Raw genomic sequence first — 71,266 nt, 5'->3', positions numbered from 1 at the left:
GATAGACTGCTGAAGCTGCTGCAGCCACTTTGAGACCATGAGGGGACAAGGCTGAGGGCAAAAACCAACATGCTAAGAAAGATGGAAAGAAATGGTCTCTGGTGATATCATCAGTCTATCAAATTATCCAACCCCAGAAATGACCTCAGGACTCCTTGCTATGTGGTAATGAATGTTCTCCTTATTTAAGCCAGCAGAGTCAAGGTCTCTGTTGCTTGTTGCCAAAAGAATTTCAACCCATACACAACCTCTGCAGAGAAATATCTATATTATAGACGTGACCATTAAAGGCATGAGAATGCATGCCTTTAATGCATGGAGTGTGCAGGGAGGAAGAAAGCAATGGGGGAAGGCCATTGGTGTGGTGAGTGAAGGAAAGGAAAGAGCAAAGGAGACAGAGAAAGAACACCATCAGGGGCAGGAAGATAATGAGAACACCCTATGTCATGCAAATAAATGGAAAGAGAGGTTCTAGGAAAAATATAGAGAGTGGTGCAGAAGCCAGTGGGAAGGGAGAGAAGACAATTATTTGTTGGTTGACTGACTACCCGTATGTTTGATTGCTTGTTCAACAGCTCTGCTCCCCCTCACCAGCTACTCCAAGGTGGCCGGGATGACCCCAGTGGCCAGCACTTGAGGAGCTTTGGCCCTTTGGGTGAGAAAGAAGCATCCCTCTGCAGATATGAAAGCCACATGCCCAGGGCTTCCGGGACAGTGGGGTTTACAGAATGCTGCCCATTGTCAGACCATGAGTCCTGACACCTGGTCCTGACCCTATCTTCTGTAGACAGAACACGAAACACAAAGTTTTGTTTATCAATTGTAACTTGAGGGAAGTCACTTTGTTGCCTTTTTGTAACCAGTACAGGGAACAACGCCAGCTTCCTGGTACTCTCCTCCCTCCTTCTTCCTTCCTCCTTGCTCCTTTAGTATACTCCGCGCTTCCTGCCTTTGATCACAGGGTTCCCTCTGCCATGAACATCCTTCCTCCTCATCCCATCTCAACTTGTTAAAGTCTCTTCCTGTCCTTGAGGACTGACACCTCCTCCATGAAGCCCTCCCCATTCCCTCAGGTGGAAATCCTCCCTGGTACTTAAATGATCCCATTCCACTTGGCTTGAACCTCTGTTTCCCTAAGCACCAAGGGGAGAGGGGGGAGTATTGGGGGCATGTGTGGTTTCCTGGGAGACAAGAAGGACAGAGAAAGAAATTCACCTATACAAATAATGCAAGGTCTGCACAAAATCTGTCCCATGTGTGCAAAGGGTGGGCACAGGGGAAATAGAGAAGTGACCGGATCCTCTCCTCCCCGGTACGAAATAGCCCTTCCTCTCTTCCCTCCTCAGTTGACCTCTGGGGCAGAACAACCTTGGCAGAGCAGGCTGGGTAAGTCTGCAGTCATCGCCTGGGAGCAGTGTTCCCAGGTCGGCCTGTGCACTGCTGGCCTTCCCCACCAATGGAGGGTAAGTGGCCTCACAGGCCCCCAGATAAATGTCCATTTCCTTTTGGGCCAGCCTCACTCTTGGGCCTCCCCTCTGCTTGGCCCCTCTCCGCCTCTGCAGTCTTTTCTGCTGGGCTCCAAGCCCAATGTCTAGCCACTCTCTCTGTATCGCTTCTTTATCTGGCATTGTTTCTTTCTCTGTCTGCGCATCTCTCGCAGTCCCTGTCCTTGTCCTTCCTCGCCCTTCTTCCTCACTCCCTAGTCCTCCCGACTGAAATAAAGATCCTCCAAAGAAAACAGGCTTCTTGCATACAGAGACACTGATCCGGGGAACTAGGAAACAGATCCAAAGGAGGTGATGCCTTAGAGTGTCTGGTACCTGACAACAGAGAAACTTACATGTGTTATTCAGATTCAATTGGACCTTGGAGTAAAATCATGGATCATGGGGAAGCCTGGGTGGCTCAGTCAACTAGGCATCTGACTCTTGATTTTGGCTCGTGTCATGATTTCAGGGTCCTGGGACTGAGCCCCACATCAGGCTCCAGGCTCGTGGAGAATCTGCTTGAGATTTTCTCTCCTACTCCCTCTGCCTGTCCCCCTGCTCACGAATGTGTGCTCTCTCTCTCTCTTTCCCTCTCAAATAAATAAGTCTTTAAAAAAAATCATGCGTCAGGGTCCAGAAAGCCCGAGTTAGAAATGCAACTCAACCCCTTTCTAGTGTCTTAAACCCCCAGCTTAAACTTGTTGGATTGTATGCCCTTATCAGTTTTAAAATATATATATTTATCCCTCAATATATGCACATTTAACTATTTTTAAGTTGTAAATGAAATAAAATTATCAGTTGTGGCAAAGAATGCCAGCTACCTCCTATTATCCCTTTTCCTTTCTTCTATAGGATTAAACACATGGCCATCTGAAATGAAGACTACACTTCGCATTGCCGGAGCAGTTAGCTAGAGCCATCGGGATCAAGTGCTGGCCAATGGGATTTGAGGGGAAGCAATGTGTAAATTCTGGAACCTGCCCCTTGCCCTCACCTCCCGCATGCTGCCCTTTAGAGCGTGGGCTTGGTAGTAAGTCCATCTTGGACTCCGTGGAGTAGGATAAGATCTAGCAGTGGTGAGGAGACAGGAGAGAAGGAGCCTGGGTCTCTGGATGGAGAAGAGACTGATGGAGAAGAGACTACACCCAAGAGGGGATCCATATGCTTTTATGTAGTTGAGTCTCACCATCCTGCAGCTGAACCTATGTTTTAACTGTGTTGTACCTTTATGGAAACATTGTGTACATCATAAAACATATAGAAAATATGGACCATTTTATATTTTATTTATTTTTACTTATTTTTAAGATTTTATTTATTTATTTGACAGAGACACAGCAAGAGAGAGAACATAAGCAGGGGGAGTGGGAGAGGGAGAAGCAGGCTCCCCTCTGAGCAGGGAGCCTCATGTGGGGCTCGATCCCAGGGCTCTTGGATCATGACCTGAGCCGAAGGCAGAGACACTTAACAACTGAGCCACCCAGGCGCCCCTACATTTTATTTTTTAAATAAACTTTTGTAGTGAGAAAAAGTTTAGATTTATAGAGAGTCTGTAAAGATAGTTCAGAGAGTTCACATATACGCCATACCCAGTTTCCCCTATTATTAAATCTTAATATAGTATGGTAGATTTGTCCCAATTAATGAACCAATGCTGATACATTATTACTGAAAACCCATGCCTTACAATGGCATTTTAAAAAAATAAATAGGAGTTTCCCATCTTCTTCCCAAGCCCATGTATCTCTCACACCCCCCATATATGTGTACCCCAGGAGAACACCATTGCCCTGGTTGATGGGGGTGTCAGTCCCCTTGCTAGTCACATAGCACAGAATGAGACACGGAGAGGTGACGCAAGGGGAAGGGAGGCCAAAAAGGGTGAGTACTGAGCAGGTGCCGAGAAATGGAGTGAGTGGTATCATCGAGGATCAGTCCAGAAAACTTGGAGGTCTGGTTTTGCCAGGAGATACAGGGACGGACAGAAGGGTCTGGCACTTCCAAGGTGGTGACTAACCCATGTGCAGACCCAGGAGGGGGAAGGAGCAAAGAAGAAAAGGGAGTGGCAGTCAGGTAGAATCTGGTTTGCATTAGGAATGTGGCCTGGGGGCACCTGGGTGGCTCAGTCGTTAAGCGTCTGCCTTCGGCTTGGGTCATGATCCCAGAGTCCTGGGATCGAGCCCCACATCGGGCTCCCTGTTCAGCGGGGAGCCTGCTTCTCCCTCTCCCTCTCCCCCTGCTTGTGTTCCTGCTCTCTCTCTCTCTCTCTCTCTCTGTGAAATAAATAAATAAAATCTTAAAAAAAAAAAAAAGGAATGTGGCCTGGGAAGCAGCAAGCAGCGAGGCTGAGGCAGGGAGCCTGGGTGGTAGACTTCGGCCCTGGGTCTTGGGTACTTTCCTTATTACAGAGCCTGTCTGTGGGTTGTGTTTTGTGTTTTTTTTTGAGCCCAAGGCACTGTCTGTTCTGCTGGGGTCTATGTGTCCTGGCTCCTCATTAAAGCAGTGGGATTTTCCTTGACCCTTGGGAATCCATATATCTGGAAGGCAGCCATAATCTTCGAGAAAAATCACAGCAAGGCTCCCCTTTTCAGGCCAAGCCAGGGGATAAGAGCTATAGGGGCATCCAGGCCTCTTCCAGCATGTGTATGGAATGCATCCACTTGTACACTGCACACCCTTCCTGACAGCTTCTGTTCAAATTCTGACTCCCAGCAAGGAGCAAGAACCAGGTTCTTGGTGGCTGGGCAGGGAAGATGCCTATGGATTGAAGGAGTTCAGAAAGCTGGATGCCTGGGGTCATCTGCATTTTCTCTCACTTGGAGAGAAGAGAGCCCAGGGAGTCGTACCCAGGGGCCCAGTGACCTGGCCATCATCTAAGTCTGGTTTGTAGAAACCCATGTACAGAACAAGGGGTCACAGACAGCCATGGGTAGAAGGAACATAAGGACACTTATGACAGTGTATTGAAACAACCTATTCATCTGTCTAAACTGTAAGCATCCCTGCTTGTTCCTGTTGGGGATTTCCCTGTCTCGCCCAGTGCCTGGCATGCAGTACGTGCTCAGTACATGTGTGTTGAATGAATTCTCCATCTAAACATACTTATCTCATTTGTGGCAGAGCCAGTAGGAAGCCTGGGTATCCTGACTAGGAGAGTTGGGTCCTACTGTTCTTTTCACTACACTGAACTACCGAGTTGCTTCTGGGCCTCGGTCTGGCATAGCTGAAAATCAGGGTACCTTTTGGTTCTGCCAGCCATCTTGCTCCTCCACTCCCAGTATATCCATGCCTGCCCCCAACTGGGCTCTTTAGGACACGGGGCTAATGAAGACATTGTAGCCACAAGGTCATTGCTCACGTGGGCTGGTTAGCTTTGACCAGGCTGAGCACCTGGCTCTACACAGTCTTCTTGTCGATCGGAAGGTACAAACAAGTGCCGACAACTTCATTCAAACCCATGACACTCAGTAGGTCCATAGAGCCCCGAGAATAAAATCCCAAATCTATACGGTGAAACTAGGATCCTCCATATCTTGGCTGGAGCCCCCTGTATCTCCAACAAAATTTTCACCCTCTCACTTGGACCCTACCTCTAATCACCCACTCCCCTAAACATCTGTGGTTTGGTCAAATGTAATATGTGCCATTCCTTACACACAACATTTCCTGTTCCCATGCCTTTGCTCAGATATTTCTATGCCTGGGAGTGCCATTCCCCATCTCTCTTTACCAAAATCCTACTGTCCTCCGAATTCTGAATCAAATTCTCTTCTAAGCTTTCCTGATTCCTCTGGCCACCTGTTGGAAGGTGAAAATCCTCCATCCTCTATGTTCCAAGAGCCTTATTTACTCCCCAGTATTATTGCTAGTTTTACATTTGTGTCCGGCAAGAGACTGTGAGCTATGGGGAACATGGATGCTTACCCCTTTGTTTTCTGCCTCTCTCATCCCCATCTCCAGCACTGAACCCAGAAGAGATTCCTGGTACATCCTACACAGACGGGAAGGGGGAGTGGTCAGTAGCATTTTCTCTGTGTTAGAAAAGTAGAGCTTCCTTCTTTGTCCACACTCTGGATCAGAACACCCCAAGTGGACTGTCTCTCCTGTAAGCTAGGTGAAGCCACTACTGTGTGAGGAGGTGACACTGGATCTTGGGAGCCATGAGATTAAGCAGGGATCACATGAATTAGCCTGTCCAATGGCAGGAGCATCTAGCCTCAGGAGGAGGAGTCTGGGCTGGGAGAAACTGGCTGGCCCAGTCCTTGGGAAAGGTCACCCAGCTCCCCAAATGGGCAAGAGGACTGAGTTATGGAATCCCAGGAGGCTCAGTAGACCCAAAAGAGGAGAGGGAGCAGTCCAGACATGGCCGTGAACCCACCCAGGCCCTCTTCCTGCTCCCCCCTCCTCCCATAACCCATTGCTCTGCCTTCCCTGCCCTGAGGAAGAAGAGACAGAGGCAGGAGTGAGAGCGGGAGAGACCATGGCTTGCACATGTTCCCTTTTTAGAATCTTCTTCAATACCCTTGTAAAGATGGGCTCCAAATTTACCACCCCAAATTTTATTTTTAATCCAGGACAAAACATATAAAATTGGTATTCTTTGTAAACCATCTCCACCTGGCACAAAATGAATGATTTGTTAAACTCCTGTTCAAAACTATTTCCTCTGTGGAAGGGTCGCCCAAAGCAGGCATGAGGACTCTTGTTGCCTCAGCCATCCTATTAGGCGGTGTTCAGGGGCACACTCCACGGTCACCAGCTCCTACCTGTCTACCTCTTCCCCGCTCCGAAGTCACTGTGCCCAGAGCTTCAGCAGAGCTGGTTCTTATCAGCAGCCTTTTCCCAGCATCCCCCAGGCCACCCCTTCCCCCATTCCCTCTGCACCTTTTCCCTCCAAGTGCCGCTGGGGTCCTCAGATGGAAGGCGCTTGGCAGCTCCATGGGTTTCCCAGGCAGCTGCTACTCCCCTAGACTCTGAGTACTGGTAACCTTCGCCCCGATGCAGCCATGGTTGGGCTTGGAACCAAAATCATTAAATTCATCTCTCTCTTACTCTCCAAAGGGGGTGGGGTGGGCTGGCTTCTGGGAAGCGACCGGACTCCCCACCACCCTGTGCAATGCTCAACTTGTGACTCCGGGCAATAGCGAGAAAACAGGCTAGGACTGAGCTCTCCATGCCTACTTGAGAAGGGCCCACTCACCTGCCTGTGAAACACACAGGTTTTTCCTCTCTCACCAGTCGGATTATCCACAACTGCCCGATCAAAGTAGTGGATTATCCCCACTGTTGGCTCAGATAATGCAAAATCACGAAGAACCTCAAACCAATTCTGTTTGGCTTTGGAGAACTTGATGATTTTCTTTCCCCCTTTCCTGCAGCTGACTTTCCTGACTCTACTGAATATTAAAATCCATGCAGTCCCTGGACAGGGATGGAGGAAAGCTGATTCCTGATGAGATCTCGCCACAGACAAGTCTCAAAACAGACAATTATGTAGAAATGTCTAAAAGAGGCTGTTCTCTGAGAAGTTTTCAAAAAGCCACAGGAATTGCAGAGAGTCTAAGTGCTGTCTGTATCTGTTTAATATTTCCTCGGCTTTGAAAACAAAACCAGAGTCATAAGGTATCAATGGGGGAAGGGGACTGTGAGACCATTAAATCCAACCCCCAATTTGTGCAGATGGAGAGCCTGGAACCCACATGGTAGGTAGGCTGCAGTTTAACATGACAGCACATCTCCTCCTCTTCATCACAATTTTGAGTCATATTCCCCTTTACCCAGAAACCATCCTGCCTTCCCAGCTCCCTTCACACAACAGCTCCTCAACACAGAGATTTCTGCCCAATTGCTATTTTATGCACCTGCTGGGTGTGTCCTTTTTGCGTGTGTCATTATGTACATTTTAATGACTTATTTCCCCTATGAACCTATATATGCTGGAAAAAAAATGAGTCCTATGGGTTTCTTCTTGTAAACTCCGTGCTAATGACTCATTACCTAACGACTTCTCACTAAGTGCCTCCTGGCAGCCATATAGGTCTCGTCCAGCAACGACCCAGAGTTCAAGTCCCGCCTCTGCTACTTGCCAACCACGTGATCTTGGGCAAATGACTTAACTTCCCTCTAGAAGTGGCCACCAAAGGAGGGCTTTAGTCCATATAATTGTGATAGCCACCCCCCAAAACACACAATGTGTAAAGTAAAAACAATGCATAGCGAAACCCAGCTTCTGAACGAATCCCCTGGCACGGCCCCAACCTGATCATAACCTCCCTCCCTCTCAATCTGCTCATCTAGAAAAGGGGGCGGGGGAATAATAACCTAGCACCCCCTTTTTACAGGAAAGTTACAGGAAAGTTAAGTAAGAAAGTCTATGTAAAGGACTTAACATTTTGAAAAACTGTTCAGGGACGCCTGCGTGGCTCAGTTGTTAAGCATCTGCCTTCGGCTCAGGTCATGATCCCAGCGTCCTGGGATCGAGCCCCGCATTGGGCTCCCTGTTTGGCGGCCGTTCAGTGGTGACTGGGGGATAGGATAGACTCAACGCAGGATGAAAAGATAGTGTTAAGCAGAGGAAGGAACAACTTTCAGGAGGTCTGGGAAGGTTTCACAGAGGATGAAATGCTCGAGCAAGAATCTGGAGCACAAATAGGAGTTTCCTGGGCAGACATGTGAGTATCACACTAGCTGGAAGGAATACCCTGTAGAAAAAAATCCGGAGTCTTTAAATGTAGCTCCTCCAAGGTGCAGGAATAAGTAGGTAAAGGGAAGTGAAAAGTGGTGGGAATGAGGCAGCAGAAAGAGACAGCATGGCCGGGAGGAAAGGGAACTTTGAAGTGCTAAGAGTGGGTTCCGATCATCAGCTGCATGAGCGAGTTCCTTTACCTCTCCATGCCTCAGTTTGCTCATCTGTAAAAAAGGTGGGATAACAAAAACAGCTACTATCAGTAAACAACACTCGTTACTTAGTAGACTGCACATACACGGTAGCCTGGGGCGGGTCTCGTAGGCGTCACCAGCCTGGGCTTCGTCTGCAAGCTAGGGGGGTTGCAGGCTGCGGGAACATTGGTCTCAGAAGAATCAAGAGGGTGGAGGTGGCAGCTGTGGAGAGGGGTACCCTTCAGGTCGCTGCAATATTCCAGGAAAGCCGGGGTCCAGAGATTTGGGGGGGCTGGGAGGCAGTCCCACTAAAGTGCAGGAAAAACTGAATGAGGTGAATGAAGGATACAGAAGGGGAATTGAGTGAAGCCTTTACCAACTAAAACTGTACATTTTTTGGTGTGGATTAAAAGAAAAAACACCATGAAGGATACATGGTATCCTATATATGATATAGTATCCTATATATTATAACTCTACTAATATTAGCATAATTATTCCTCCTATTTTTACTGAGCTGTCCTTCTGGAGGGAAACCTGGCCCATCCTCCTTTCCAGGATGAAAAAGCTGAGGCCCCAGAGAGGCAGTCACTGTCCCAAGACCAGCAGTGCGTGTGGGGGTAGGGATGAAACAAATACCGCGGACTCCCTGGGCAGTGACACCAGGGACATCGGTTCACCTGCCATGTGTAGGAGTGACTGTACATTTTCGTGTTTTAAACTATTATGTGCTATTGAAGTGGGTCTTAAAATGTCGTGTCCTGCAGAAGAGGACATGAACTCTTTTACGAGAGGCCAGTTCATGTCAGGGAAACCCCTGGACTTTCACGTGATTCTAGCCTAGCAAGAAGCCTCCTCCGGTGGAGGAAAAGCCAGATAGGACTGCCAGGCTGGACCCAATCCTCCCTCTGGTTTCGATGGGCAGTGCACCGTATGCCCTGCCTGCTGGCCCCAGACCTTTCCAGCATCCCACACACAGGCTCCCTGAGCCTCACCCTGCCCCCGCTCCGAGCCCCCGTGCTTTGCCTATGCTGTGAGCAGGCATGGTCGACCTAGCCCAGGCTGGCAGGAGGAGGGCTCCCCACTCCCCCCAGCTCTCTACCCTCCAGCTGTCACTCCACTCCTTGCCCACCATTTGGCAGAGTGCAGCCCCCACTCCCGTCCCAGTCTGGTCCAGCAGGCGCAGCTTAAGTTTCCAAAGAAACTCTGACTTTCCTGGGGTTTGGAGCAGGCTGGGCAAGGAGGGAGGAGGGTGGTTCGGCCAGCCACAGTTCCAACTACTGCTGGCTTCTGGAGCCCTCTCCTCCCGAGGCTCCCAGCAGGGCATGGCCCCTGCCACTACAGAGCCTTGGCAAATTCTGGCAGAAGGGGTGGGGTGGCCCATCGTGGGTTCCTCTTTCTCTGCTTCCTGACATGCAGGATAACATCAATCACTTACATGTCACTTTCAACCTTTCAAAGAACGTCCTAAATTTTATTTCACTTGAGCCTCACTCATGGTTTCCCAAGCAGGATAATTCAGATTACCTCCTTTTGGCCAAAGGAAAAATAGAGACCAGGGGGAGTAAAATGACCGGTCCAAGGTTCCCTTCCTGGTTAGCTGGACTGGAACCTGTGGAACTTTCCCGATACCCCACTGCCCCCACCACACCTTCTCTAGGTGGCACAGTGCACTCCCTGAGGTGGCTGTCAAAGTGTCTTTGATCGTTTCATAGCCTCCTCTTGCATAAAGAGTCTGGAGGTGTCCCATTTAGGGGGCACGAGGGGCAGTGGAGGGAAAGCAGTTCACTCTTGGGCAGCCTCACCACATCTGCGCTCGGGAACCTGCCCCCCATCTCCCCACAAGAATGAAGCCCTTTCCAAGCTTGCCAGAGACACATGATTTGTGATCAACTTTGTGTCCTGGGCAAGTCTTTTCCTTTATCAACATGAACATCCCAGAGGAAATATGCTTTGTCTGTGCTTTTCCATGGGGTAATGGGAAGCTTCAAAGTATACAGGAAATCAGAAAAGACTGGGAAGTATGAGGGCAGAAGAAGAAAAGGCGTGTAGCATGTATGGCTAGAGATGGGAGTTTCTGGGCTTTGCCCAATAGGCGCCCACCACCTGGCAGCTTCTTGTGTGGACTTACTGATTTGACCCCACTCTAGCTTGGGAAGAGTATGCTTCCAAAGGCAACCCATGACTACTCATTCCTGAATCTACAGAACCAAAACCGTGGAGTCCACGCCCCTGCCTCTGTGCCCGCCCATCCCTAAATTCCCCCAAATGATGAGTCTGAACCTAGTCTTAGAGACCGCCAGAGAAGGACATGCCTTGATGATCTATGCCTGGGTCTAGACTCAGGTGGCTTTGATGTTCTTCTTTGGTCTAGCCTAAATCCTTCTGGCTGCATTTTAAAAAGACCTCTTCGGATCTCTGCCGAGGAGAGCAGGCACCGGGCCAACAGGCAGGAAATGAAATCATGATGCTGGTCATTTTCCTTTTTTCTTTCCTCTCCTCTCCCCCCTCCTCCTCCCCATCACCCCACTGCCCCCACCCTTGGGACTGCTTGTCAGATGTTTTCACGGTGATGAGCAATGCCTGTATGTACAGTGCCTTTATGTGTTATAGATTTTTGCCGTGAGCCTTCAGGCTTCTCCTCGCAGCCCTTACAAGGGAAATCCCATAATGAAGGATTTCACGGAGCTCCACGGGCTGGGAGAGGCTTTTCTTTCCATCTGTCATTTTACTTCAAGCCTTGACCTTTCTGTTCCCATGTAAAGCAGTACCGGGAAGAAACTGGGATTGGGGAGGGAGTGTCTGAGCTGAGACCCTGGACTGGGCTGTGAGTAAACTAGAGCAAGTATCCTCAGGTCTGGAGAGCACTAAAATGGGGAATTGAGGAAGACACTTCAGAAGATGTGGATGGGAGGTGGCGATGGGGGTGAGGAGAAGAGTTTAAAGATGGGAGAGCCCTTCAGTTTAGAATGAAATCCTGAATACAGGTAGGGCAGCAGAACAGTCTGGGAGACCCCTGTCCAGTCGTCCCTGTAAGACACTCAGGGACACAGAGGCTTTGGAGTCCCAAAAATCTGGGTTCAAATACTGACTCTACACCTCACTTGCAATGACCTTGGGTCAAGTGCTTAACTTCCTCAAGCCTCGGAGTCGTCCTTTGAAAGTTACGGGTAATACATACAGACTTCATAGGACTGCTTTGCAGATGGAATAGGATAATGTCTAGTGCTCAGCACAGCACCTGCAGATAGGTAGCTACCAGCACAGATCTACCTCACCTTACGATGGGGCTACATCACATGACCCCATCGTAAGTTGAAAACATAGTAAGTCGAAAATGCATTTAATACACTAACCTCCCAAGTATCGTAGTTTAGCCTAGCCTACCTTAAATGTGCTCAGAACACTGACATTAGCCTACAGTTGGGCAAGATCATCTAACACAAAGCCTCTTTAAAATAAAGTGTTGAATATCTCATGCAATTGACTGAATACTGTATTGAAAGTGAAAATCAGAATAGCTGTCTGGGTCCAGAACTGATTTTAAGTGTATCGGTTGTTGACCCTGGGATCACATGGCTGACTGGCAGTTGCTGCTCACTACCCAGCATCGTGAGAGAGCATCACACTGTGTATCTCGAGCCCGGGAAAAGACCACAATTCAAAATTGGAAGTACAGTTTCTACCGAATGGGTATGGCTTTCACAGGATCATAAAGTTGAAAAACTGTGACTTGAACCATAGGAAGTCAGGGACGGTCTGTGCCTTCAGATGAGGCTAGAACCAGACACAGCAGCACCTGGAAGATAACAAACCAGAAAGCCATGACTTGCTCTCCTTGCTGACCAAACTCGCTAAAGCCTCCAGAGGGGCCTCACTCTGAGACAAACAGCCGATGGGAAAGCAAGCTTGGGGCTTTGATGCCGGTGAAGGGCCATCGTTTGACCAACTTTCCCATGTCAGGTCGATGGGGACAGTGAAAAAAAAAATCCCAGTCTCCAAGGCTCCACAGCCAAATACCCACCCGGCACTGCTTTGAAAGGGCAAAGCCTTCGAGATGCACAAGGATTGTGATTGTTTGAAATGTTGGTAACATTTCATCTTCCCAGAGACCTTGTTCATTTATCAGGGTTCTTAAAACCCTTTTGTTCATAAGCTTGTGGTGAGCGCAGGAAACATTCTATCTAATATCAGAGCACAGCTGTTCCCCGACAGAGAGACTTAGGGAGAAAGCCCTTAAAAAAAGGAAGGGGGAGGGGGGGGAGGAAATCCCACCAGGGATACAAACATGGGAAAAGCAACTGGGGGCAGAAAGACAGCCCTGTGAACTACAGCTGCCTACCAAGAATATGCGTTTGGGGAAGTGTGAGAAAAAGAATCGCCACGCTGACAGCAGGCCTCTGGAGCTCCCAGTAAACACTGTGACCAAGGCAAGGCCCAAAGCTGGGCTCCTCCTCTCTGTAGGGTTCCTGGCAATCGTGCACGAGGCCCCAGCCAGGGCCCCTAAAAATGTTTGAAGTAGGTGTGGAGCCTTGAGTAACATCTTCTTAAGGGCCAGTGTGGCTGGGGGAAAAAAAAAAAAAAAGCCTAGTGGAAAACTCTGTCCACCCGAGGCCACAGAAGCCCAGGAAATATTTTCTAAAAAGGGCTTTGATTGCTCCTGAAAGCACAAGACAGAGTGAGCAGGGCCAGGCCAAGGCGGGCCTTGTGTGTCGCTAGCCATTGGCTGTGTGAGGTTGGGGCAGACAGGTCCGGAGCCTAGGATTTATTTTCAGCTCTTAATTATTTAGCTGGGAGTCCTGTAGAACTTCAGATAAAAGAAAATCACCTCCACGTTTATGCAATGTCTGAAAAGTAGAAATGTTTTGAATGTAGTTTTTTTTTTTCATTATCAAAGCCAAATTAGGAAAGGGAAGAAAGATAAAGTCAAGAGGTAAATTTTCTCAACACTGAAAATTACAGTTGCCTTGCATTGCAATACTGGTATATTACAGAAATTACCAGCTTGAGCTCCGGAATCAGAAAGACCTGGGTGTAAATGCTGGTGCTGGGTGACCTTGAGAAAATGTTTCAGCCCCTCTGTGCCTGGGATTCTTCATCTGCAGAATGAGACTAAAGGCACCGATTTCCTAGGGTTGCTGTGAAGGTTAATGAGCGTCTATGGTTATAATGTTACTTTGTTGCAGTCAGAAGAGCCTAGTCAGGCAACTTGGGTGGTCTTGGCTTGACCATTAACTGGATCCTGTACAAACCCCTGGCCTCAGTTTCCTCTGTCTGAGGCAAATGATACCTGTCTACCCTATCTGACACCAATGCCATGGCTCAAAGCAGCTTATGAAATGTAAAGGCATATATAAATTTGATCCATGATTATTACAAAGTATTCTTAGCATGTAATTTATTTCCCCTTGTTTGCAAACATTCCAGGGCAAGAACTTTGAATGATCCGCTGATCATTCCACCTGATACTTGAAACCTGATTCCCAGCTTTGTTTGGGTCCTGATTCTAACAAATCAATTGCAAAAGAGAAAGACACACACACACACACACACACAGAAAGGTGAACAGAAAACTAGGATTTTGATGATATTAAGGATTTATCATTAATTTTTTTAGTTGCAATAACTGTATTATAGATACAGATATAGATATATGTATGAGAGGGTTCTTATACAGTTACACATGGAGTATTTATAGGTTATATTATATGATGTTTGGATTTGCTTTAAAATCATCTGTGCAGGAGAGGGAGTTGAGGATAGGTACAGATTAAAGAAGATTGGTCGTATGTTAATAATTGTAGAAGCTGAGTGAGGGGCACGTGGGAGTTATTTATATTATATTCTCTATTTTCTGTTTGAAATTTTTCAATGATAAAAGGGAAAAAATACAAAAGAGGAATCAACGAATGAGTAAGCATCCCTGACAGCAGCTGAGGACCAAATAGTCCTAACCAGGGACTGCCAGATATTTTGGATACAAGGAAGATGCACAGTAATGGCAAAAAACTTGAAATTGGACAGCCGGCCACAGACAAAGACTTTCTATGTGACCAAGTCACTTAATTTTTTCCAGGCTGCTGTCTCCTCATCTTTAAAGTGAGGAAAAGGAACACAAATGCCCCTTTCGGCTTTAACACGATACCATTTTTAAGGATTTCAGTATCGAGTACACTTCACCAGATTTTTTTTTTTTACCTTTTCAAAGACAGATTTTAATAGCCAGGTTCTTTACATTTCTATGATGACCAAAACTTTTTTTTGTGGTGTTTTTTTTTGCACATGTTGCATCTTACCATATAGGAAGTATGTGAATCCATTCAGGCAGGTATCACTTTTCTCATCTTACATCAAGGAAAGTGATTTATAAAATGTCAGCTCCTCAGAATGTGAGTTACTTCACCAGATTTTCTGAATGGAATATATAAAGCTTACTCGCAAGTAAGTGAAACCATTTAAAATGTACCAGAAGTGCTCTCAATTTAAGGAAGTACCAAGATAAAGCGTCTAGATAAACAACGAATCTTTTGGTGAAGTGTATACCCTTTTTCCCAATTTATTTGTGTCTTCCAATTTGCTTGTTACAGTAGAAGGTCGATTGACCAAAGCATGAAGCATTTGCAGAAGTTCTTCCAGATGTAATTTTTTATGAGCTGGATGTTAACTTGAAAAAAATTCTTTATGTTTCAATTCTTCTTACAAAAAATCTCTCAAAACCAAGAGGTGAATTTCCTATCTTGGCAAGCACAGAGAAATGAATGCAACCTTCTTGGTGATCTCAGTTAGGGGATTCCTCTGACTTGAGGTCGCCACTGGGCACCCAGTCTTAGTGTCCAGGACTGGAGATGTAGACAGACAGGCAGAGATCAAGTCAAGTGGACACTGCTGCCTTGGCATCTTCTGGAAGGTGCATTTTCAACATCAATCCTGGTATGAGCCAGTTTTACTGTATAGTCTCCTACAAGTGGAAAACAGACAGGGAAGAGCAGTTAATAAAGTGGTTTTGATTTGCTGAAATGGGTCATCTCCCTGTACCCCTCATTCCCAACTGTTTTTCCCTTCTCTGTTTGCTCCTAGGAAGTGTGTTTACTCACAACCCTTCTGACACAAAATGTGGGGCTTTCCCCACAAACCAACCAGTGCTCCCACTAACTAAAATTCAATTCTCGGGGTTAGCACAGATGTCATGCGTCAAGTGCTCAGCCCCGCCAGACTGCCCTACGTCTGATGCCAGTCACAAGCTCCAGGTTGCCAACTCTGCTCCTGACTGACCAGCTATAAACTCAGGGGTTCCCAAAAGACCCTTCTCAGGTTTCATCATTTGCTAGAATGGCTCACAGAACTCAACAACAGTTTACTTACTATTACCAGTTGATTATAAAGAATATTATAAAGGATGCAAATCAACAGCCAGATGAAAAGGTCCAGAGGATTAGGTCTGGAAGAAGCTTCTGTCCCCATGGAGTTGGGTGTTCCCCCCCTCCTAAGTGAGATAATGGTAAATTATCTCACCATTAAATCACTGGCTATTGGTGATTGACTGAATCTCCAGCCCCTCTCCCCTCCCGGGAGGCTGGGGGAAGGGGCTCAAAGTTCCAACCCTCTAATCATGCCCGGATCTTTTTGGTGATGGGTTCCATCCTCAAGCTATTTGGTGGCGACCACCAAGAGTAGTCTTATTAGTGTAAAGAATGCTCATATCACTCCTCTCACTCAGGAAATTCCAAGGGATTTAGGAGCTCTGTGTCAGGAACCAGGGACAAAGACCAAATATCTGCTTTTTATTATATCACAGCTACCCTAATGACTTTGAATAAAATTTTCTAGGACACTGCCTACAAATCTCTCACTTCTTTAAGAAGTACCTGAGTTTGTCTAGCAAGGATTTGACATTATTTTGTCCTCTCAAAAGTACTTTCACTCACTGATCATGGAAAAAGCAGACTATAAATGTCTTTGTACAGTCAATAAACCAACATTTATTGAACAACTACTATGTACAGGCACTTGCTAGGAGCTCTAAGAGATACACAAAGGCATAGGAAGGTTCCTGACTTCTTTTTGTTGAGGACAAGTCAGAAACAAATCCCAGACTTTGATGCCCAAGGTTTAGATATTGTGTTTGAGTCCTGGCGTGCTCCTTAGCCACGAAGGACTTGGGTCTCTGTCTCCTTCTCTGCAACGCACTATGATGGTAACACTGACTCACAGGATTGTTGGTGGGATTAAATGAGATCAGCCCTGGAAAGCTGTTTCAGTCATGTTCAGCACATGGTAAGTGCTCAGTAAGTGTGCTGTGAGCATCTGAGAAATGTATGTATGCAAGGAGCTGCTAACACCAGGAGACGCCATACCAGAGAGGTGGCAGGCACCCACCACCCAAGGCCGAATGAAGAGCAGAGAGGGCATATTTGCTGTAAGAATGGAGTTACTGGGAGGAAAGCTCCCAGGACTGACTCGGCTGGATTCCAGAGTGTCTGAGGCACCAATCACCTGAATGATTGGTCTCAGCCCACTGGGGACCCCTGTCCTGAATGAACGTGGACTGGCCTAGACCTCAGAGTACCCAGACTTTCTGGCCCCTGAAACTGAGTTCTGGCCATCAGGAGGGCTTCATGGAAGAGGTAGCAGAGGAGTCAAAGCTCCAAAGATGGATAGGGTTTCAGAAGGTTAAGGGCAGAAATAATGCAGAGGTCAGCTTCAGGGTGGTCCATCGTCTCTCTCTACAGGCCTCTCCTCCGGGCACAAGCTCCATGGCCTGTCAGGGATGTATCCCTCTTTCTCCCTGAAACCTCCCTGCTGCCACCTAAACAGAAAGCTACTCTTTCTCGCCTGGCTCTTGGGAGAGCTGCTACCTACATCCCTTATCCCACAGAACAGCCCTTCTCAGATCTGAATGCTGAGGTCACGCCAACCCTTCCCTTGGGTTTTCTCCTCTCCCAAAGACCATGTTCTGCTGGTCTTCTAGAAGCCACGATTCGTCCCTGTGCACTGCCCAGCATGGGGATGCCAGCCCACGAGTGGGCTTTGCGGCCTCTCCTGGCAGGGCCTCTGGCTTGCGGCTGCAGTCTCCACTGCCCCCATCCCAGAGGTGCAGGGACGCAGCCGTCACTGGCACCCCCTCCTAGTCCAGCTCAGAGACTCCATTCTCAGCACCCTGGCTTCCCGGTGCAAGTTATCACAGGAGAGCTCAAGAGGAAAGCGAAACAGAAACTGAGGCATGTCTTCCTATTTTATCACAAAATGTAAGCAGTCAAATGTAATCCCAGCTCTGCCTCTTATCAGCTGGGTGAGCTTGGGCAAATGACACAACCTTTCTGTGCCTCAGTTTACCCACTTATTAATAGTAGTCTTTATCATAGCGTTGTGAGGGCTGAATGAGTTACTATAAAAGAAGTACTTGAAACAGTGCCTTGAAAGGAGCGAGGCACTATTTTTTTTTTTTTAAGATTTTATTTATTTATTTGAGAGAGAGAGAGAGAGCACGAGCAGGGGCAGAGAGAAGCAGACTCCCCGATGGGCAGGGAGTCCAATGCGGCGCTCCATCCCAGGACCCTGGGATCATGACCTGAGCGGAAGGCAGATGCTTAACCGACTGAGCCACCCAGGCGCCCGAGAAGCACTATTAGTAAAATGTTATCATTATGGTTAAGACAGCAGGGTACCGAACCAAGGAAGACATTGGAGACATCACTTAATGTCTCTAAAGGTCGGTTTCTTCATCTTCTGAAAATGGGAAGAATAATAGTATCCACTTCGTTGTACTGCTAAGGGACCATACGAACGGCTTTCTGTGAATGATTTAGAACCCTACTTGGCATATAGTATGGCAGGAAAAGGCTTAAACCATAAAGAAAAAAGAAATCTTTGAAGAAAGAGACACACAAACACAGACAGACCCTGGCTAGAAAGGTGATGACCAAACTCACTAGAGAATAGAAGAATCCCCGCAATTCCGCCTCCCCAGTGCAGGCGCCTGCCACGTTGCCTGCAGTCTGCAGCCCCTCCAGAGAGCTGCCACATCCGGGACATCGAAGCCCTCCCTCACTGGGCCTGGCCTGGGGTCTCCTCGCACAGCTCAGTCATGGAAGTAAAGTCGTGCAGAATGAACAGCACGCTTAAACATGCCTACTCGACCCCCAGGAAACCAGGGGAGTAAAAAGAATCCTCTTTAGAATGCTGTGGTCAGAAGCCCAGGCCTTGGCTTTTGAAAGATTGGTTCAAGTCCCGAGTCTGCCAGTTACTGACTGTGGGATTCGGATAAGTTTTTAATGCTCCCTAGCCTCAGTTTCCTCCTTCATAAAATGGGAAAGGTGAACATTATCTCACCATGGAATTGTGAGAATTCAACCTTAGCACAGTGCCTGGTAGATATGGGTGCTTCATATATTTTGGCGATGGTTATCGACTCTGGATTTCTAAAACCCCGAAGACAGCAGGGTACTCTGTTCAGGAAGTCGTTTTGGGGAAAAATCTGTACCTTCTTCATTTTCCTGGTTGGGGGCGGGGGTGGTCAGGAAAAGAAGGGTGTGACCATGGCCTGAGCCTCTGGAATGCATCTGCCCAGTGGGCCAGCCTTACCAATCTGTGCCCATCCCGCTTCAGGGGCGTGGTCCTCCTCTGGCTGCAATCGTCATTCCTGACACCATCAACACCCTTCCTTCTGCAGAGATGTGAACACTCTGGCATTGTTTCTTCCAGCCAATGGCGGCTCTCTGGCCTGCGATTGGTACCTCCGGGATTCCATCGCAATCCAGGCATCCCAGCTATGTCAGCGTGACTCACGTTGTGTGTGTGTCTGACATCCACATGGCCCCGGAGAAGGCTGGCTCCAGCGAAAGGTTATTTGGAATGCTGCTGAATGTTTGAGGGCTGTCAAGTTATCTTTTTGGGGTTAGGCCATTAAAGTCGCATCTGATGTTTTATGGAACAAATGAGATAAAGTGCATTTTGAAATCCATGGGGCAGAGAGAGGATTTTTATGGATGTGGACACAGTGGCAGCTAAAAGTAGGTAGGGTTTTGTTGTTTTTTTTCCTAAAACCTTGCAGTTTTTCTCCCACATAGCTATTTCACTTCAGTGCAAAGCAGAAACAATCCCCAAACGGGAAGCATGAAGACTGCCATACTAACAGATTCAGTAAAACCTGGAGCTGCTGGGTTACCTGGAACAACATGGATTCATCTATCTGGCTCCTGTCATCCCAATCAGCGAGCTGTCTGCTCTGTCCTTAAATTTTCTACCCAATCTTCATCACACATCCTGCAGAAAAATTTCTTCCAGGCAAATCTAAATCCCTCTTGGGTGTTTTTTAGTCCATGCCTTTGATATGTTTCCATCCCTTCATTCCCCCTGAGGTGACCAGTTCTCCAGAGGCTCTAGCCCCACCAGCCTGCTCTTAGCCCTCTGAGCACACCATGCATTTTCCCACTTTTGTTCCTGAGCTTTGTCAGAGCATCTTTCCCTTCCATCTCTGCTACTATTCATCTAACCAAATGATCTAACAAAGAGTCCAGACAAAGAACAGGCACACTGCCAGGCAATGGTAAGAAGATAAGCAGACCAAACCTCAGAGCCTTCTCATCCTCTAAGCCCAGACTCAAGTGTCACCTCTTCCACACAGGCTTGTCATTCATCCACTCAACTGAACCCCTTATTCTGTCTCTTCCTGCACTCCCATAACATTGAGGTGACCCCCTCTCCCTTATACTAATGTGAAAACTATGTGTGCATGTGTCTGATCCCCTGTAGACTGTAAGTTTGCTGAAGATAGGAACTTCAAGATGTTCACTTTCTATCTCAGACCACTTAATTTATAGAATTAAGACCCCAAGGTTTTTCTCCTCCCACAGACACCTGAATGTTCAAAGAAACCAAGTACAACGATGCTGGATGGAACATTCTTTATGAAGGCAAAACTGGTGAGGGAGGGTGTCCCAATGCCTACTGATTTTAAGTACTTACATTATGATACATTCTTACTGTTGAAAACCATTCTGCATTTACAAAGAATGAAGTTGGGGTGCATGGGTGGCTCAGATGGTTAAGCATCTCCCTTCAGGTCATGACCTCCAGGTCCGGGGATCCGGCCCCACGTCAGCCTCTCTGCTCAGCAGGGAGTTTGCTTCTTCTTCTCCCTCTGCCGTTCCCGCTGTTTGTGCTCTCCCCATCTCTGTCTCTCTCTCTCTCAAATGAATAATTAAAAAAAAAATCTTTACAATGAATGAAGTAGATCTATATGGACTGGCATAGAAAGACTCCAAGAGGTTATTGTTAATTGCAAAATATCAAGTTACTGAACAGTATGTTTGGCATGATCCTATTTAGGTTTTAAACTCTTACTCAAAAGAAAAAAAACCCCAAAAAGTAAAGATCTCTGTGATGCAATTGAGCAGGTAATGGGTTCTCTGAAAATGTTGGGAGAAATCATTAAAAAATGAATCATATGTACCCTAAATATTTCTTTGAGGTTGATGTGCATTTATTTACAATCTCTTGATATCAGCCCCAAGTTTTGTTTGTTTGTTTGTTTTTTATAAGTAGGCTCCGCACCCAACCTGGGACTTGAACTCCCGACCCTGAGATCAAGAGTTGCAATCTCTACTGACTGAGGCAGCCAGGTACCCCAGTCCTAAGCCTTCTTCTTTTTTTTTTTTTTTTTAGCATGGGTCTGATACAGAGTTCTACATCATCTTTTCTATGTAAGCCACACCCATAACACATCATCTACGATTTCTAGTTTTATTTGCTGTAAGTTGGAATGAGAACTTAAAGACATGGATACAGTTATTTGAGTGCAGGATCCTAACTTAGGATATGTAGAAGCTGAGTGACCTACAAGACTTAAATAACCTCTCCAAGCATCAGTTTCTCATCTGTTAACACAGGGCATAAGAATAGTAGCCATAAGTGACCAAGAGAAAAAAGATCCATTCTGTGTGTACTATGCCTAGAGCTTAGTAAGGTTTAGCTAATCTATGAAATATTTTACTTTCTTCTTCTTATTTTTTTAAAAAGATTTTATTTATATATTTGACAGAGAGAGACACAGCGAGAGAGGGAACACAAGCAGGGGGAGTGGGAGAGAGAGAAGCAGGTTTCCCACAGAACAGGGAGCCTGATGTGGGGCTCGATCCCAGGACCCTGGGATCGAGCCTGAGCCGAAGGCAGACGCTTAACGAATGAGACACCCAGGCACTTCTTACTTCCTTATTATTATGGTGCAATAAGAAGCAACAGGGAATCACTCTACCTGGGACTCTGGCCACCTTCCCTTTCTACGTTATAGATGCTCAAAGTCCATAAATACCAGGGAGAACAAATACCGTGGCATGAACCATAGGTGAATGAGAACCTGCTATGTGACAGCACCATGCTAAGTGGCATGGCAACACAGTACTTAGCTAGTTTCTGTTTCAAAGGACATTACAATCTAATGACAAAGGGTTGAATACACATGGGAAGGTGATAATAATAATATGGAGTATCAATTAGGATATTTTTAGTTGAAATGATTAAATAAAAACTAATAAAGTAGCCTAAATACTAAATTTTTTAATTGGCTGGAGCAATGGAAAACTTAAGAGGTTGAGGCACTTCAAGAGATACTTGATCAGGGCTGTGGGTCCAGTTCTCTGTGACTTTCTTAGCGCTGCTGTACTATATGGGTCAGCTTTGTTCTCAGGCTGGCTTCCTGCTAGTAGAAAAAAATGGCCCCAGCAATTCCACTCTCACACCTGAGACCACATCATCGAACTACAGTCCTCAAAGTTCCTCCAGACTAGTCTAGTTCACATATTCATCCCTAACTCAATCACTCTGGTGAAATAGTGGGATTATGTTGATCAGCTTAAGCCAGTGAGGGTGAATTCATCCCTACATCTGGTGGTGGAATCAATTTATTGAGTACTTCTTTCCTGCGTTAGGCACTGTTCTACTTGTCTTTACACATTTTTCTGCACAAGAACCCTATGAGGTAGGTGCTACCAACATCTCCAGTTTGTAGTTGAGGAAACTGAAATCTAGAGAAGTTAAATAATTTTCCCTAGGTTGTACAGTAGGGCCAGGATTCATACTTCGGCCCACTGACTCCAGACCCCACCTTCATAACCGTTAAACCATAGAGTCCCCCAAAGCATAAGTCCCAAGGTGAACAGGCTGTGTGGTGCAGATAACACATGCCAGGTAAATTGAGAAGCAAGAGCATTTGGCCAGAGTGAGGTGATGATGGAAACGACAGGGCTTGAGTTAGGTCTTAAGCAAGTGCGAAAAAATTAGTTCAAGTGAAGTTTTATTTATTTATTTATTTATTTGGGGGTGGGAGAGGGCAGAGGGAGAGGGAGAGAGAGAGAGAATCTTAAGCAGGCTCCATGCTGGGTGTGACATGGGGCTCAATCTCACAACCCTGAGACCATGACCTGAACTGAAATCAAGAGTTGGACACTTAACTGACTGAGCCACCCAGGTGCCCCTAGATCAAGTGAACTTTTAGAGACAGGAATCATAGCAGAGATAACAAAGTCAATGACATCAGACAGCTAAGTCTGCTACTTATATAGAAGCTGAGTGACCTTTTCCAAGTTGACTTCTCTGAGCCCACAGGTGAAATAAGAAGCCATCAGAGTGAATCAAAGGCCTCTGAGGAGAATCTAAAGAGAGAAGGGGGCAGAGAATATAATACTAGAAACCCTGAAAGGGACCAGTGAGAGTAAAGCCAATTCCTGTGGAAAATGGAAAGTCCTTTGGAAGAGTAGAGAGTAGGAAGCCACAACCCAGGGAGTCACCATAGTGACAAGTCTAGAGCAATTATTCAATGGTGACCTTACGCTGCCAGCTAGGAAACAAGAAAGAGAGGGAGAAAGTTGGAGCCTTGGGAACTAGAAGGCTATGCTAATAAAGATACCTCCTCACAATCACTCAATTCTGGAACTGGATGAGACAGTGGACAACATGTAATACAACCTGTTTATTTTACAGACAAGATAGGAGACATATTTGAACACTTATATAGAGAGAGGCTTGTGGGCAAAGTGCCTAGCACAGTGCCTCATAAATAGTAGATGTTGAACAGATAATAATTCTTATTATTTTTTGGAGTGACTTAACCAAGGTCTCAGAAGTTGGTTAGTGACCAAAAACATGAGCATCCACGTCTATTAATACCCAGTGTAGTTCCTCCCATTACTCTTAGCTTTTTTTCTTATATGGCAAATTTGAGATGAAGAATGCCAAATTCCACCGAAAGAAGGGGGAAGAAAGAAAAGTTAGTTAGCTGCTCACTCACCCAGAGCCAGCAACACTTTCTAGTATCCAAAGTGGGGAAAACAATCATATGAGGAAAATGTTGGATTATTCCAACATTAGATGAGGACTTTGGAAATCAAGATTTGGATGTTGGTCTGCCATTAACCAGTTCAATGATCTAAACAGCTTGGGCTCCCATTTACTCATCTATAAAATTAGAGGTTTGGAAAAAGTAATCTTAGTTTCCTTCCAACTCTGAAATTCTATGAATGTAGGTTCCACTCTTAACACTGCAGTAAATTTCTTTATTAGAGAACATACCCAAATTGTTAAAAAAAAAAAAAAATATATATATATATGATATATATATATAGGATAAAGGTTGCATTACAAGATTAAAAGTGAGAAAAGACATGAGAGTTGGCTTCAAACATCTGAAAAATTCTCAAGTCACATAGGGATTAGATCTACTTTGTGTGAGGCTCCAGAGGACAGAAATAAGACGGAAGAGTAAAAGCAATAGGGGCAGGTTTCTGCTTAATACAAAACAGATTTTTTTCCATGTATTTTGGGGACTCTTATATTAGGTGCATGTATATTTATAATTGTTAGGTCTTCGGATGAATTGACCCTTTTATCATTATAAATTGTTCTTTCTTGTGTGTGTCTACTAACAATTTTTGTCTAAAGTCTATTTTGTCAGGTGTTAGTATAGCCACTTCAGCTCTCTTTTTTAGTGTTTGCTATATATTTTTTCATCTTTTTATTTTAAACTTAATTGTGTCTTTGCAGCTAAAGTTTGTCTCTCATAGAGAGCATATGGTTGGATCATGTTTCTTTATCTATTCTGCCAATCATTTCCTTTTGATTGGAGTGGTTAGTACATTTACATTTAATGTAATTACTGATTAGGTAGGATTTACATCTGCCATTCTGCTATTTGTTTTTTATATGTATTATGTCTTTTTTGTTCTTCTATTTTTCCATTGATGTCTTCTTTTGTGTAAAATAGTATTATCTAGTGTGCTATTTAAATTCTCTTGTTTCATTTTTCTTTCATTTCCTTTAAAAAAAATTCTTTTCTTAGGGTGTCTTAGGGATTACAATTAACATTTTAATTTAAAAGAATGTGGTTTGGATTAATATCAACTTAATTTCAATAGTACACAAAAAATTTTCTCCGATATAGTATTGTTCCCTTTTGCTCTTTTGTGCTATTATTGTCACACAAATTACATCTTTATACACTATAAGCCTATCAGCACACTTTTATAATTACTACTTTATTCAGTTGGCTTTTAAATTAGGTAGAAGAAAGTTGTTACAAAAAAAAAAAACTACATCTATATGGCTTCTTATATTTACCTATGTGGTTACATTTACCAGTGCTTTTTATTTATTTGTGTGAATTTGAGTTACTATCTAGTGTCCTTTCATTTAAACCACAAGAACTCCCTTCAGTATTTCTTGTACAGAAGATCTGTTAGCAACAAACTCTCTCAGTTTTTGTTTATCTGAAAATGCCTTAACTGTTCCTTTATTTTTGAAGGATAATTTTGCCAGATAGAGAATTCTTGGTTAACAGTCTTTTTCTTAGCACCTTGAACATGTTATCCTACTGCCTCTGGCCTTCACGGTTTCTGATAAGAAGTCAGCTCTTAAACTTATTGAGGATCCCTTGTATATGATGAGTTGCTTTTTTCTTGTTTTCAAGATTCTTTCTTTGTCTTTTGAAAATTTGACTATGATGTGTGTAGGTGTGACTATCCTTAGGTTTATTCTACTTAGAGTTTGTTGAGCTTCTTGGATATGTAGATTAATGGGGTTTTTTTTAAAAGATTTTATTTATTTATTTGTCAGGGAGAGAGAGAGAGAGAGAGCACAAGCAGGGGAGTGGCAGGCAGAGGGAGAAGCAGGCTCCCTGTTGAGCAAGGAGCCTGATGCAGGACTTGATCCCAGGACCCTGGGATCATGACCTGAGCCAAAGGCAGCCACTTAACCGACTGAGCCACTCAGGTGTCCCTAGATTAATGTTTTAAAATAAATTTGGGAAGTGTTCAGCCACTATTTCTTCAAATATTTTTTCTGCCCCTTTCACTCCTCTCCTTCTGGGACTCCCATTATGTGAATGTTGGTATACTTCATGGTACCCCACAGGTCTTTGACACTGCTTATTTTTCTTCATTTCCTTTTTCTTTCTGTTTCTCAGACTGGGTAATCTCAGTTGACTTATCTTCAAGGTCACTGGTTCCTTCTTCTGTTAGTTCAAATCTGTAGTTGAAGCCACCTAGTGAATTTTTCAATTTAGTTATTATACTTTTCAACTCCAGAATTTATATTTACTTCTTTTTAATAATTTTTCTCTTTATTGATATTTTCTATTTTTTATACTCTAACTCTTCAGAAATGGTTTCCTTTAGTGCTTTGAACATATTTAAATTTTAAATAACTTATTTAGTATCTTTGTCTAATAAATGTAATATCTGGGCTACCTCAGGAATGATTTCTATTGATTGTTTTTAACCCTGTGTATTGGCCATATTTTCCTGTTTTTCTGTGTGTCTCATAATTCTTTTACTGAAAACTAGACATTTCAAATAATACAAGGTGGCAACTCTGCAAATCAGATCCCCCCACCACCACTCTCACACATGTACTACTAGGTTTATTGTTTTTGTTGCTGTTTGTTTACTTAGTGAATTTCCTGGACTAATTCTGTAAAATCTGTATTCTTGGTCATGCCCAACCACGGAAGTCTCTGTTTAGCCTGCTTCATGGTCAAATAATGATTAGACAAAGATTTCCTTAAATGCCTTGAACCAATATGTCTCTGAGCCTTTACCAAGGGACTCTAGTGTATGTGTGGCCACACCTTCAACAATCTGGCAAGCAGTTTAAAACTCTACCTTAGCTTTCTGCTTGCACAGAGGCTCAAGATCAGCTGGTGGCAAGTAATTAGGGCTTTCTCAGGTGTTTCCTGAGCACATGCAAAGCCATATACACATGAATGTGGCCTTCTGGGTTCCCAAGAACATGTCAGAGCTTTTCAAAGTCCCTATGGACAGCACATGTTCTGGTGTTTCCTTCTAATTTTTTTAGCCAGCCTCTTATTAACCCCAATGGGTATTGCCCACTGTTAAATGTTAAACAACTGCCACTGATTGTTTTGGACAAACATGCTGGGAATAAGGCTGTTCGTGGAGAGCAAGCTCTGAGTCAGGTGAAATAATGACAAACCCTGAGATTGGAGCTTTCCCAGAAAACTGCTAAATAAGTCAGATAATGACATTTCTCTGCCTTTAAAAAGGCAGAGAAGTTTGAAAAGGTGACAGGACAAAAGAAAATCCTACTTGGAGAGGCAAAAGTCACAGGCAGTTATGGACTGGTAAAAAAAACAAGGCACCCAGTCCATAAGTTCAAAGTAGGGAAAATCTTCAAAATTAAAATGAGTGGAGTGCCTGGGTGGCTCAGTTGGGTTAGGCATCTGCCTTCGGCTCAGGTCGTGATCCCAGGGTCCTGGGATAGAGCCCTGCATCGGGCTCTCTGCTCAGCAGGGAGCCTGCTTCTCCCTCTCCCCCTTGCTCATGATCTCTGTTGCTCTCCCTGTCTCAATCTCTCAAATAAATAAATAAAAATTTAAAAAATTAAATTAAAATGAGCAATAAGTATCTAAGGCCAGTTGGAGAACATAATAAATTTGGAAACACAATAAAATACTGACAGAAGAAACAGGAAAATTAGGGAAATTGTAATGATACAGCTTAAATGAAAAGATCCATGCAAAGCCTTAACTTCTTTAGTTTTTAAAATGAGGGTTGCTACCTTAGTCCCAGCACTGTCACTAACATCCTATATGTATGTGGGTGTAACTGAACTGCTATCCCTTAGTTTTCCAAAGAAGAATTAGAGTTTGGAGTTTCCCAAATTTTAATTTTTGTATGTAACCTTCCTGATTTTTAAACCCCCATATCTATATATCACATTGTCAACTTAATTTTTAAAAATTTGAACCTTTTTCTAAACACTACTATAGTTTTTGCCAAATTATGAGTTTGATATGTTACATTTTCTTTTAATACTATTAAAATAAACCTCAAACCATTAAAATACACAATGCTCCTCCAGGTACCAACTACCTCACTTTGGTAGACTTGATGTGTAAGGTTCTTTCCACTTCTGTGATTGTGTGGTTGGGCTTTCCCCTATCCTTTCTATTCAGGTTATAAGATTACCTCTTGGTATATGTTTCTCTGAGGACAAGATAGTTTGGAGTTTAGGATGGACCAGTTTGTGATCAAAACATGTTGGCAACAGCCACTGAGTAACTGATCCATGGTGGTGGTAAAAAGTGGGTTGAGACACCCCAGAGGTGAGATCTGGTACAGAAATGTTCATGATTTCATAGAGTGTATGAAATACATTAATAATCCCATATACTAGAGCTGAACCAATTCTGAGAGAACATGACATAGTACAGTTTGACAATAATAATAAACCTCGCTTAACTCGATCTCAGCATTTACGTTACGCCAGAGTACTGGGCTAAGCACACTGCCTTTACTCTTTACAACCACTCTGCTAGGTAGATACTATTATCTCCATCTTACAGATGAGGAAACCTAGGCTCAGAGCAAAGCGATTCATCAATCCTCTTGTAACAGCCCTAATGAGGCCCTTTATTTAATCACTGGAGGTAACCCTTGCCATATTGGAATGGATTGCAGAGAAAGCTCACTATATGAGCAGAAATCTTCCTCCTTCTACTGTTTTATCAGAGACACTAGTTTTGTTCCCTAGGGCTACGAAACATAAGATAAGATCATCTGTAGTTTAATTCATCCAATTTATAGATGAGAAAACGGAGTGCAGTTTTGGGTTTCATTAATAAGATCAGCCTCCAAAAGATGGGATGACCATTTTCTCTTTCCTGTCTAGACTAGTCTGCCTCAAAAGCACTGGGGATGCCAGAAAAGTGGTACCAGAAAAGTGGGTGAGGGGAGGCAAATGGCGGTCCATGGCCCTAGTGTGTTTTGTTGTAACCATTTTAATGGTCTGCAGGTTTCTGAAGTTGCTCCATGTTGTCCTTTCTCATTAGCCACACATTAAGAAAGGTACCACACTTTAAGATGGATATCAGCAAACTAGTCAGGTCCAGAGGAGGACAGCCTGCTAATGAGGGGCCAGCATCCAACTGAATAGCTGAAGAGAAAGGGTAGTCTAGCCTGGGGGAGAATGGGTGAAGGGATGACATCCTCTAATATCTGGCCAACTGTCAACATAAATGACAGAGATGGTCAATCTGCCTTGTGTCAGTGGCCAAAGACACTGTTTGTGGGCAGAGATTGCCAGGCAGCAGAAAGTTCTGGGCCCCTTACTAGCTATGTGACCTTCAATATGTCATTTAACCTATCATCCTTCAGGATCCTGATGGTACATGGTTCTTGGGAAGAGTCTATATAGCAAAGGACCTAGTTCAAGGCCCATCAATAGTAAGTAGACACCAATACTGCTAAGTTTAGATGCTGATGAAGTATTTTGTTCAACCTAAGAAAGCAATGTATATACATATAATAGACAATGAGGATACCTTATAGGACATGTGGTTCTCATCAGCAGAAATGTTTGATCAAAGGCATCATCTTTATCTGGCAGGGACACTAAAGAGGTTCCTCTGTGATAGATGGGGTATAGACTGAGAGACCCACGAAGTTCCCTTCCAACCCCAAACTGTTGTCATCCCATATAAATCTTGCCCCAAGTTACACAGTTTGTGGCACAACGGGGACTAGAACCCACCTCTTCCATCCCTCAGTCCAGTGCTCTCTTCATGACATCATATATCATACATTACAAAAATAATGTAGAATACTGTCTAGAAACTATTCCAAGTGTAATTGTTTATTCATCACAAGTTTCAAGTTTCTCCCTGTAGCCACATTTTAAGAAGGAAACATGTCTATAAACACATAATATTATAAAGAAAATAATTTAAATCTAAGTAGATTTCATTGGAGTACAAAGAATCCCAATGAATAAAGCTTCTCACATGTTCAAAGCAATGAAAAGTGATGAAGAAAAGCGGAACACAGCAGAAAGTTTTATTTGCTTATTCCTAGTTTATTAGGACATGCCAGACAGCAAGGAGGGATGTCCTGTGTAAAGATGGTGACTCTGGAAATTTGCTGTAATCCCTTTTCACCAAAGTAGCCACCTGATGCACTGAGCTCCATTAGCTTAGAAAATGCTTCTTTTAAAGATGCCCATAAGGCTCTGAGCTGTCACTTAGTCACCTAAAGAAGGACATGCAAATTAGGGTCCATTCAAAACTATATGTTTATATGTGCTCGAATGGGGGCTGTGTTTGAGTTGTAGGAATAAAGCATTTGGTTGGTTTACCCCTTGTGCTGGGTAAGCACTCTGGGTAGCACTCTGGGTAAGCACTCTGCACTTAAGCACTCTGGAACAAGTATATATTCCATATATTTTTACATTCCCCATATATATTTTCATTATGCACACACACATACACACACACACACGTTTGTTAGGTCCACACCCAGCATGCAGCCCAATGCAGGGCTTGAACTCACGACCCTGAGATCAAGACCTGAGCTGAGATCAAGAGTCGGCTGCTTAACCAACTGAGCCACCTAGGCACCCCTACATTCCATATATTTTTTGAAGAATGCCATCCTATTCTATCAATTTAGGATTATGAAACCATCATTCTCTATTGGCTGACAACATGCATCCAAGTGCCCACCTATATAGGGAACTGAATTTAAAAGGTTCCGATCTGGGATGAGTTAACATCTCCCAAGATACTTAGGGAGTGAGACTATGCCTCAATTCACAATTTAAGAATTGTTATGTAAAACATAAAATACATAAAACATGCTAGAAGATAAAATTCCTATTGATGATGGTGATGATGATGATGATGAGGAAGATGATGATGATAAAGCCATGGGGACATAACAAACATTTTAGAGCCGAAGGGGAACTTAGTGATCATTTACTACAGCTAGCTAAGTTTGTAGATGAGGAACTTCAGAAATAGAAACATTTAAGGCATCTGCAGGTCACAGTGCTGCTTCGTGGTAAAGTAGGAACCAGAGAGAGGGCGCCTGGGTGGCTCAGTTAGTTAAGCGACTGCCTTCGGCTCGGGTCATGATCCTGGAGTCCCGGGATCGAGTCCCGCATCGGGCTCCCTGCTCGGCGGGGAGTCTGCTTCTCCCTCTGACCCTCCTCCCTCTCATGCTCTCTCTCTCTATCTCATTCTCTCTCTCAAATAAATAAATAAGATCTTAAAAAAAAAAAGTAGGAACCAGAGTGCAAATATTCTGAATTCTACTCTAGTGCCATTTCACCAACATGATGCTGTGGCAAGGACAACATTTTCTGCATCAATTTTAGAAGACATCCAAGCTACTAATTAGAGGTCTATATTCTGTTCTGTCAGTGGCTGGAGGAATTCTGGGACAAGTAAATGATCTGCTCTGACCTCCACTTCCTAACCAAAGGAGTGAAACACTAATCGATACCCTGTCGGATTCAGGGAGGATTCATTCAGACGAGAAACAGATGCTCTGGGAAATACATCTACTCTAAGAAAGGAATGCTCTCAGATGGACCAAGAAAGCAGCTCCATCTCTGGCAACTTTAAAAGTCGCCAAAGTTAGACTGCATCTAACCAAACCCCAAACATGTAATCCAGACATCCAACCAACTAGTCCCAACAGAGTATAAACAAATTAAGAACATAATTTGAGAATAATTTAAGAACATTGTAAAAAACACTGTGCAATTCAAGTAATAACTACTTGACTGGACCGAGTTCTAGAGAAGATAAATTTCCTATCCCTGGCTCAGTAGGTTGTGTAAGATGGGTAAAACATGGCATCTCATTCTGTGCCTTTTGTTCTATAGTTTTATTATATTTAAAGCACTCATTTCTCATGCTTAATCACTAGAAAATGTGCTTTTCAGGGTTAGGGACTGTATTCTTCAACTCTTTTTCCCTTTTGCCTGCCTTCCAAAACATTCATTGAGTGTCTAACTATTATGCCCAAGACATTCCCAATGCCTAGCACACTGTTTGGCACATGGTAAGGACTCAGTATTCACTTTAAAAAATGAAGGAATACATCACAAAAGCTAAAGGCATTCTTCAAAGCACAGAAATCTCCACATATTTGACTCCTCCATTTAAACCATTAAAATTCTACCTTACAAATCTGAAGCATGCCCCCGACCTGCTTTGATGTATCTGTGCACAGACCTATGATGTTATCAGTTTAACACATATGTGATCACTCAGCATGGATACTATATAGAATTTCAATCACAGACTCCTAAACACAGAGGCATATTCTGTGACTGACAAAATATCATGAGGTCCTATAGTACATTCCCCTGTTTCCAAGCAAGACTGCATCTAATCCATAGTAGAGAACAAGGCTTTCCTAAAGCTGAAAGATTTCCACTCAGTGAAACATACAGGCAGCCTAGGTAAAGTCTTAAGTATCTAAATGGAAGGTAAGACTTTGGTTTCTTGAGCTAAGTATGATTTTCATCCCAAATGAGCCAATTTCACTGGAGTGCCATTACTGATTTACTTAAATCGTCTGCTGGATGACAAAAAATTGTTGGTAATTACACTACAAAGAGTATTTATATGAACTTTTCTTGTATAAAGGCAAGTAAATTTGAGCCTTATTCAGTATTTTGTTAGGGAAATTTTAAATTAGATATACCATTTTATTTAAAAAGAGAAGAATTAGAAGAATATAAATTTAGAAGTGGGGGGTAGAAAAACTATTTGCCCAGTTTATTAGAATTACACAGTAGAGATCTCACGCACTGCTACTTGATACAACAAATTTCCTGAGTTTAAATGATTTCAGGAAGACCCCCACACAAAATGGCCTGTGCAGGTCTAGACTCCCTTCTCTCAAAATATTTTTTTAAAAATAATGTTTCATGATCCTGAAATAATTGGTGGCCAGATGTCAGACATTTCATCTGAAACCTCATGTAGACTAACCCAAACCATTTGCTTCAGGACATCTTCCTTGACACCAGGAAAGAGTATTTTGGTCCTGGGTCTCTGCATTTGCCTGACGGACTGACTGGCTGCTCTCAAAAATGAAACATGTGGGCATGATGAAGGAAAGCATTTGGAAGTTAGGCAAAAGAATTTTCTTGTTCCTTTTTAATCGTGTGTGTTTTTCTCCCTCTAAGCAATAGGTAGAGTAAATTTTGGTGACTTTTTATTTTCAAAAGTGCAAAATTGAATGCTTTTGGTGTTACTTCCCAGGACAAAAACTTAATGTAGTATTCATAATTTTTTTCTTCCAATTTGATGACAATTTTTAAAGAAAAAGAATGTGAAGGTTCACACACTCATTGAAAGGAGAGAGAGGAATCATCATCACCATCATCACTAAATAGGGTTTGAAGGAACTCACCTCTGCACATCACAAAGAAAGAAGTATTTGGTTTACAGTTAATGGGACCACAATGAAAGTATGAACTGAGATGACTAACAGCAGAAATAAATTAGGATTTTCTGCTCTAATTTCACCTTCCACATAAACCCCTCTGCTCTGGATTTGTGCTTTTCTAAGTTGTTTACATAATGCATAGGCGCAGACTTTGTTTCAAGTTCATGTAAAAGCAGATGCCCTTACTTAAGGCTGAGCAAAGAGGAAATACATTCCTCCTGAGTCTAAATCCAACCTAGCTTGGATTGTCTAACACACTTATACAAACTGCTTGCTTTCAGGTCAACCCTAAAATAGAAAGACTGTATCTCTCCAGAGGTACACATTTTGAAGATTACAAAATTTTAAAAACAACCTGCTTCACATTTTAAAACTCATTCCTTTTTATGCCAACAAAAGGACCACCAAGAAAATAATTTTAGAAAAATTTTCAATCTGCCTCCTGTAATTTGCCACCAGCAAAAAACAAAACAAAACAAAACAAAACAAAACCCCAAAAAGCCCCAACAAGAAAACTATTTCTCCGGTTTTTATTAATTAGTTCATAAAAGTTTGGAGAATATGAACTCAGCATGTTGTAGAATTATGTTATAAACTATACTAACAGATGCTGGCAATCCTTGTGTTTAAAGATTGCAAAATAAAATATGAAATAAGGAATATTTGTTAGAAATATTTTATATCGCTTCAATTTGGTTGTAACTGATACACAGCTGAATAAAACCATGAAATCAAAAGAATATTCAATCACACCCGGAACGTGGACATTTTAAAAGGGAATGAATGAACTTGGACAAAATTGAAGTGTTTAGAAAACAAATAAAAATGACTATTGCTCAAAAAAAATTTCTGGTGGGGGTAGTCTTGACATTTTACTAAGAATTTAGATCTACAAAGTGCTTAACCTGACCTCCCACAACTTAGGTGTCTGAAATTAAGCAGGAGCAAAATTTAAAGGACATTCATCTTTTAAGTTTTTAAAACACTTCCCTTGGCTCTTTCCTTTTTTTTTTTTTCAATAATTTATTCTATTTTTTTTACCTTTGTATACACAAACCAAGTATCCATCAAACCAGGCACCAAAAAGCAAGCCCTCTTAAATACAGTTCCCTCAGATTGAGCTTCAACAGCAAGTATTGCCATTACCACTAATTTTAACTCTTCTTCTTTTTCAAAAGATACAAAACAGTGTCTTGGGTCAGATCAGCAACCATTAAACGAAAAAGAAATAAATAATAAGTTAAAAATAGAGGGAATGTACTAAAACGAATGAAGAAAGTAATACTCAAAATCAAACTCTGTCATCTTAAAAAAGAAACACTTCTACACTTCATATCTGATTGGAAGAGAAAGCTTCTCCTTTATATTTGAAACAAATAATTCCACCTCAAATTCACATTTTCAAAGAAGCCCCCAGCTTTCTGCATCTGATTCCTGCAACAGTCTACCTCATTGAGAGAAAAGCCAGTTCACATTTACTCCTTTTCCCCAAACAGTCCCACTACAGCTCCTTGTAAATTTCAGCATCTAATCAGAATTGTCACTGTGGGTTCAGAAAATGACATATTTTAGATATCACCCCCCAGACTGAAAGATTAAAAAGACTTTGCCCAAATTTAGGAGAAACTGAAGGTGCATGGGCTCTCTCTGCAGTTGGAGTTTCCAGCTCCTGCAGTCTAGAAGGTTCTTCATGAGTACGGACACCACATGGGTACCCAGTGAGCGGGAGGGGAGTCGCCCTGCACTTTTGCCCGTCTATTTGTGGAACTCTCTGGACAAGCAGATTTCTAGACGGACTTTCTCCTCGCACAGTAAAATTCATCCAATATCGCTCATATCCATCTTCGGGAGATAGATCTTACATGTAATTATTAGAGCATCAACCAACCCAGCTGGTGTTTAAATAGTGAATGGGGCGGGGGGCGGGGAGGAATATGTAGCACGTGAAAAAACTCCTGGTGTGAAAGTAAACGCAGAACTCAGGACCCGAACAGAAAAAACACATTCCCGTCTCCTTCACTGGAGACAGGGTCGAAAGCTGAGTGGCCGTGCGTCGCGACCAGCAATCGCGATATTCAGTCTGATGTCGATATGGAGCGGAACTGGACCACGACCCCCCCGAAATGAGCCTTTTCGGCAGCCAAGAGCTGCGCCCGATTTCAAAGTGAAAAAATAAACTCCAAAGGGGGTGGCAGGCGGCGGCGGCGGGCGCGCGGAGAGGGGAGGGTGCGGAAGGAGGGTGGGAGTCCCGGCCCGCCTGCAGGCCCGCACCGCCTCTCCCGCCCCGCGGGGCCGAGCGTGGCCGGCGGACCTGCCCCGCGGGTAGCGCGCCCACTGCTAGGTGCCGGACACGCCGCCGCCGCCCCGCGCCGCTCCCCCGCCCGCCGGCCCCCTCCCCCGCCGCTTCCTCTCGCTCTCCCAGCCCCTTCCCCCCACGTGTGGGTGACGTCAAAATTCCGCGAAAAAGCCGCGTGGTGGCTCCCCGAGCGGAGGCGCGATTCCGCCGCCCAGTGGCCCCCTCCCGGGCGCGCCGGGGGGAGGGCGAAGCACCGAGACGGCGGTTCCTTTTCCTCCGGGGAGGCAGGGCCCCGCCGACGCCGCGAGCCAGGCGCCCCCCGCCCCAAATCTTATTGGAAAATTCACTTTTATAAAGCTAATGCATTTCCAGAGCTATTTTCGGCCTCGTGAGGCGTGTCCTGCAGCTGAATCAGACAGGAAGAGGGGGAAGTTCGGGTCTTTTTATTTTTTTATTTTTTTTCCAAGGGAGGGGAGTGAGATGCTAGGTGGGTGAACAGACGGCAGGCGCAAGCCTTCCTGACCCACGCCTATCGCATCTGCTGCCTCAGGCACACAGACCCGGTCCGAGCTGAAACACACCGAAAGGGCAGTCTTAATACACAGGCCGGGCCCGACGCTGCCCCCCGCTGGATCCTGAGCGCCCCAGAGAGGCGACTGGTGGGGCGGGGGGGGGGGGGCGACGACAGGGTCCCGGAAGCGTATTCACACCTGGAGTCCCGGGGCCCGGGTGTTGGGGTGTTGGGAAGACTTGCGTCGGCTTGTCCCCACCCACCTTCCTTGCCTTGTGCCCTCCATCCCGACCTGTCCTTTTCCTTTCGCACGTTTTTCCAGTTCGCTTTCATTCCCTTCCTGTGACCCCCCCCTTCCCCCCCCCCCCCCTTCTCTTTCTGTCCCTTCTTTTGTTCTTTTCTGGTATCCCGGGAGCCAGGAGCTGAGACTAGGACATTTGCCACCTACTTTTAAGTAACCGTCGGGTTTTTGGTTTTCATTGTCTGATCATCCCTCAGTGGAGAAACACAGACCCAGCCCAACTCTTTGGAGGACTTAGGGGGAGGGCGGTGGTCCCCATTCCCGAGCCTGAACTCACTCCCCTCCCCCCACCTTGCCCGAGCGCCCCTGCGCTGAGGCAGCGGGGCTCGAACTCGCGCGGCTCTGAAGCTTTGAGCCGACAGCGTGATCACCTGGCCCGCCGGCATCTGCCAGGTGAGCTTCGGAGTATGTGTGCTTAGCGTTTGCAGGTTCCTGCAGAAATGTGCCTATAAACACCCAACACCCGGCTGCACCCTACACCTACAGGGTTTTGTACACTTTCCAACCGAAACTCCAAAACGTGGGGAATAGGGGGTGGGGAGCCGGCACGTAAGGGAATAAAAGTCCAATAAAACTTATGTTCACTAAAGTTTATCACTGATCCTATAAAGGACAGGATTTTTTTTTTTTCTCTTGAGGGCGAAAAAGGGATAAGGAAGAACCAACATTTTTTTTTTTCCTTTTTTTCCACAGGGACCAGTTTTGACTTAAAAGAGCACAGGAGCTTGGGTTTTTTTCTCTAAACCCGAGTCTATACTCAAAGAAAACGCGCACGTTTGCCCAGAAGGCAACGTGCCTTTTCCCGCGTGCTAGGCGCAGTGCTTTTTAACAAGCAAAAATTAAGGTTTTAACACATGGTCGGAGTGGCGACCAAAAGGGAAAACTCAGTTTCCAGTCCAAGCCTCCCGGAGACATTCCTGCCAACCTCCGCACCCTCTCACGCCCCACCCCATGCGTTGGAGACTGAAACCCGACTGGGGGACGGATTCGATGCGAGGATAATGTTCGGGAACAGTCCGTAATAGGAAGGGGAAGTGAATGGGGGAACTCGAGGCGAGCCTGCCACGCGGGAAGCGTCCGCGCTCGTGGGCCTGGGTGAATGGAGAGGCCGCGGGGAGAGGGGGCATCTGCCCGCGCCTCTCTGCGCCCCTCCCCTTCGCGGCTACAGCTCCCCCAGTCCCGCGCCCCGCCGGAATTTCTCCGGGAAGCCAGACGGGGGTAGGGGTGGGGGTACAGGGGAGGGAAGGGGCGAGAGGCCCCTCGGCTCGCTTCCGAGATTTGAGACGTCACCACCCAGGCTCTCTCCCCAGGGTGGGCCAGGCCCGGAGGACGACCACCCGCCTCTTCCCCTCCCCCTCTCCTCCCCACTTCAGGAACCCCAGGGCTGGGGATGCTTTTCCTGCAGGGAGGTGGAGAGAAGACCGTGCTGGGTTAGTTATCAAGTGATGTCAAGAGGCTGGAAGCCTTCGCCGACTTCTGTCCTTGCCTGTCGGGCTAGATTTATACTTTAAAAATACCTCTCTCACCCCCCCCGCCCCCCCCCCCCCCCCCCCCAGCAGCTTTCTTTGAACGGCTCATAGGTGGCTGAGGTGAAGTTTGAGTAATTCCTTTATGGGGTCTTAAAATGTAAGTTAATATATTTATCCGGAGTGACTCAAGCTTGAGTCGGGAAGTCCAAGTTGACTAAAATCAATAGGTAATTGTTAGGGACCGACTCTATTCCGAGGAACACTGTACTCAGCCTGAGTGTCATCGCTGCGCAGGACTGTTTCATTTTGAGTTGCAACTTGGGTTTCTCAGTGAGCTTTTTTCTTCCCGAAAGCTAATGGCTTCCACAGCAATTAGACATTTTCCTCGCCCTCCCCCTTCCCTCCCCTTTCTTTACCTACGGTAGATTGGATACTAATTCCCTCGGCTATTGATAAGGTCGCAGGCGCCCCGGCCTCTCCCGAGCCCTCGCCCGCCCCAGTCCCCGCTCTCCCTCCGCCCTCCCTTGGCTTCCTTTTGATGTAGCGGGGAACGCGTCCTACTAAAAAAAAAAAAAAAAAAGAAAAAAGAAATCGGCCCGGGAACAAACACCGCCCCGGAGCCGGAGCCCCAGAGCAACTGGCTATGCAAATAGAGGGAGGGGAGACGGCGCCCCAAACTCTTACTCACCCTTTTAAAGCGATATCCCCCCCCTTCCCTCCCCCCACCCCTTCCGCCCCACCCTCCTTTAAAGGGGCTGGCCCCGGGGCCCGAGTTAATCGCTAGCACCTCTGGTTTATTCACTCCCCGCCTTCTCTATTCCACTCCCCCCGCCTCCTTTCAGGGAACCAAGTGTACAGCTCACCCAGCGCCCCCCCCACCCCGCTAGCTCTCCACGCCCGGGTTCGGGCCCCCTTTCTCGGTGAAGGAGGTGCTCGGCCGACCACGGTGTGTCCCGAGCCCTGACCCACGCCATGCTCCCTGCACGTGTCAGCTCGGCCAACTTGCTGGGGGCGCCGGGCTCTCTCCCCTTCCCCCCGAAGTGAAATAACACTGAAAGTTGGGGGGTGGGGTGGAGGGAGGAAGGAGGTGAGGAAACGCCACCATATCCCCTGTAAAAGCAGCCTTGACCCGGGGATGCATTTGAGCACATGTCAGAGCCGACTGCGCCGGCAGCGTCTCCACCGCAATCCCGCTCCGGGGGAGAAAGCCCTGGCTGGCGGGTGAGGCGTGAACCCGGAGGGGTCCGCGAGGATGCAAAGCGAAGGACACAGGGTGGAAGTCTTGGGCCTCCGGGGAAAGGAAGGGGTGGTGTTGTTTGCGCAGGGGGAGAGGGGGGGAGCCAAACCTAATCCCTCCCTCGCCCCCCTCCCCTCCCCTCCCCCTCCCAGGCTATTTCCTAGAAAGCTGTATCAGTGTGGCCACGCTCGGCGCAGACACCTCGGGCGGCTTGTCAGCAGAGGCAGGGGTGAGGAAGCGGGTTTTTCCTGCGTGGCCGCGGGCCGCGGAGCAACCTATGGTAGCCCTGCACCGCCCCCCCCGCAAGGCCTGCGGCAGCGCTGGGCGCCTCTCCGCTGCTCCCCGTGGCGCCTGTAGCGCCCCCAAGAAGGGGAGGGTTTCTGCTCTAGGGTCACATTCTATCACGTCGGAGAAGCCGCCCCCTCCCTCCTAACACCCACCCCTTCCTCTTCTTCCTCTCCACACACACATGCGGGGGTGGGGGAAGGGGGGACATTGTTTTGGCCCCTTTAATCGGGCTTTTGAAACAGCCTCGAAGTGATCTGGAACTCAAACGTCCGGGACAGAGCCTTTATCTCTGGATATCCAAGGTTGCTATTTTCCAAAATCGCCCTCCTTAGTCTTCACTTAAGGGATCTGTTTCTAAATTGCATGAGTCTACCCCATCTTCAAGTGATCTACCCGTCATTTCTCGTATTTTACATACATGGGCAGGAGTGGAAAGATCAATGTTGAGAAAGCCAAAGTTGGAGGGTCGTAATCTGGCATGATACACCCACAGAATGTGCGAAATTAGAGGGAATAAATAGGAATCGGTGTGTTTTTTGTGGGTTCCCCTATCCGGGGCCCCTGGCATGCGGGGCTGGATAGAGGGAGAGGGCCTCGGAGAGCTAAGGAGAGGGGTGGGGGGGGGCGGGGGACCGCGTTTGAAGTTAGGTCGGGCCAGCTGCTGTTCTCCTTAATAACAAGAGGGGAAAGGAGGGAGGGAGGGAGAGATTGAAAGGAGGAGGGGAGGGACGGGAGGGGAGGGAAGGGGAGGAGGAACCGGAGAGGGGAGCGAGGCGAGAGGGAGGAGAACTAACTGCCCAGCCAGTTTGCGTCACTGCCTCGCAGAGCAGAGAAGAGCGAGCAGGGGAGAGCGAGACAAGTTTGAAGGGGAGGGCAGGCAGAGTTAGCAGCCCCCGAGGCTCTCCTCTCCCACCGCCCATCCCTTTCCTCTTTTCTCCCCCAGCCTCTCCCTCTCTCTGCCCCATAACTTTTCTCTCGAAAACCCCCTGTTTAGCCAAAGGAAGGAGGTAAGGGGAACCCTCTCCCCTCCCCCCTCCAAAAAAACCCCCCAACTTTTCCAGTCCGGAGAAAGCAGGGAAGCGAGCGGACACCCGGCTGGCCATGGAGCTGCTGTGCTGCGAGGTGGACCCGGTCCGCAGGGCCGTGCCAGACGCCAACCTGCTCTACGATGACCGCGTTTTGCAGAACTTGCTCACCATCGAGGAGCGCTACCTTCCCCAGTGCTCCTACTTCAAATGCGTGCAGAAGGACATCCAGCCCTACATGCGCAGGATGGTGGCCACCTGGATGCTGGAGGTAGGTCTGCAGACAGACTCCGTCTGTCCCCATACGGATACTCGGCCCCCCCACCCCCCAGAGCAGGGACCCTAAAACTGGGAGAGGGCAGGCTCCGCGCTCACCGCCCCGCTGGGGTGCGCGAGGTTACCCCGCGCCCTTTGGCGAGACGCGTGGCTTCATTTCTGTTCCCTGCAGGATGCAAGACTAACTGGGGGAGGGGAGGGTGAAAGGGGAGGGAGGAGGAAAATCTGGGAGAAATGAGGCTGTCCTGGGGCGGGGGTGGGGGAGCATCCCGCGCGCGTGTGTCTGCATGTGGCTGCCTCTTCTTCCCACCCCCCTCTCGACCTGTCTTGCGAAGCCGCGGCTGCTTTCCGTGCAGTGAAGAAGGGAGTAGAAGTGTGAAATCGGGGCCACAAAGTAAAAAAAAGCAGCCCCCCAAAGGCCAGAGCAAATTCGTCCTAGCCTCAGGTCCCCGCATGTGGTCGCGACTCCGCGTTGGCACTTAAGGGGGGGGGGGGGAGGGAGGGGGAGGAGGGAGGAGGAGAGAAACGGAGAATTCAGGAGCCCCGGAAGTCGCAATGGAGAAACGTGTGTTTTAGGGGAACCCAAAAGAACCACTTTTTTACCCTTGCTCCAAATCTTTGCCGAGCAAGCTGTGTGCCCACGTATGCACAGCTCTGGACCTGCCGTGGTTTCGCCATGTTGCTTTGCAAACTCCGGTTGGAAAGGCTGGAAAACGTCGCCCGCTCCCCCCTCGCACCCCATTATGCCGGCCACCCCACTTGTAATAGTGCCCGCTTCCCCAACCCCCACCTCACGAAGGTTACTTACAGTTTGGCTTTCCAGTTTCCTCAGTGCGGAGATTTGGGTGGGGTAGGAAGGGGGGGAGGAGGTGTGTGTAGGGGGGGATGTCGGGGCACCCCTAAAGGAGAGGTCAGAGCGCCCCGTGCCTCTCTCCGGCGGCTCCCCGTTCCTCGGTTTTCCCCCAGCTCGTCACCACGATCCCCAGTTTCTGCCCTTGTGGGCCGCAGCCGGACACTCCCGCCGCGGCGCTCACCCCTCCAAGTTTCCCCTCGGGATCCAAAGCCCCAGGGGTCGAGATACAGACCTTTCCGGCACCCGAAACCTCCGTTTCGGGAAGCCTGGATCCTCTTTGGGGTTTTCACGCCAAAAGGGCTTTTCTAAGATATTTCCTCGATTTTTAATTATTTTTTGAAACCGTCTCCCCATGCTCCGAGTGCAGCCGCCGAGACTGCGGCTCTTCCTCCTCTCCTCCCTCCCCCTCTCTTCCCCCCCTCTCCCCCCCCCCCCCCCCCATAGCGGCGCCTGGGCCGCAGGGACCCCCCCGGACATTTTTTTCAATTGTCGGGAATGATAGAGCAGGGTCCGAGGGTCCGAATGAGACCAAGAAGAAGACCCCCGGAGCTTCCAGAATATTTTTATTGATTTTTTGAAAAGATGACGAAATCCAAAAAAGAGAGTGTGAGTGAGTTAGAGTGAGCAAAGAAGTCAGTAGCCAAAGGGAGCGTCGCAGAGCCGGGCGGCTACTGCGCGTGTGTTTGCCTTCCCAGGTCGGATCTTCAATTCACCTCTTTTTTTACGTTGCTGGGGAATACCCCAGCGCCGATGGGCTTTTTAGATTTACCCCGTTTTCCTCATTTTTATTCTTATCACATATTCTACTCCCCTCCCCCTCCCCACTCAAAAATTAAATATTTTTGCTTCTTTCCATAGGTTATGCCTTTTCATTTTTTTTTTTTGTCTTTTCCTGGTACTATTCCCTCCACCCCCCTTCCCCCCAACCCTTTCCCGCTCCCATTGTAGGTCTGCGAGGAACAGAAGTGTGAAGAGGAGGTCTTCCCTTTGGCCATGAATTACCTGGACCGCTTCTTGGCTGGAGTCCCAACTCCTAAGACCCATCTGCAGCTCCTGGGTGCTGTCTGCATGTTCCTGGCCTCCAAGCTCAAAGAGACCATCCCTCTGACGGCTGAGAAGTTGTGCATTTATACTGACAACTCCATCAAGCCTCAGGAGCTGCTGGTAATGACCCTCTCCTTCTTCCCCCCTTTCTGTGCATCCTTCCCTCTTTGCTCTCTCCACGCCTGATAAGCTTCTACCCACTGCTCCCCAAATGAGTCCTTTGATTCCCAAATTACCACACCGCTGGAATTTTCACACTTGTAGGAGTCAGCGCTTTTAATATGAAGTGTTTTTGTGTTCCTACTGTGTGCCAGGCACTGTGCTAAGCACTGAGGCTACATCCATGAATAAGATCCCCGGAGACATTTCTGTGGGTGAAATTCACTTGCAGTTGTGTGTGCAGGTGCGTGCGTGCGTGCGTGTGTGTGTGTGTGTGTGTGTAGGGGAGACTTGGGACACAGTGATAACATTTTAATTACATTCCAAATTTTCAACCACTGAATTCTGACAAAATAGTTCAACTTCTCACATGGTAGGAAGGTCTTCACATGATAAGAGTGTGTTGTGATGTGTCTCCTAATAATCTGGAGTTCAAAAGTACTATCTATAAACTCTCGAGATAACTGTACATAGTAGCTGTTCACTAAATATCAATTCATTGACTTTGGAGCCAAGTCACAATGTGGCCTCTTATTGGAGGAATCTGAGGTCTGGGTTTCTAGATCCAGTGAGGCTGTGACCTCTGTCCGATGACAGGGGTCCTCTCTTGACTCTGATTTTCTGCCAGCAAACCTCCCCAACCCCGCCCCCCCACCCCATCTAACTCTTTTTCCCTGAAGCTTCACACTTAGGGCGTCCATGTTGCAGCAGTCTGGAATGGTAGAGTGACTCCCAGGCCCACCTTCCGTGGTCTGACCACCTTTCTCTGCACTGTTTGGAAAAGGGGGCCCCTCTCTAGCCCCCCCTCCCCTTCGGTACTGGCAAGGCCTGCACAAAGTCCACAGGGCTAGGACTGGCTGCTAGAACTGAGCTCTTTGTGAGAGGCCTTCCTTTCTGGGGCTGTGCTGCCATCTAGTGGCAGACATGTGCAAGGATGGGGGAGGAATTGCGGGGAATGTCTAGAGGGGCATGAATGACTTCACCTTTGAACCACTGCCAGATTTCAGCTGCTTCTGGTTTGGTCCGGGAGGCCCAGAAAGGTGCTTTCTTCTGGGAGATCTGCTTCCTTTAATAAGAGTACAAGACGAGTGGTTCATACTCACATTCCCCTGTGAGAAGAAAGGGCTGGAATTTCAAGCCATCTTAGAAGACACTGGTTGTTTAATAATTTTGTCTTTTTTTTTCCCGTCCCAGCCCTCTGTAAAAAGCCAAGGCAGACTTAAAAGCATGTAAAGGAAAAATTGTTAAAATTCGTTACTAGTTCATTTTCTCATGGGAGACCGGCAAATGAATCTTCCATTTTGTTCATTTGTTTCAACGTGATGGTGGACCGTGGTGTTCTTCAGGACACCCCATTTTTTTCCAAGACCAGACAAGTTAATGAACAGTGCTCCGCAAAACCCTGCCTTTTTTTCCATTCCCTATTTCGTTATCCCAGAGGCTGGGATCGGGAGGAGTACTATTTTACACCAGAGAAAGTTGAGGCCCAGCAAGGGGAAGGGAGTCACCCCAGATCACACAACCACTTGGTGCTACAGGAGGGCGGCTGGGGGCTCTGGTTGCTGTCTTAGCAAATGGAAGAGAGCCTGGGGTTTTTTAGGGCAAATGGGGGAGCAGGGTGCACATGCACGCTGGTCTCTGCCTCTCTTTCTTCTGAAAACAATTAATGGACAGGCCCGTTTTCCCTCTAATTGCACATACTTTTAGGATTTCCTTTTTGGCTTGTTTTACTTTGAACACAAGTCCCCAAATGTACCCGGATAAGGGAGAGAAGAAGTTTTTCACGAGGTGGGCTGGTGGTGAGAAGCCCATGAGAGACGGGGTTGCATTGTTCCCCCTCGGCATTGAACGGAGGGATTCCGTTGACTGTGCACAAGCACTTTCACTTTGCCCCAATCACTTCCCGCTGCAACATGGGGCTGCTAATGACCATCCAGTGGGTCCTTCAGTCACGATGACAAAGACCTATGAAACATTTAGGTGAAAGGGCACTCTGTGGCTGAGTGTCCTTTCCCCAAGACTTCTGCATTATGTGTGGAGGGGAAAGAGAAAAATGGCACTTTTTGGCACCAACTACAAGTCAGCTAATTGGTTGCCAAGGAGTTGGGCCCAGGAAACTTATTTTGAGCTTCATCTGTGTGCATCATTTTTCCATGAGGATTAAAAAGACTATTAATCCAGCGATAGAGACATAGACAATAAATTACTACCTAAGGGCCACAATGACCTTGGCAGTATCTTTTCGTAGGTTCAGCTTTCTGGGTGGGCAGGCAACAGCACTGCCTGCAAGTCAGGGTTGGCCAGGGGTGGGGAAGCCGAAGAGGAAAAGAAATAGGATAGAGTCTTGGCAACAGCTACCTGGGCCCTCATTATTGCCTGTCGTGCCTGCCACTGGAAGCCTAAGGAGAGACGCCAACAATTTCCAAGCTTTGGGGGCCACTTGGACAAATGGGCCGGCCTCCCCATCCAGCAGCGTCCTCATGAGCATCCTTAAAATGGGTCTGGATCCCAACACACCCTCCCCCTCCCCCCCTCCCCCCCACTTCCCGGACACCACGTCAGCCTTTGGGTTTTATACTCTTTTCCTTCTTCCTCCCTCCCTTCCTCCTCAGGAGTGGGAGCTGGTGGTGCTGGGGAAATTGAAGTGGAACCTGGCGGCCGTCACTCCTCACGACTTCATCGAGCACATCCTTCGTAAGCTGCCCCAGCCGAGTGAGAAGTTGTCTCTGATCCGCAAGCATGCGCAGACCTTCATTGCTCTGTGTGCCACCGGTAGGAGCAGGCCGGAGCCAGAGGGGCGGGCCTTGGGAGGGGCGGACGCAGGCTGAAGAGCCCTTTGGGGGGTGCTCAAGGGGAGGCTGACGGGGGTCCTACCTGGCATGGGCCTGGGGGGCTTAGGAGATGGGTGATCCCAGGTAACCTAGAGTACCAGGTTTCATGCCCCGGCTGTGTTTTCCTGACTTTATCTGAGCTGGTATATTCTTTTTTCTCTGCTAAACTCATAAATGGTTTATAACGACAGGTGTGGTAAAGGAAAAAAAAAAATAGTGCCTGTTAAAATAATTCTTTATGATGTCTAAAGTGCTCTTTGAAGATTATATATACTGCTCTCTGGTTGTGTTTAAATCTTTAATCTTTTGAGGAAAAGGATGGCTTGGAGATAAGCCCAAGAGGAAATTTGGGGGGTGGGGGCCAATACAGGTTAAAGGAACACTGTCAAGATAAATAACGCGGCTTGCCCTGATAAGCAGTAAGGGAGGCCAAAGGAGTTCTTTTTACTGTAGGGCACATGTGTGTAGCTGTTCCCTCTGCTGGATGGGGGAGTAAACCTGGCTGGCTCTCAGCAAGGACTCACGTTCTGAGCACTAGGTTCTGATGCCCTCGCTTCAAGTGCTGGTATTTTGATTTTGGTTGCAAGCTTTAACATAGCAATCACAACTGGCTTTTTTATATTAAAAGCTTTCCACTCACCCTGTTGATCCCACAATTGATACATAGTTCTTACTGGCCCATTTGTTTTGCATTTCCCTAATAAACTAAAGGCAGTGGTTTGACACTGTTCATTAAACTGAACCTTGGCCAGTTTCTACCATTTTTTTCTTGGTAGTGGCCATGGGAGAGACCCTGGAACCTTAATCATCCAGGGGAGAGACACCATAGGTAAAGAACTGACATCTGGGCAGATGTTTGGTTTGGGGGTGGGAGGTTGGTGGGGGAGTGGGGAGGGCTGGGGTGCAGAGGGATCAGCACCAGTTTGTCAAAGGTTGTTGAATTTTATAGTTGGGACTCGGGGGGTTAACTCCTTTCACTGTCTTGTTACATGGTATTCATGAGTGAGTACAGATGGATCACACAGTATACAAAAGTGTATATGCTCTGTTCTCAGTCAAAAGGTCAGGCTTTGCTACTTCTCACTGGCTGACCTTGGACAGGCTGCTTAACCTCTCTGAACCTCAGCTTCCATCTGCAAAACACACCTGGGGGATACATGATCTTACAGCCTTTTCAGGGTGGTTAGGAAAAGGAAAATCAGAAAGAGATGCATGCAAGGAGGTACTTGGTGAACCAAGGAATGTGTAGACGGTGTGTTGTGGTCCTACTTGTGGGAAAATGCCACTGTCTCCCACTTGTAACTTCATCCAAATCCAGCAGGACCCCTTGCTCTGCCTGCACTGGCTGGAATGTGGGATTCCCTGACATGCACATTGGATGCTTGGGCATGGGTTTTGTCCCACTGGTTTTCCGCGGTGCTGCCCTTCCTGATCCAGACCCGTCCCATGGCGTGTGTATGTGCCCTGGGCCCTTTTGTGGGAGAGTGAGCTGCCCTGCCCACAGCCCCGACGGGGCTGTTGTTCAGAGCCCCCGTGTATACCTTGCTGCCTTTTAGACAGTAGCCTAACCATTCTTTTGCTTCCTCTCTTCTCCTGCTGTCTGGCCTGGGGCCCTAGAGGTCAGTCCCTCATTGACTTGTCATTTTGTCTCCCAGGCCTGGGCTGTCCCTTCCTCTCCATTGTCATGATTCACTGTGGGGGAGGGGTCAACCAGTCCTTTTTTCTCTGGCCCTAGGACAGCTGACCCCTTGACCCTAAGCTCCCCCATTGCCCAGCTGTTAGCCAGAGTTCTGCTTTGACCTTGTCTCTTGACTGACAGATCTTTTGGGGTCTGTCCACCCGTCCCTCCATTCTCATCTCTGATCGGGGTGGAGATGGTGGGTGGGATTACCCAGGCCTGGGTAGATCCCCAGATTCTGTAAAGGCCCATTCTCTAAAATTGGGGATCCCATCCCCCGCTTCTGATCTTCTTGCCTAGATCCTTGGGGTGGCTGCCAACTTGGGGCCAGAGTGAGGAGCCTGGGCCTCGGGCCCTGAGGACAGAGGCCCAAGGGGTGGCACGGGAAGTCACAAAGACTGCCTTTTGGGAGACTTGAGCTAGACTTGGACAGGAAGTGAGGAAGGATAGAAGGAATAACTCCAACTGAATAAAAACCACAAGCCAAGTACTCAGCATTAGGTGTGGACTGGTCAGAGCGGGGCGGCGGGGGGGGATGGGGGGCTTCTCGGAGTTTCCTGAGTCTGGGAAGGATGGGTCTGTCTCACAAGGCTTTTCTTTCTCGATCTGTGCTTGAGCCTGTGTGAAGGACTGGGTTAAATAGCGTCCTTACCGTGGGGGAGTTTCATAGCAGTTGGCCTGACGGCATCAAAGCCAAGGGCTGCTCTTCTTGGAGGAAAGATCTTCCAGTTAGAAGAGATGCTGCACTTCGGGCGGGGCCGGGGTGTGACAGATGGTCGAGGGCCTAAGACTGCCTGGCAAGTAGCCGGCGCAAGGTAACTGAGAACCAAAGGTAGGTGGTGACACCGAGACTGTCCTGTCTGCTCCGTCCTGGTTCCCCCAGCCCTGAATATTCTGCCCGGAAGCCGAAGAGGCACCTGTAGCCAGGGTCTGGCAGGCCTACAGTGGGCCCTGAGGAGGTGGTCACCAACCCTGGGGCGGTGTGGCCAGTTAATGGGGAGAGCTGGTTATGAATGAGCTGGCACTAGTCTCATAGTTTGTATGGGGAGTGCGTGCGTGCGTGCGTGCGTGCGTGTGTGTGTGTGAAAGGGGAAGAGAGAGAGGGCAGGAGAGCAGAGAGGGGCCGTGAGGAGGGGAGGGCAGCTGCAGTTCTCCTTGCTGGCCGGAGGGTAAGAGGGCCGGGCAGAGAGGCGTCCTCCCACCCTCTCCCTCCTCAGCTCAGAATGGCTTCTGGCGGGAGAGACCACCTGCAACTGCCCGGTGTCCCTGTCAGGGCCAGTCATGGTCCGCAGAGGCACTGGGGTGAGAAGCAGACCTTCATAACTGCCGGCCCCTGGCATCCCCTTTCCTGGAGCTTTGGATCCTGGGGAAGCAGAACTGAGCCTCAGCGTCCCCCTGGTTGTAGCTCTGATGGTAGAGTCCCCCAGGTCTGCAGATGAGGAAAGAAGGACCATGGAAGATGACTCAGGATTGCACTCGGGCACTGGAAGATTCTTGATGCATGATATCATGCTCAACAGATGCTTCCAGTTAGTCTAGAAAAGCCAATGACATTGAGTTTGAACTTGGTGTGGGGGTGGGGTGGAGGTGCTTAACCTCCCAGGCCCGTGGCACCCCACATGTCCCTCTTTTTGCCCAGGGCCCCACCTCAAGGTGCTGGGCTAATAAGCTCTTTGCACCATGCCCGTGAGCAGTCCCACCCAAGGCTCCCGACCCCAAGGTCCGAGCCCCAGTGATGATAACATCCCTTGTGTTCCCAGTCTTCCTGGCTTTCCCTAAAGATGCTTCATGACCTTCCATCATGAGGTGTAATCATAGCTGGGACCCTGAAAGGGTAGGTGACTCGGCCCCTTATCCAAAAAGGGAGGTGTGCCCTGGTGGTTGCCAGGTGGGAAGAATTTAGACCACCTTCCCCTCTCTGAAACCCTGCACTGCCTCCAAGGCTGACAGGGTGTGGAGCCGAGGGGAAGTGGCAGTCTCTTCTGCACGGGCACCCCGTGGGGACAGGCAGTGGGACAGGGTTCTCTCACTTCCTGTCTGGCTGTAAAATGAATGAGGGGCAGGCTGCTTGCTATTCTCCAGCCGTCTCCCTCCCCTCCTCCTCCCACCAAGGCCTTTGGCTTTACATTGCCATCAGCTTGGCGTGGCAGTCCTGCCCCATGCGCGGATTATGCGCGGATCCTATTCCGGGGGGTGGTAGGTGAGGTGTGTGCGGCTCCCAGCATTGGTTGGCCAATGAGCATCCGGGATCCTGGCCTTTTTAACTTCCACCTTGCTGCAGGTTGGAGGAGGGGGAGAGACTGGGGCGTCCCTGTTTCTCTTCAGCCTCCAGGCAAATCTCTCTCGCCCCCTAGTGGTGATCCAAAGCACAGCGGTCATTCTTGGACTTCAAGGTCTCCGTCACCATAGCCAAAACAATTTGCGCTAAACTTACGTGCAGGGCCATCTAATCTGTGGTTTCAAACCAGCTTAGCTCAGAGCTCTTTCTTCAGTGAAATCTTCCCAAGGCGTGCAGATACCAAGTCTATGAATGTGGAGCCCTCGCTGCCCTTGTCCAGATTAAGGAGCCCAGTCAGACCCCAGGAGTGCCTATGGTGGTCTTGGCAAGTTAAGTGGGTTGTGCACGTCACACAGCTTGCTGGTGCCATGGCTAGGACCTATCTCTCTGACCAGGGCTTGCTTTGGGGGGCTTTTCTTGCACTTCTGATAGGAAGATCACCCTGTATTCCTTCGTGGGATGTGGGAGGTGGCCTTGAGGAGCTATTCACATTCTGGTAAGTTATAAAGAGCACTGGGGGGGCGCCTGGGTGGCTCAGTCGGTTAAGCGTCTGCCTTCGGCTCAGGTCATGATCCCGGGGTCCTGGGATCGAGCCCCGCATCGGGCTCCCTGCTCAGCGGGAGGCCTGCTTCTCCCTCTGCCTCTGCCTCTCTCTCTCTCTCTCTCTCATGAATAAAATAAAATCTTGAAAAAGAAAAAAAAAAAGAGCACTGGGTCCACATTCTGAAAGTCTCAGCCTTAACCCCAGGCCCAGGATCGGGGATTAGACAAGTCAAGAATTCATCGATTCGGGGTGCCTGGGTGGCTTTAGTCGGTGAAGCGTCTGACTCTTGATTTCAGCTCTGGTCATGATCTCAGGGTCGTGAGATCCGAGCCCTGCGTCGGGCTCCATGCTGGGTATGGAGCCTGCTTAAGATTCTCTCTCTCCCTCTTTCTTTGCCCCCTCCTGCTCCCCTCACTTGCACTCACACACTCTCTCTCTCTCCCCTGCCCCCCAAAAAGAAAAAGAATTCATTGATTTCACCTGTAAAAGGAAGCGTTTTGAAACCGATGAGTTTTACGTTGGTTTTTATTAATACCTCACCACTACTTGGATGAGTAAGCGACCAATAGAGTTGGGATTCCCCTAAGGTGTGCCCCTTGCCTCCACCACCTCCCCAGGAGGGAGGAGGTCGTGCCAGAGGCTTCTAGTATGTGGGCATTTTTCCTTGGCTCTGGGTGAACCACACCTGAGGGAATATAGGGACACTGGGAAGGGAGTGGCCGACTTCTGTCTTCCATTCATTGTACGAGGGCCCTCGGTTTCTCCCACTCCTAGGGGAGGATTCTCCAGGCAGCCCAGAGCCTTCATTCTTCCCGCGGTCTCGGCACAGTTGGCCTACTGTCAGCATCCGCCTGTAGCCCAGGGATGCGGGGCACCTTCCTCCTCATGCCTGCCGATGCTGAACAGCATCTCCCAAGGGTCAGGATTACCCTTCACAGTCCCAGAGAAGGTTCCCATGGTCAGAATAGTGGTAGGACACTGCTGGCTTGCCAGGAGCCAGGCACTGTGTTTTTACATGGATTAGTCCTGTCCTCAGACCAACCCTATGAGGTGGGTACACTTCTCCTGATATGCTGGTGGGAAGATGCAGGCTCAGAGAGGTCAGGTAACTGGGCCATCTTCACACAGCTGGTCGGTGGTAGGACAGCGGCCTCCCTATACTCTACCTTCCAGTTCTTGGAGCTACTTGGCCCAAATGCTTCCCATGTCCTCAGAGAGTCCTCCTAAGTATCTTCCTGCTCCTGTCCCCTTGGGCACCCCCTTTCTTTTGAGAAGTGTCTTTACTGGCTACCCATGCAGTGTGTACCTAGCCATTTAGAATGCACTGTGCTGCGTTCTGTTCCTATGTTTTTGCCTCGGGGGTGGGTGTGGGGATTGATCCTTGCTGCCCGGGACAGGGAGGAACACTTGTGATGACTCTGTTGGAACCCATCACTGGTCAATGCTGCGGAGGAAGGAGGGGTCTCAGGAAGTCACCTCTTACCATTCTGGGTAGGCAACGGAGGGTAGAGATAGACCCTCACTCTCTGACTGTGCCTTTTGCCCCAACATATAGCTTGTTGGTATTTTTGACCAAGAGATGTAGAGATTGCGGAGAGATTTTTTACTTGGTATTTTATTTTTGCTGAAACAAAATAATATGAGGAGAAAGATTTACAAAATTACTTCTATTTCTTCCATCTCAACAGTGGGAACATTTATATACGTTTTCTGTGACTCCTCCTACTTAAGTCACATGCACGGGCGTATGTGTGTTTTTATGCATCTATTTCTGGAAGGTTGTAATCTTGGTCATAGCATGCATGCATGACGTTTGATTTTTCTGCCCCGCCCCCCCCCCCCCCCGGTCCCATCCAAGTGGGTAAGTTTGAACAGTTTTCAATCCAGTTACGTAGCCAGAGTTTAAGGTTTCCAGGAGTGGCTGAGTGGGTTGGGTGAAACTTTCCACGGGTGAGTGCAGAGGTTAGGTAAGTAGAGCTAGTATGAGGACGCAACCCTTCAGATGTTTTATTCAGGTGTTTTTCTCTCTGCTGTTTCCCCTACCAACAGAGGAGGGGGTGTCCCTGAGCAGCCCCTGAGATCGTGCAGAACTAGCACTGCTCTCTGTGGTGAGAGAGGCCTTGTGACTTCCCCAGCCAGTGGAAGCCATGCTGCGTTCTATTGATGCTTGCTTCTTCTTTTCTTGGGAGTGGTTCTCATTCTAGATCCTTAAGGAAGAGCAAAATAGAGCTGGAAGGCACCTGGGGGATTAGCCAGCCTTTGACCTAAACCATGAAGAAAGAAATACATTTTATAACACAACTCAGGATATACATAAATGGACATCAAACTGCTACGAAAGTTTCTCAAGACAGTATTTACTCTTACTACATGATTACTTCCTGATACTTTCTATCCTGTTCTGTTCAGTTAAACAGCAACAAAAACAACCCACCACTGGGCTTCATGACCCAACAATGAGCTGCAACTAGAAGCTAGAAAAACACTGATCCAACCCCACCCTTTATTAGACATATGGAATGCCAGGGGCTGGGAGAGGAAGTGACTCACCCAAGGTCCCACAGTCAGGACTGGGCTTGTAATGCTAATGTCACCTCCTTTGGACTTACCCGGAGGAGAGCCTCGCAGTTGCTCGGGAATCTCGAGGAGGACCCTGGTTTGCTACCGCGGGGGGTGGCAGAGGAGCAGTGCGGTGGCCGCCCAGCTTCCCGCAGCTCTTCCCTGGCGGGGGGGAGCACTACCCAGCCTGCACAATGCTCCCCATTTCTGGGAGGCAGGGAACAGTATCCCTGGGAGGATGCCCCTCAGCATTTTCCTAGCAAAACAAGAAAGGGGGGAGATATAGTCCTTCTGGCAACTTTAGCCCCTGCTGCACCCCCGGGACCACCCATATATACCCCCTGGCTTCCAGAAGTTAATTAGTTTGCTAAAATTAGGAGTCAGTTTTGCGTGCAGTGGGACAACAAAAGCTAGACATGTGTGAGGTGTGCTTCCCGGTCGGAGGCCTGGGACAGAGGAAAGGGAGGGCCAGGGATATCCTCCTGTCGTTCCCTGCCAGAGGCTCCCACCCAGGGCCTTTGTGGGCCCAAGGCCATGGGCTGGCTGCCTCGTCTGCATTATGAATGTCACAGGGGGAAGCTAATGAGGTTATTGGGCAGAGAAACACTCCTGTGAGCCCATGTGGAGGAGACCTACAGCAGAGCGGGATGCAGGGAAGCTGCCTTTGGCACCATCCATGGGGATAGAGAAGGCACCGGAGGAGTTAGTGGACAAGTGGACGGCAGGCTTGGGGCAGAACGCTGTGACATACATCCCTCAAGAGGTAGAAATGGTGAGTGGGCTAAGGAAAGAAAGCCAAGGAGGAAGACAGACTGACAGAAGGCCAGGCTTGCTCTGTTCATGGGATTCGGCCAGGATGGGAGGTGTGCGCATGGTTCAGTGAATCAGCCGTATTGCCAAGAACACCACCAACTTGCTGCTGGACAATGGGGTCACCTATGAAAGTGCTTTAATTAAGCCACATATTCATGTGGCTTAATAGGGCATTGGACAGGAAGAAGGGGAAATATTATGTTACACTGTTTTTATAGTTCAGGAAGAAGGGGAAATGTTCTGTCACATTGTTTTTATAGTTCAAGCTGATGGTGGTGCTGTAATTTGAAGTGTGACCCATGTCCCCCCTCTGTATCTCCCTCCTGCCTCCCCCCCCCCCCGCCCCTTGCACAGCTATAGGCAGTAAACTCTGGAGTAATGCTAGAACCAGAGGTAGTACATTGTGGAGGATTTGCTCCACTCCAGGACTGACTAAAGTGAGTGATGGAGTAACCTCTTTACCATATCAGCACAAGGAGCGGGAAAGGGCACTTGCAGCGCTCAGAAGCCTGCCCGTTCTCATCCACCACATGGGGGTAATTGTGCACAGCTTATATGGTGGATGTGTGAATTAGCTGGCATATAACTCGGACGGGACTGTACACGTGGGTCATTAGCAGCTATTAGAGGCAGCAACAGAAGTCAGGTGCGGGTGTCCTTCTGTCCTCCTGATAACTGAGAAGTAGGTGATCTTGGTCACCCAGCCTCTTTGCGGGAGCACTCAGAGGAAACTGAGGTGTTTGGTCTCCCAGGCTGAGGAGCATATGAGCATAGGAACATCCCCTCTGTTAGCTTTTGGAGAAATGAAAGTGGATGAGTGTTTGAGCTCCTTAAATTCATCCTCATTTTGTACTTCTCTTTAGCAAACCACTCTTTTTTTCCAGCAAGAAAATAGGACCTTTGGGCCCAAGAGCCATAAAATCTAACCAAGTCATCCATCTGATTAGGATGCAGTGGTTAATACTGGTTAACACCTGCTTTCTCTCTCCTCATGTTCTAAGGGTCCTTGGCATTGGGCTAGAAGTTGGGGATTTGTGTGAAACTTGGCCCTCATGCCCTCGATTACTGCTTCTCTCACTTCCCTTTTTTCTTTTTTTTTTTAAATGAAGTCATCTTTTGTTTTGGGCCATATTAGTCCTTTTTGACTGTCCACAAAATAATAGGGCTAGATCACATCAGGATTATTGTTCTTCATAAAATTTTACTTGCTTATGCTTTTCCTGCCTTCCACCATCTAGATCCCTTGGTCTGTCTCACTTGTATGGCACATAAGTTACCTTGTCTGGACTCATCTCAGACCTCCCTGCTCTGCTCCTGCCATGACCCCCAGAGGAGAATGTACCTCACTCACCTTCCTGCCCCTTGCACACATGCTAACCCCAGACAGGACTGTGGGGGCCTTAGTCTCCTCTCTGAGAATTTACTATGTGCACTCAGATAAGCTCTCCACCTTCTCTGCCTCCGTCTCCCCTTTTAGCTTTGGGCCTGCCACAGTGATGGCAAATAAAGAAAAGGTGTCTTGTGAAGGAAGACTCAGGAGAGGATGTGTCTGTAGGGTGAGGGATCACTGTACAGCTTACCTTTCACCATCCTATTTCTGAGTATCTTCAGGCTGGGGAGCCCCGCTATCCTTCCCGGACCTTGACCTTCGGCCTCTCGTTCTCGCAGATTTTAAGTTCGCCATGTATCCGCCATCGATGATTGCAACTGGAAGTGTGGGAGCTGCCATCTGTGGGCTCCAGCAGGATGAGGACGTGAGCTCGCTCACTGGCGACGCCCTGGTCGACCTGCTGGCCAAGATCACCAACACGGATGTGGTAGGTGGACGTCATCTTCTTGGTTAAAACCAGATGTCTCTTTTCTCAGCTCAGGGAAGGAGACACTTGGCTTGATGATAATGTGTTGGAGGTGTTTTTTTTGTTGTTGTTGATAGTGCTTTCTGTTTTCCAAGATCAACACCCAAAGTAGTACAAAATTCAATAGATGAGGCTTCCTCCTAAGGTTTGGAAGCCTGTGTGCCATAAAATAGAGAAAAGAAACTAGCAAGCAGATACAAGGTGGAGGAGGGCTATTTACTAATTTTCCTTTGTGGTGTGGGCTTCCCCGTGGGTCTGAAATGCTGCTTCATTTCCATTTATTTTCTTGTCCTCGGGCTGTTTCTCCCCCACAGTGTCGTGCTCTGCTTACACCCACTCAGGCAGAGACACGGTGGAGAGAGGGCTGGAGCCTGGCTCCGCTGCGCTGGGGGCGGTGGGGGTCCAAGAGGTGCCCCACCTCGAGCACCGTGTCTGGCCTTGACACATCTCTCAACCCCACCCACCTCTCACTTCCCTTTCGTTTAATGTGGTAATGGATTAAGAAGTACTGCTAAAAGAATAAAGAGCCATAGTAATTCAAGGAACTATTATTAGCTATAGATTTTTCCATTCTTGTGCCCCATGGACTGCCCAGAGGCTTGCCAGAATTTGAAGCTCCTTAGAAGAAAGGTCTTGAGAGACGAGGGTCAAGTGAGGCTCTGATTCAGCTGGTAGGAAATTGCAGTCCTTAGAAGGTCTGAGCCAGGGTGGCTCTGAGAGGTCAGAGTGGCCGCTCCTGCGTCTTCCAGCGTCTTCCAGCGGGAGGCTCTCTGTGGGAGGTGCAGAGAGTGCTGAGGTAGCCAGCTGGAGGAGGGGGAGGGCAGCAGCAGAACTGGGGCTGGAACCCGGAAGCTCTGACTCCCCGCCTGGAAACGTTGGCTCCACTCTTGCTGTAGCCCCTGACTCTTTTTGTTTGAGAAAGCCTCTGCTTTGAAGACAACTGGCCTGTCAGCTGGGAGGCCCTCCTGTGTCACCATGGAGAGGCTCAAGATGCAGGGGGACTTCACCGTGCCCCCCTCTGGATGTTCCAGGGAGATTCCGAATGCCCTGCTGTGGCAATAGATTGAGTCAAGAGATAACGTGGCTTACAGGCCCATCGGGGATGCTGAACAGAACGTGGACAACTCCGAGAGCCTAAGGCTGCAGCTTGCTGGCTTTCTCACCTCTGCGTCTGTATTTTGCCTTGGCCTTTATTACCATCTCAAGGAAGTGGTGCAGGGAGGTGGTGAAGGGCCTCATGGAACAAACCCGGGGTCCTATTCTGAAGTAGTTCTTAGATATGCTTTTCAAATTCTAGGTCCAAAACAGGCTTTTCACAAAGGCCTGCGCTACCATGTACTCCATGGTTTCCGAAATACGGATGGCGAAGTCCCTTCCAGTGTGCGTCATGTGAAGAGTGCTTTTCTGATCCTCCAGAGGCAAATCTGGGTCGGAACTTAACATTTATAGAAATGATAAGCTTCCTTCCTTTTCTGAGTATCTCCTATTAAGGCTGCCTTACAAAAGGGACTCCCAACAGCAACCAGCTTAAGACAGGCTCTTCCTCAACCCCCAGAGACAAAAATGTCAGTGACAACAGTTTGACCCCCAGGCACTGTAACCTCTTTCAGATATTTATAGACCTGTCGTGATTGGCTGGTGGCTCTGTGGGTCTCTGGCCTTCTCCCACATGTCCCTTTATCACCCCTTACTGGTTTCAAATGGACAGAGGTCACTCCTGAAGTGTCACGGAGTCTCTTCGGCCGCTTTTCAAGACTGCAAACCAGTGGCTCCTCTTACACTAGGGAAACGGCTTGCCTCTTTCAGACACTATGTAGCCAGTGCATCCAAGGTAGCCATCAGACTGGGTCAAATGGATACGAGAGCCGCTAGAGGTCTCATACGTCCCAGCTGTGGAACTGGAGATGCATGTGTGCCCCATTCTTACCAGTGGGCCTCTGGTTCAACATTTTAATATTAACAACCAAGCATGAACAGAGAATGTAAACTCCATAGCACTTTTTCAGATAAAAATCTGAGACCTCTGTGAGTTCTAAGCTTACCTCTGGGCCCCAGAGGCTTGCTCACTCTCCCCCCAGGAATGTTCTTAGTAAAAAGGCTTGAGCAACATTGGGCAAGGCTGGCCACCTGTGCCTGACTTCCAAGTGCTATAGGTCTCCTCCCATCCGTCAGGCCGTGTTCTCTGAAGTCCTGAGGCTCAAAGTGAAGGAAAAGAAAAGGACTGGAATTCAGAAAGCATTAGTATCTGGAGGGAGGCAAGTTTTGCTTCCTGAGCCCATTTACCATGTCATAAGTCAAGAAGTGATGTGTTGCAAGCACTTACTCTCTGTTTGTTTCTGGAAGTATTTATTAAAGGCTCACTTGTTGAAGACTTGCACGATGAACAAAGCATAGATGGAACCAAGGCAGAAATTGGGACGGGTGGGTCATGTATGGAAAATAGGAGATGATGCTCCTGACTTCAAGGAACTCGGCGACTGTAGGGGAAATCAAAAGCAAAGCATGCAAAATCCTAGCAAACGAAGATCATCAGCAAATGAATGCTGAAGTGTTATGAACTATAAATGTGGGAGGAAAGCAACCCAGAGGAAGGAGCTCACTAGGCCTAATGTGAAACACAGGCCTCCTGGAAAGGGCACTTGGCAATAGAAAATGTCCTTGGAACGGAGAAACAAAATGTGGTATGTATGTGCAGTGGAATATTAGTCTGCCTTAAAAAGGAAGTAAAATCCTGACACGTGCTGCAACATGGATGAGCCTTGAAAACATGCTAAGTGAAAGAGACCTAAAAAGACACATATATGGGGCCACTTATAGGAGATAACTCACATAGTGGAGTTCATGGAGACAGAAAGTAAAATCGGGGTTACCAGGGCCCAGGGGGTGGGAGGAATGGGGAGTTCTTTAATGGGTATGGAGTTTCACTTTGGAATGATGAGAAAGTTCTGGAGATGGATGATGGAGATGGTGGCATGACCAAGGGAATATACTGAATGCCACCGTACACCTAAAAATGGTTACGATGGTAAATGTTATGTTCAGTTTATTTTGCCACAATTAGAACACACGCACACACACAATATGCTCTCAGACCCACGCTCTGAAATGCCCACAGGATTGTGTTGAACTCTCCCATGGAGAAGTCAGGTGCCCAGGACCACGTTCTGTTACGCTGGCTCCGGCAGAATAGGACAGATGGGAACCAGGACCTGGTGTCCCTACAGTTCTGTGCCTGCCCTGTGCACCTTGCTATTTGTGATCTCCTCGAGCTGATGGTGTTCTCTCTCCACGCATTGTCAGGGGTCGGACCGGGGAAAGCGGGTCCCCTGGATTCCATTGAGACGGGCAGACAAGTTTCTCCGGCTCACTAGCCAGCAGCAGATAGCTTTGATTGGAGGGACCCAGGCGGCTCTGAGAAAGTCGGTCTTTGTTGCTCCGTCTGGTTGCCAAAATAAACCGAAACGCTTCATTCCAAAGAGAAAGCTGAGTGAGAAGCCTGACAGTTTTACAGGGAATAAAAGTCTCAGAGGGTGGTATATTTTAAGTACTTTTTCCTTCCAGTCGTAAGTGTTGCTAAAAACAGACGCCAGCCAGCGAGGCGGTGCTGGCTTTGGGGAAACTTCTACCGGGGCTTCCGTTGCCAAGGGTGAGTTTGAGAGGAGGGCTCGAGCGTCCTGGTTCCCCGGTGAACCTTTCCCTTCTCTGCCGGGCAGACTCGGGGTTCCTCTTCCGTCCCCTCGGCACTCGGCTCGTGCTTTGTGCCAGCATTTATCTCAGCGTTCCTTGTCTACAGAGCCTCTTGAACAGGACCCAACTTCTACTGTGCTCTTTATCCAGAGCCCCTGGCAGAGGCTTGGGAATGATGCTGATGAGAGGGAGGGAAGCCGGAAGGAAGGAACGGAGGACACAAAGGCCAGGCATATGGGCTTAGAGTGTGTTTCTTAGTCTTCGGTCTCCCCAGGTCTTTGGGAAAGCCCTATAAGCCTTAATTTACATGCCAGGGTCCTGAGCAAAACACATCGCCTTCACGTGACGCAGTTTTACAAAATGACTGATAAAAACGCGGGAGTCGGGCTCACGGGCCACGACCATGCTGTGAAGCTATTGGGAGATAATTTGACGGAGGCGGACGCGAGTCCCCTGGTCCCTATATTCCTCCTTTTCTGCCTGGGTTACATCAAAACTCTGTCCAGCACTTAAATACGCCCAGAGAAGACTTAGGATACCCCTGCCTTAGGGTCATCCTGGCATGTTAGGATCGTGGTTGCCAGTGAGCTGTTGAAAACCCATTCGCTGTGCAGGGGAGGAAGTCTTGATTTTGACTCCATGTTCTGGTCCGGGTCCCCAGCCTGGTGTCTCTGTCCTCCTTAGTGAGCGGCACCAACCCGCTCGCGGCACACCTTCTCCTGAGGGCCCCCGTACGGCTGGGGCTGTCCTTTGTGGACCTGACGGGGCCTGTGGTCAAGGACCTTGTGAAGAGTGGCCGGAGGGGAGGCTGGGCGCGGGGAGGGGGACGGAATCGAACTGGAGGCTCATGCTTCCCTCTCCTGCCTTATTTCTTCTGCGGGCTTCATTTGGTATGCAAGGAAATAAGCCAAACAGCCTGTGAAGAAAGGAAGAATGAGATAGTTTCCTAAGTTGTCTCTGCCTGAGTTGGCCGCGGGTCTGGGGCTCATTCAGCCCTTTGTCCCCCTGTTGAGTGCAGTGCGTGTGTGGTGACAATGGCGTGATGCAGTTACACTGGGGGCTAATGGTAGGAGTTCCGTCAGCCCATTCATGGAGGCCGAGGAGGGTGCAGGGCGCAGAGCCCGAGCCAGCACGCAGAGGAAGTCGGAGGCCCGTGTAACGAGCTGGCGATCACAAACACTGCTGTCAGGGCTCCGGGCTGGGGGGCAGGGGCCAGGGAGGGAGCCGATGATCATCGGAGTTGGAGGTTTGCCCGACCTCCAGTACTGTGGAGTGCCACCTGTCCAGGCTGACAGACGAGCATTATGGCTTTCCTTTTAATCAGCTTAATTTGGGGCATCTTAACACAATGACCGGTGCTTTCGGAGGCTGCCGGAAAGCAGAGGTCCCAGAGCCGCTGCATTTTGCATGCACGTAGCATCTTTTCACTGGACGAGCTGTCCAGTGCACCCGCCCCCCCTCCCCTGCCCACCAGCTCCTTGGGGCTACGTCTCCCTTTCTTGGAGATTCTCTGCCCTGTATGTCTTTCCTTAGAGTTGGGAAGAAGCAGAGGGTCTTAGGGGAAAGAGTTCTGAAGCTGGAGGCTTGCCCGTTTAAAGCCAGGCTTAGCTTTTAACTCGAAGGAACCAGGGGACAAGCCGGCTTCAGTTCCGTTCTCTAGCTGTACAATGAGGGCGTGTGGCTGTTTGAGCTCCAAAAGCCGTTCAGACCCCCAAATCCCCTGACTCTGTAATTGCCACTGTGTGGCGTCTTGTGATTCTGCCCTTTGGAAATACTATGATTCTGCTCTTCCCCAGCTTTGCCTCCTTTTCTTTTCGGGCCCTTGAACTTGCCTCCCCTCTTTATTTCCTTCTCTCAGCTTGACCTTCCAGCACCAAGCGCCCTGCTGGGTTTGAGGCACGGTTCCTCCTTCTCTCAGGTCACCGCTCCCCCCACCCCAGTCCCATGCGCCATCCTGCCCTGCTGCTCGGGCGAGTCGGAGCTCCTTGGGCAGGAACGGGGCTGTGTTGGGTGGGCATGTCTGGCTCAGGTAACAGCACCACCACACATTTCCCTCTCCCTTCACTTTCCATCAGCTCACAGAAAATTCTTGTGCTCTTTGCAAGTCCAAGAATGGTTCCTAACGATGCTAAAGGAGGGTATTAAAATACAGGGAGTGAGTTCTGTCTCCAGGAAGGGGGCGTGATGATATCTCTGTCTCCACCATCACAGAGTAGACTGACATTGTTCTTGCAAGACAGACACTTGCCCTTAAGTTTTTTTACCCAGTTAAGGATGGGTGATCTGCACTTAAAACTCAAGCTGATAATAGCCGAGCTGTGAAGAAGGGGAACCTGAAGGAGAGTTAGGCCGAGGCCCCAGAGGGCTTTCCAGGAGTGAGGGACATGATTGAGCCCAGAGAGCGTTAGCTTCCCGCTCTGTCGCAGATGAATCTAGAAGAGAGCCGGGGATGGAGTTCAGGGTCCCTCATTTCTGGGGTAACTGCTGTAGTCATTTATCACTTCAAGTAGGAGGTTATCAAAGATCAAGAGCTGGCCATCGTCAGTCACGATTTAGACTGAAATGAAAACAGGGCCGAGGAAAGTGCTTTACATGAAACCTCCCTTCATTTTATTCAGGAAAGCTGGTACGCGTGTTCTTGGCTGGAATGTACATAAATGTGACACTTGAGGCATGTTATCTTCAGTCCCATGGCTCTGAAAGTCCAGTAGAAGTGACTGTCCAATGTCCCAGCCTTCCCTGTAGGGTTTTCTCTAGAACCATTCTTTGAGGTTTCAGGCTGCTGGAAGGGAAGGCTGAATGCCAGAAACTGTAGAATCGCTGGTGTCCCAAAAGCAAAGACTCTAATATGGCCCCAGATCAGGTTCTTTCGCTTTCTTGAGCTTTGTCTCCTTGTGTGGAGGACGATCTTTCTCAGGGATGCTGGTGTGGCTAATGCAGTGATAATCATGGAGTCCTGAGTTGGTCATATTTTTGGGATGGAAGGTGGGCTGACCCTGATGACCTCCCCATGGCACCGAAATACAGCCTCAGAGGAAGGAAAGCTGGACAGGATCGGCAGGAGGCACTAGGGCTCTCGGTGGTGGGCAGGGTCTTCCACACGACCTTCACCTTCACGTCAGGGAGTCTTCACCAAATGGCTGTGCCATGGGAAACCGTCTTGTTAAAGAGGACTTGTTGCTGACACCTGACTGGCATTTCTTTTTGAATTTAGTGGTTCAGAGCTATTGTCTGTCCCTCCCCTACACACACACAGTCCCTCAATCAGCTGAGAATCCTGCCATCTTCTTTAGAGAACAAAAGCCCTTTATGCCACACCCTAAATCAATAGAACACATATGTTAATAATACTCCAGGGGGGGGAAAAAAAAGCTCTTTATGCCGTATGCTTTGGATAGGATTTGTCCTCCATGGAGGCAAGCATGCGGGTACCGTCCCTGTGGTATGAAGGGGTTCTGACACATTCCCCCTGCCTCCTTTTAAACATAACCTCCACCAGCTCCTGAAGGACCTCTGTAGCGGAGGGTCATCCCATCACCACTGGCTGGATTCAACTCATTATTCCCTGCGAGAAAGAAGAAAGAAGAAACTAATATTCATTTCAATTCTGCAGCCCCTCAGTTCTCAGTGAGGAGTTCAGGGGAATGAGGGAGGGCAGAGGGCGCCCGAGACATGAGACAGGGCTTTTGAGGATGGTGTTATGCCACCAACATGGCCTCTCAGAACAAGTCGGCTTCTTCAGATGGTGCTCCAATGGAGAACAAGCCACTTAATCCGGCTTTGGAAGGAAAACTGACCGTGGGCGCCACTGTCCACCTCTGATGCACGACCTTCCCAAGGAGAGTTGAGAGTTGTTTACCTATAGTCGTTTGTTTGCCTTGTTTGCCCACACCAGCTTTATCTTTATTTAAGATCAGTTTTCTTTATCGATTGTAAGGCTTTCGGGTTTTCTGATACCTTCTACTGAAATGGAAGTGCCTTTAGCCTTTGCCCCGAGCTCATGGGGCGAGTGGTCAGTGACCTGGGAGCGCAACCCCTGGGCGTGGGCTTTGGAGGAGGAGCCCAGGGAAGGTTTCCAGTCGATAGTGAGGGGATCGGACAGGGTAGAGGATGTGGCCAGGGCATGCCACAGTAGTTTGAGAGATGTTGCCAGTCCCTGACCCTCAGCTTGTTCAGGATGGCCCAGAGATCTCGGACGCTGGGTTCTGTCTGTCTTGTTCCACACTCCACTCCCATTGCCAGGCACACGGTGCTTGCCTTCAGCAATCTGGAGCAAATGCTTATCCATATCTCATCTTAAAGAAATCGAAAGAGGGCGCCTGGGTGGCTCAGTTGGTTGAGCGACTGCCTTCGGCTCAGGTCATGATCCTGGAGTCCCTGGATCGAGTCCCGCATCGGGCTCTCTGCTCAGCAAGGAGCCTGCTTCTCCCTCTGACCCTCCCCCCTCTCATGTGCTCTCTCTCTCTCTCTCATTCTGTCTCAAATAAATAAATAAAATCTTTAAAAAAAAAAAAAAGAAATCGAAAGAATTCTTTCAGACTCCAGGACAGGTTTCTTGTTATTCACAAGAAATGGGGCTCATTTACTGAATTTAGCACTTGAGATAGATTATTTCAAGAGCTGACCTTTACCCTATGAGTGTTTTTCATCCTTATTTTACAAGTTGGGGAACAGATCCGAGAAGTGAAATAACCTCGTTGCTCCCTGCAAGTATGGTGGGGCGGGTCGCAAATACTATCTCCGTTTTCATTTGTCTTACCTGCTGGGTGATACTCCATCTCTGCCCTTAGCAGCTGTTGTTCCTAATCTTCAGTTTCGTAAAAAGCTGTAGTTTGAAACGTGGAATGGACAAGATAGGAATGGAACATTGGGGCATGGAAACTGTGTCCCTGAGTAGTTCGGTCCAACTTTATTTTAGATCTTCAGAAAATAAAGATAATGCTTTTGTGCTTGGCAAACAGTAGCCTCCAGGCAGTGAGAATTGCACAGTGAAACAAACAACAGGGGAAGCCTACTGCTCAGCTGGGGGTCTGCTTCTCCCTCTGACCCTCTTCTCTCTGGTGCTGTCTCTTATTCTCTCTCAAATAAATAAATAAAATCTTTTAAAAACAACAACAACAACAACAAGGGAAGCCTAGATTAAGCTGTGGGAAGACCCAAGCGGAGTCGATCTAACATATTTTCCATATGTAGATGCTGCTTGAGTGCAGAAACAGAGCGTTGCAGAGGACGGGGGGGGGGGAGCATATCTGCTAAGAGCGATTTTCTTTAGCCCACTTGCCGCTAGGAGCCAGCCCCTCCCTCGTGACACCCATGAATTGCTGCGCATTCCACAGGCACCCCGCTAACAGAAGCTTCTGCCTGGGGCAAACTTAACTCTGAATTTTCCCTACCAAATATAGACTAATATCAAACAATGTTGCAAATTCTTACTTATTCCCAAATTGGACAGTTGCAACGTCCAGAGTTCTGTCAACATTCGTGTTGTAGTTCTATGAGAATTGAGGGTGGTTAAGTAAAGCAGAAAACCGGGCGTTTTTCTTTTTAAGAACCTCCGCAGTTTCTGAGTACAGTTCAGTGCACTCTATTCTTATCCATCCCTCCGGTGCCACACCTGCCTGACTCTGTGGCTCTGTCTGCGGTGCTGGCCTTCGCCGTTTCTCTGTCACCTCCCAGGGTCCACAAGCAGAAAGCCCCCAGTTGGCGCTGGGGTTACCGGGTGCGGTGTGTCCGTAAAGGGCTCAGCATCTTGGCCAGATTCTCATGTGTGTTTGTCTCAGCTGGGCTTCTGCTGAAATACCGATTCTGTTTCGATAGATCTGGAATGGGCCGGGATTCTGCATTTTCCACAAGGGGGTGCCGATGCTGCCTGCTGTGGACCCCACTTGGAGCAGTGTGGTCCCACAGCTCTGCTGGAGTACATCTTTCTACTGGGAAACCGGCACGAAGCCCGTGAGGCTTCCATTGTGTATATTTTCTTCATAAATGCTCTGCACACTGTTGATCTTGCTAACAGCTCTGGTCTGACCCCTTCTCCTTCTAGGACTGCCTCAAAGCCTGCCAGGAGCAGATTGAGGTGGTGCTGCTCAACAGCCTGCAGCAGTTCCGTCAGGACCAGGGGGACGGGTCCAAGTCGGAGGATGAACTGGACCAGGCCAGCACCCCTACGGACGTGCGGGATATTGACCTGTGAGGACGAAGTCGGGCCGAATGGGAGAGACGCGTTCACATCTGCTCTCTCCTTCTCTCTGGTTGTGTTTTGTTCTTTATGTTTTAGGATGAAACTTTAAAAGCAACAACAAAAAAAAATCTGCCCCCACCTAGATCATATTGAAAGATCTTTTAGAAGTGAGAGAAAAAGGTCCTATAAAAACGGAATAACTAAAAGCATTTGGTGCCTATTTGAAGTACAACAGAAGGGAATCCCTTGTATATGCGAACAGTTATTGTTTGATTATGTTAAAAGTAATAGTAAAATGCTTACAGAAAAACCTGCAGAGTAGCTAGAGAAAATGTACGCCTGCAAATACGGGAACAAATTAGAGGAGGCTTTTTTTTTTTTTTCATGTTATGAACTAGCATGTACACACCCCTTGTAGGATAATTTCAAGGAACTTGCGTAAGCCATTTATGGCATGATTAGATTGCAAAGCAATGAACTCAAGAAAGAATTAGAAATAAGGGACACGATGGGGAGGGAGTACAAAACAATCTCTCAACCTGATTGAACCATTTTGGATGTAGAAGCACCTTTGTTCTCGACCACCTGTTTGTTACTAAGTCCGGAGCATAGCTGAATCTCTAGTTATGATCTCTTGCTGTCTACAGTAGCTGCTACCTAAAAGAGATGTTGTATTTTGCCACTTGGACACAGGTGATTGGATTCTGGGTTTCATGTGCTTGTGACATCTTGCTTCTTCTTCCAAACATGGTTCATTGCAGACACCACCATATTTTTATCAAAAGGGGCAATCTCGCTTTGGGCCATAACCAAAACTCATATGAAATGGAGGCAGATGGAGACCAAGGGTGGGATCTGGAATGGAATATTTTCTCTTAATGTATTCAAGAGGGTAATGTGACCTTGGCATCCTTTATTAAAAAACTGATTTTTGGTGCTGATTGGCATGTCTGGTCCACAGTTTAGCATTGTTATAAACCATTCCATTCGAAAAGCACTTTGAAAACTTGTTCCCGAGGGATAGATGGGATGGTTTATGCAAGTCATGCTGAATAGACTCCTCCCTGCTTCTCCTGTGCTCCTCCCCGCCTGCCCCAAGTCGGGGGACTATTCACTTCTGGTATCTGACATTCTCTGGTACACAGTTCTGGTATCCCTACCGGGACTCAAGAGACACCCCTTTCCACCAACATTCCCATCACAACATTCCTCCAAAAAGCCTACAAACAAAGATCTGTTACCGTTTTGGTGGCAAAGAAGGATCTTAATTCCCACCTATATGCTTCTCCTCTGGACATGGAAAGAAAAGTTACTGCTGGTGCAGACAGACAGCTGAATATCAGAGTGTGGCATTTTGTTCCCTTTTCCGTTTTTTCGTTAATTTCATTGCAAAGTTGTATTCAGCGTACTTGAATTTTTTTCCTCTCCACTTCTTAGAGGCATTCAGTTAGCGAAGAGGTTGGAGCAACAACTTTTTTTTTTTTTTTTGCACAATTATAATTGACAGGTAATGAAGCTATTAAAATATTTGCCTTTTTAAGTTAGAAAGAAAAAATCAGAACAGGGCTGCTTTGAAGAATTATTTTATACACAGATTCTGCCTTGTTTCGTAGTATGAGGGTTGAAGATGGAGAAAAATCTAAGGGTCTCTTATTTTTCAGTTTATTGTGTTCAGTTTTTTATGATTATTTTTTTTTGCGCTGCTAAGAAGCTAAGATCATTCATCCTTATTCACATTAACAGTACCTAGCTGTAATGTTTCACAGAGTGTGCTGCTATTTTATAAACATTTTTATAATATATTATTTTACTGCTTAAATTCCAAGTCCTGAAGTAGGTGGTCAAGATAGGAGTTCTTCGTACTGGAAAAGCCCTTCCATAGTTTTTCTTCTGGTAGCGTATTCATGGTTTTTTTGTTTTTGTTTTGTTTTTTGTTTTTTCCTCTTGGTTTTCTCTCTCTCTCTCTCTTATCACATTCTTCAAAGACAGAGCATTCTTTACCTCAGGTTTACTGGACAAAATCAATAGCTACAAAAGATTCACATTTTTGTTTTCATAATACCTCACAACCGCATAGTTTCTGCTTGGGAGCCGTTAGTGCAGGGAAAGGAGAAGTCGGCGAGGAGGCTGCAAGCCCCTCTCAGGTGGAGGGTGGGGTGGATTTGGCCCTTGGGTCTGACACCCAGGGACCTTTTCAGTCATGAAGGTCATTAGGCTTCCATTTTGACTCCGGTATCCTCATCATGATGGAAAAAATACAATTGAACCAAGGGATTTCCCCTCCCCCCACCCCCCAGGGCAGATGTTCAGCACAAACATTTATGCAGTGAACTAGGAAGTCATAATTTGCACTTAGGGACCAGGTATCAGGAGACAGATTGAAAAGAATTCCAGCAGGCTATTTGGAGATCCTCCTCTTGTGGCCCTTTCTTAAAGCAGCGCTTTCATCTGCTTCTCTCTCTTTCCCCTTCCCTGACATGGCTATCCCCAGTTTAGGATCATCTCAGAGGCTTTTCTAGGTCTGAATCTGTGGGCATATGACTCTGCCGCATGCGGGATCACAAGGGTGCCTCCTCCCACCTGTCTCGCACCGCGGCCGGCCAGCCCCTCTACTAAGTGGCACTCGGTGGTTTTCAGGTTTTAAATTGCATTGAATTGGCATGATGGGGCAAACAGGGCAGATGAGTATTGGAGTGGGAGTGGGAGGGAGGTGAAGAGGTTGCATCTCTGCAGAGATGCCATTCCGATGAGTCAGTCTCTCTTGAAGTATGTTTGGAAGGGTTCAGGATTTGGTGAGTTAGCACAACCCTAAAATTCTAGGGAGTTTCTGGTAGGACAGTGGGTGGTGAATTCTGAAGTTTTGGAGAGGAAAGCTGAGCAGCCAGTGTTTTGTCAAGAGCTCACTTTGCATAGGACGCTCTTTCAGGCCCTTGAGGAGTAACACGGAATGGAAGGAGGTGTGGTCCCTGAGTCCTTGGGAGTCTTGGAGCCTAACGAAAGCAAGGTACAAAGTCACTTAATGGTGACTGTCCCTAAGCTCAAACAGAACCAGACGAATAAGGAAGGGAACAGGCCTACAGGCTCTCCCTGCAGTCTGCAACTTCCCAGTTTTCCTGGAGCCCTGGGTGCCACCGGGGCCTTCTGCTCTTTTTCTCCTTCTTGTCCTCGGGGCCTGGTGTGATGGGAGGTGTGGTGTTGCTGATGGGAAGGTGCTAGGTTGTTTGGCTTTTCTGCCTACTCCCTCCTTAAACAAAAGAAGGAAGCTTGGATTTGTTAAAGGAGCTGATGCCCTCCCCTTAGATCTTGGTTTCTTTGGTAGGAGTTTTCGTGTGAGAGGGAGTTCAGCCCTCCCCCACAGATTTTTTTCTCCTTCTCACCTCCCACAAATGGGGTTCCAGACCTATTCTGGTCTTTTTCTACCTTGTTGTCTTTCTCTCTGTTCTTCCTCCTCTCTGTGTTTTGGTTTTTGGTTTTTTGGGTCATTGTTGTTAACTTTTTCTCCATCAGTGGGGGCTAAATTGTTCCCCTAAGCCTGCCAAATTTTATTCCTTCCCCTATTTTGGCCAAATCCCAGGGGGGAAAGTCCTAGTATGCCAAAAATATATGCTAAGCATAATTCAATTCCATGCAGGTTCCCACCAGCCAAGAAGCCTGCAGGTGGGAGCAGGGGACAGGTCCCTCCTTAGAATGTCTTCCCGTGTTGACAGGAGGGCTCCTCAGAGAAAGGGGCTTGTCTCAGAGGAGGCTTTATTCTGGAACTGCCCCAGAACCCCACTGAAGAGCTCACCATGTCTCAACAGCCAGATCCCCTTTGGTCTACGTGCTCTGTACAGGAGACTCTTGGTCTGCTGCTTTTCCCAGGCAGCCCGGGGCCAGAAGCAGCCCTTTGTCAGCAGGATGGGCTTCTCTTCAGAGGGGGTTGTAGCTTTCCTGTGGTCTGGCACCCTCCGGGCCTTTCCACACTGCCCCGAGGGAGCTCTAGGACGGAGGTGAAGAGCATGAGGCAGGACTGGATGACTTGCTCACAGAGGGTGGGGGAAGTTTCTCTCCATGGGCCACAGGGGCAGGGCTGGGAGAAGAAAGAGACTTGCACCTTATATCATGTAAATAATGATTTTCTAGTTCAAGAAGATAATATTGGTAGTGTGGGAATGGGAGGTAGGAACGGGGAGGAAGTCTGAGTAAGCCAGTTGGCTTCTAAGCCAAAAGGATTCCTCTTTGTTTATCTTTGAGACAGTCCAACCCTGAGAATAGCTTTAAAAGGGAAATTAGTGCTGAGACAGTAAAGTCCCCTTAAGCCAACAAACCGTAGCTATAGAATGAGCGCAGGCTTCTAGCGGTGTGGGCTCCGAGCAGTTTCGAAGAGCCACTCATGCTGTCGCCCATTTGTACAAAATAGGGCAGGAAGATTCAGGAGGATGTTTATGACTTTCTCATACCACGTGGCTTTTCATGATTCTGGATTCTAAACAACCCAGAACAGTCCTTTCAGCCAGAGCTATTCTACATTTGTGTCTCTCTGCTTTTAGACTTGGCTGGACTATCAGACCTGATTCTTGGCTCAGGTTTCAAGAAGCCATCAGCAAACGTACACATGCACGCTTGTCGCTGCAATGTTTATTCCTTTGCCTGCAGCCTACTTTGGGGAAAAAAAGTGCCTTACTGACTGTAGCCATTGCAGTATCCAGTGTATTTTGACAGGTGCCTGTCCTTAAAAAAAAAAAGTTTTCATTTTTTTTTTTTGATTGGTTTTTGTTTCGTACTGTTGGCCAGCTCTTAAGTCCCCAGCAAATCACTGGGCCATTGGATTTTTTCCATTATGTTCATTGCCCTTGTACCATGTACCTCAGATCTCTTTCTCTCTCAGTTACAGTTTCTCGTCTTGGACTTCTTTTATTATTATTATAATTTTTTTTTTGCTTTAAAATGAGTGTGATGCCATATCGAGTCAATGTTATTCTCTCACAATGTACTCTATAAGAGGTGTGGGTGTTTATTTGGTCGGGATGCTAGCAAGTGCTAAAGTAGCATGATCAGTATAAACAAAAGGTTTTTTGGAAGTATGGAAAAAATGTTTTATTGGTTATGATGGTGACATGGTATAGTCAGCTGCCTTTTAAGAGGTCCTGTCTGTTCAGTGTTAAGTGATTTTAAAAAATAATGGCCTGTGATTCTGACCAGCTTAAAGATGGATTTGCAAATGGTTTTGGATGCAATTAGGTTATGCTATTTGGACAATAAACTCACCTTGACCTAAAGCCTCTGGCCACTTTGACTTATTTATGGACCAGCAGCCCTCAGAATAGAACGCGTCTTTCTCCTGTCAGGACACTGTTGGCAACAATTGGTAGTGGCATAAAACACAAATCCTAACCTGAGAGGTACTCTATGTGTGTATCTGTGTATCTACAATACACGTAGTTGATGACTTTTTTCTCCCTTTGGGGTCCCCTGGGGAGCCGTCTCATAAACTAGAAGCTTCAGCCCACCTTCCTGAGGTGGGCAAGTCCCCGCTATGGCGACTGGGCTTCGTTCCTGATGATTGCCAGCTATTCACTCTTGTTGTGAGTATTTCCTCCCTTGGGAGGTGCCAGGGGCCCTGGGTGCCATCTCCAGACTTGGGGGGTCTCTGGAGAACTCCACCCCTGTAGGTGTCTTGGCTCCAGTCTGCCGCTCCTCGAGGCTCCCCGCCCCGATTCCCAACCCGGTCTATAAGTCTCCTGTGAGGACTGGGCCATAAGTACACTTGGGGGAGGGGTGGTGAGGCGGAGCCTAGGAAGGGGGTGGGAGAGTCCACACTTAAATGAGTTGGCAGGCCCTGGTCCTAGCTGCTCCTCAGACCAACCTCTTTCACAAAAGCAATGGGTAATGCAAAGGGCAATGGCTTCATAGCCATTTTGATGTTGCTATAAACACTCGTGCTCTCTGTAGTTCCCTGTATCTCTCAAAGCCACTGGAGGCTGTTTCCCAGTTTAATGCTGTCCTGAGCTGCAACGGGAAGATTAATACTGGTCATTGGGAAAATCCAGATATCCTGAACTAACCCCCCTTAACAGGATTTCTAATCTTACAAGGATCCTAGAAATTTCCCTTTGTCTCCATCCCCCACTGACAGTCACCATTCTTGGAGACAAGCAGGGATAGCTTTTTTTCTTGGTTCTCTGCCTAGTGGAGTCTGCAAGTCCTCTTGGGAGTTTCCAAGGGCCCCGGTTGCCTCTCTTAACCATCCTTGGAATTCTCTTCTGTACGACCTGTTGTACAG

At 47.7% G+C, this 71,266-nt stretch overlaps 1 protein-coding gene across 1 annotated transcript; it reads left to right on the top strand.

The window, feature by feature from the left end:
* The first annotated feature begins 40,036 nt into the window (after positions 1-40,036).
* CCND2 (cyclin D2) lies at positions 40,037-70,262 on the top strand. Its single transcript, XM_021690518.2, has 5 exons — positions 40,037-40,516; positions 42,323-42,538; positions 45,190-45,349; positions 54,949-55,097; positions 64,867-70,262. Exons 1-5 carry the CDS (start codon positions 40,322-40,324, stop codon positions 65,014-65,016), a joined length of 870 nt encoding a protein of 289 aa, XP_021546193.1. The 5' UTR covers positions 40,037-40,321; the 3' UTR covers positions 65,017-70,262.
* The last annotated feature ends 1,004 nt before the right edge of the window (positions 70,263-71,266 follow it).

Source organism: Neomonachus schauinslandi, chromosome 5, assembly GCF_002201575.2.
Source record: "Neomonachus schauinslandi chromosome 5, ASM220157v2, whole genome shotgun sequence".
NCBI classification, from domain to species: domain Eukaryota; kingdom Metazoa; phylum Chordata; class Mammalia; order Carnivora; family Phocidae; genus Neomonachus; species Neomonachus schauinslandi.
This window is presented reverse-complemented; position numbering and strand designations above follow the sequence as displayed.

What these genes read in the sequence shown, in the direction of transcription:
- CCND2 (XM_021690518.2), top strand. Translation starts at nt 40,322, where the DNA reads ATGGAGCTGCTGTGCTGCGAGGTGGACCCGGTCCGCAGGGCCGTGCCA. An exon ending in CATTGCTCTGTGTGCCACCG is followed by an intron (nt 45,350 to 54,948) that starts GTAGGAGCAGGC and finishes TCGTTCTCGCAG; the next exon opens with ATTTTAAGTTCGCCATGTAT. An exon ending in AGATCACCAACACGGATGTG is followed by an intron (nt 55,098 to 64,866) that starts GTAGGTGGACGT and finishes TTCTCCTTCTAG; the next exon opens with GACTGCCTCAAAGCCTGCCA.